This window comes from Acanthochromis polyacanthus, chromosome 18, assembly GCF_021347895.1.
Source record: "Acanthochromis polyacanthus isolate Apoly-LR-REF ecotype Palm Island chromosome 18, KAUST_Apoly_ChrSc, whole genome shotgun sequence".
Lineage (NCBI taxonomy): Eukaryota > Metazoa > Chordata > Actinopteri > Pomacentridae > Acanthochromis > Acanthochromis polyacanthus.
The window spans coordinates 30,685,993-30,737,361 of NC_067130.1; the positions used below are offsets into that span (position 1 = coordinate 30,685,993).

Sequence of the window (51,369 nt, forward strand, 5' to 3'; positions counted from 1 at the left end):
AGAGGAGCTTTCATAGCCTACAGAAGGTTCAGGAATGCGACATCTCGCATTCTGACGGGAACAATGAAATGTGACCACATTTCACCAGTGTTAGGCTCACTCCATTGGCTCCCACTTCATGTCAGAGCTGATTTTAAGATACTTCTTTCAACATATAAAGCTGTAAATGCCATTGGACCATCATATTTAAAGGAGCTGGTCGTCCCATATGAAGCAGCGAGGTCCTTGTGCTCCCAGGGGACAGGTCTGCTGACTGTCCCAAGAGTTAAAAAGAACACAGACGGTGTGTGGGCTTTTTATTTGCGTGCACCGTCTTCATGGAATGCTGTTCTGTCTGACATTAGACAAGCTTGCTCAGTAGAGGTGTTCAAAGCTAAGCTAAAGACCCACTTGTTCTCTGTTGTATATGAATCCTAACTGTAAGGTTCCTCGATATTGTTCTTATCAGTTTCCTTGCCATTGTTTTTATGTCTTAGCCATTGCTTTTATCTGTTATTAGGGCTGAACGATTAATTGCATTTGCAATAAAATCGCGATTTGATAAAACGCGATTTGCTAATTGCAACGTGCGCGATTAAAATGCGGTCACATGACACAAACGAAAGTGAGAGGAGCGCTGTGACGGATTCACCAATATCCACTGCCCTTTGCTTTAACCTACTGCGCAATGGCCTCTGGCTCCTCAGAAACTACTGAGACATTAGTCCCGAAGAGGCACAGCACATCAGTTGTGTGGGATTATTTCGGATTTAAAAAAGATGATGCAGCGCAAAGTCGAGTGTTGTGCAGAGCGTGTCGTGCCACCATTGCCACAACTAGAGGTAACGCAACACATTTGTTCCAACACTTAAAAAATATCACTGTGCCTCTTATGACGCCTGCAAAGTGAAAATGCTGAGCTCCAGTACCGTTACGCCAGGCACCAGACAGGAATCACTCCCCCAGATGTTTGAGAGCGTTACTCCGTATGAGCGCACTTCAAAGTGACACGGGGAAATCACACGAGCAGTCATTCACTTCATGGCTAAAGACATGGCGCCTCTCAGCGCGGTGACCAAGCCTGGGTTTACCGCATTGATAAACACCCTGGATAAACGGTACAGGATACCCTCCTGTCCACTTTAGTCAGACTGCCATACCAGAGCTTTACAAACAGTGCAAAGATAAAGTCGCTGTGGAGCTTAAAACTGTGGACTTTTTTGCTGCAACAACCGATTTGTGGTCAAGCCGCACAGCTGAGCCTTACCAGAGTCTTACAGTACATTTTATCGAAGATGATTTCACCCTCAAAGCTCGTTGCCTACAAGCCACCAACTTCCCAGACGACCACACCGGGGAAAATATTGCAGCCGGCCTGAGAGAGGGGCTTGCCAGCTGGGATCTCCCAGAGGAGAGACAAGTCTGCATCACTACGGACAACGCATCAGATATGGTGCTGGCTGCACGGCTGAATGAGTGGATGAGGCTCCAGTGTTTTGGGCACAGATTACATCTGGGCATCGGTAAGTTGTCATTCGTGTGTGTGTGTGTGTGTGTGTGTGTGTGTGTGTGTGTGTGTGTGTGTGTGTGTGTGTGTGTGTGTGTGTGTGTGTGTGTGTGTGTGTGTGTGTGTGTGTGTGTGTGTAAGTGAAAGGGAGAGGGATACACTAATTTACAGTAATTAATGTATGCCTAAATATAAAAAATCGAATGTGTTGATTAGTATTCGGACAGCCTAATAATAATAATACACATTTTTATTCATCATGCACTTTTCTGAAAAGTGATTAAATTCATACTTCCTCCCTCTCCTTACGTTAATTGAAATGTGTATTGATTTTATGTGCTCATATGTCTGTATGTGGTGCCCACCTGCATTTCTCCTTTTATTTGTTTTGAAAGACGACAGTAGTGTGGATGTATTTCAGAATGACAGAGAATTATATCAGAGTGCAATGATGACTCATAGCCTTGTATCACAAAACTCAAATTATACAGCTTTTTTTTAAAAATTTCTTTCAGAAAATATACTCAAAGATGACAGAGTGTCAAGGGCAACAGCACAGTGCAGGACGCTGGTGGGGCACTTTTCCCACAGTTGGAAAAAAAAGGCTGCCCTGACAGAGGCACAGAGGAGCCTCAAGCTTCCTGAGCACAACCTCATCACTGACTGTCCAACAAGACGGGGATCTAAAGAACTGATGATTGCCAGAGTACTTGAACAGGCCAAAGCCATCTCCCAGGTATTGTCTGGTGATCGATACGCACGCTCCCTCATCCCAACCTGGCAAGACATAGATGTGTTGGAGTCAATCCACAGGGCACTGCATCCTCTACTTGAATTCACCAATGCTCTTTCTGGAGAGGAGTATGTGAGTATCTCCTACCTGAAGCCAGTGCTCCACCTTTTTTCCACTTCAGTCCTGGCTGAAGATGTTGAGGACACTGATCTGACAAAGTCAATCAAAAACAAAGTCCTGGCATACCTCAACAGCAAATATGGAGAACCAGACATCCAGGAGCTCATGGATGTTGCCCGTTTCCTGGACCCAAGGTTCTAAACAAAATGCATCAGCTCTGACAACATCCCTGTCATCAAGACCAGACTGAAGAATGAGATGGTAGACGAGGCTAAACGTGCATATCATCAGGTAAATTATAATTATATATTTCACAAAAATGTTTCTGTAAAATCTAACTGGAAAACTAATAGCTGTTTTATCATCTATTAGGATAAGAGGTCTCGTACCGAACCAGCTCAGGTGCCTGAAAGTGCCCAGCCTGTCGGGGAGAAGGTGAAGAGGTCTCTCGGCAGTTTTTTCAAAAGCAGTGCACCCTCCCCTTTGCCTGCAAAACTTGAGGACATCGCAGAGGCAGAGATCAGCAGCTATTTGATGACTCCTACCATTGATGGAGAGGATGATCCCCTGGCTTGGTGGAGGGTACACAAGATCAGTTTCCCACAACTGTGCACGCAAGTATCTCTGCACACCTGCCTCAGAGCGTCTCTTTAGTACAGGAGGGAATATTGTCACTTGCACTCGCTCATCTTTTAAGCCAGCCAAAGTAAATATGCTGATCTTCTTAGCAAAAATGTGTGAGCCACGAGAAGAACACTGTTGAATCATTGTGGCTGGCAGTGCCAAGCTCAGTGTGAACTTTAGTCTGTGTTGTGTGGTATTGTAATGTTCTTTTGAAAAGTAAGGTTGATATTTATAATAATATTCAAATTGGTTTATTTTTTGCCTAATGTAAAAGTGCATTTGTTTTTTGTTTTTTATAACTTTATTCTGATTCTACAAAATATTTTCAAATAGAGTCAAATTCTATGCTTCAGTTGTGTGAAATGTTACTGATTTGGGAGCAGTAAGATGCCTATTATTTTATATGTTTTTTGTTAAGATGGTAAATTTTGCACAGTTTTTACAAAGCACTTGTTCTTATGTTTCTTTGAGCAGTTAAATAAAAATCCCATTTATTTAAAGTGGTACATCTTATAATTTTATTCAAACAAATGGAAAGAACATTTTACACTAAATGGATTTCATGTTGTGGAGGTCATATTTAAAACAAACATTTATGGCTTTTTTGGGGAAAAAAGAAGGTAAAATAATAAAATCGCAGTTTAAATCACAATCGCAATATTTGGGGGAAAAAATCGCAATTAGATTATTTTCCCAAATCGTTCAGCCCCAGTTATCATTTTATTGTATTTTATCTGTTGTTGCTCGGTAAAGCACTTTGATTTGAAAGTGCTATATAAATAAAGTTATTATTATTATTAAATTCTGTAAAGTTTCAAAACCGTGAATAGGATGAATGTTTAATTAGACTCATGACAAGTTCTCCATGTTTAAATTTTATGTTTTACTGAAATTTTTGAGTCAGTTCAAGTGTTTTCTGTGTTAGGTGGATGTATTGGTTTTAAGGTGGACATTTTGGTTTTAAGGTGGACATCTGGGTGTTCAGATTTTTTTATAATGCTGCAGATTGAAGAGCTGAATCTTTCTTTAATGATGTATCTCATGTAACCTGCTCTTTCCATGGACTTCTGGATAACTGTGTGTCAGATAATAAAAAGTAATGAAGAAAAGATTTCAGATGAGCTGTCGTCATGTTTTTACCTCAGTTTCACATCTTATTTTGTAGACTTTGATTTACAAAGAAATAAGAAAAAAGTGTCAATTCTGTAGCCCACAATAAACATTTGTATTTACAGGGAGGAAACAGAATTCTGTGAAGTACACTCATAGACTGTAGATAAAGATGGACGTAGCATCTGGCTCCAAAATTGAAGACCACCCGTAAGTGTCAAAAACTTGCAATATCACGCCGTCCACTAGGGTTGGCTCCAAAAAGTTTTTTCTCCACAGACCCCAATTCATTTTTGGAAAAAACAAAATCTGATAGACTGATTTTCTACAGCTCAGGATTATTTTCCTGTTAGTTTTCATGGTTAAAATGAGAGATCAGGTGGCCGATCTTAAAATAAATCAATACTGAATTTTAAATAAATCGTTAAAGTTGGCGGAGCCAGGGGGCGTGGCTATACTTGATTGACAGCAACAGAAGCCTCTGCGGTAAAATGTGGGCGGGATAAGAGAGTCCTCAGCCAATCCTGCCCCGAGTTGCTCTCCGGTCCAGTCTGTTTGATGATGCTTTTTACGTCACTGGCTCCAAAAAATCCAAAACGGCGACCAGGAAGTACCAAAATCCGGCCTTCATTTTCTCGACGTTGAAACCAACGGGTGACGTCACGGTTAGTTTACGCCTGGGAGTAACCAATAAATATAATAACTGGATAATATCTGATATCTCATTTTTATGTTTATTACATTTACATAATATATATATATATATATATATATATATATTATTATTATTATTTTTTTTTTTACTAGATTTACATTGTTAAAAGTGACACTTCAGTGCTGGTATCAAGACAGTCATTAACCAAGGGCAACAGTAAATAATAAGTCTTTATCCTTGATTTAAAGGAGCTGAGAGTTTCAGCAGACCTGCAGTTTTCTGGAAGTTTGTTCCAGACATGAACAAAAAAGTCTAAATGCAGATGTATCGTGAAATTTAAAGCAGACGACAGAGAATGAATCTGAATTCTGAGACTGGGATTCAAACCTTTGTCTTCTTGGTGACGGTCTGGTTTATGGTTTATGTCTCCTAACTTGAACTTTGTCATTTTGATGGATCTGAAATTTTGCTTATTTGGAACCTAAACCTCACTTCAAAGTTTTGGAACTTAAACTGAAACAAAAATTGAGTGAAAACAGGAAAATGGGCTGCCTTCCCATCACATCACAAGTCACACATTATGCTTTTATCTTAATAAAACTACACTCCATTCAAAATGTAATCCAGAATGCCATCCAGTTGTATAGAACTTAATTTTGTGGAGACTGATTTTGATTTGTACTTTGGCTAATGTGAAAGTAAACTTAAACAGACACAAAAGTAGACGAGGACCAGGAGAACTAGGCAGGAGAACTGGACTGACGAGACTGTCCTCCTTGAAAAAACGACCACATAGGTCGTCTGTACACGCCCGTATTACGACCGAGTGTTATGTTTTGAAGTTAAGCGACCTCTAGTGGTTGAGTAAATATCGACACTCTGGTGTCTCAGCTGAAACGTCACCATGAACAAAATTTGACCTAACCCTAACCCTAACCATAACCCTAAACCCGTATTGCGAAAGTGAGGGAAAAACCATTTCGCGAGGGAAAAGCTGTTTCGCCAATTAAATCCCATAATGCCTTCCTGTCCCCCGCAGGGGCGCGAACCTAAATACGCTCTCATGGGTCGTATTGAGGGGCATGTTACATACGACCTGTGTGGTCGTATGAGTTTGAGGGCTTGTTGGGACTGACCAAAGACAGTGGAAGACACAGGGCTATAAACACAGATAACTAATTAAGGAGACAAGACTAAAGCGATGGAAAATGGAAGGTAACAGACAAAAGGGGAAAGTAAAAACATTGGCAATGCACAAAGGTATTTTCAAAATAAAACAGGAAGAAACAGAAAGTGGCTGAAGGAAGTACAAATTAATAAACAGAGGGAGATAAAACAATAAAATTCAGAAGACATGGAGAAGAAAAACATACTAATTTCTAAGCTTAGCAACAAAATCTTTCTGCTTCGGCGGGAAAAATAGAAAAAACAACCAAAACCCAAAGACACCGTGTAGATCAGACCTTTACTTTCAGACTGTTGAACACAAAACCAGAACAAGTCTCCATCACCAACCGACACAGTGAGTTTAACAACGTAGTGACATCAGCTGAGATTTCTTGTTGAGATATGATTCATTTCGTTGAAGTGAAGACATTCCAGAGTTACAGTTGAAGCAAAGGCAAAGGTCAGATGAAGCTCCGCCCCTCAACTGGATCACCTGAGACAAACCAGCAAACACTTTGTGATTCTTCCTCAGACCATCAGAGCTGCAGCTGCCTCACACTGAATCCAGCTACAACACTGCTGCTTCCAGCTGATGAAACTCCACAAACTGAAGGTGAGTCTGATCAAAAACACCACTCAGAGTCAGAGCAGGTTTCACTGAACTTAGAGACTCACTGGACTCTGTGTCTGCTGTGTTTTCAGCTTCACTCACACAATAAATGGCTTCCACATCAGAGGAGGATCTCTGCTGTCCCATCTGTCACGACATCTTCACAGAGCCTGTTGTTCTGTCATGTAGCCACAGCTTCTGTAGAGACTGTCTGAAGACCTGGTGGAGACAGAAACCAACACACGACTGTCCAGTTTGTAGTACAAGATGTTCAAGAGAAGAACCACCTGTTAGTTTGGTTTTGAAGAATCTGTGTGAGTCCTTCCGACAGCAGAGAGCTCAGAGATCTTCAGAGTCTCTCTGCAGTTTGCACTCTGAGAAACTCAAACTCTTCTGTCTGGACCACCAGCAGCCAGTGTGTGTCGTCTGCAGAGATTCAGAAATACACTCCAACCACAGATTCAGGCCCATCAATGAAGCTGTAAAAAAACACAAGGAGGAACTTCAGGAAACTCTGAAGCCCTTAAAGGAGAAGCTGAAGGTTTCTGAACAAGTCAAAGTGAAGTTTGATCAAACAGCAGAACACATTAAGGTCCAGGCCCGACACACAGAGAGGCAGATTAAGGAGCAGTTTGAGAAGCTTCACCAGTTTCTGATAAAGGAGGAGGAGGCCAGGATGGCTGCACTGAGGGAGGAAGAGGAGCAGAAGACTGGGATGATGAAGGAGAAGATGGAGGCTCTGAGCAGAGAGATAGCAGATCTTTCAGACACAGTCAGAGCCACAGAGGAGCAGCTGAGAGCTGAAGACGTCTCATTCCTGCTGAACTACAAGACTGCAGCAGAAAGAGTCCAGAGCTGCCTCCTGATGGAGGATCCACAGCTTCACCCAGGAGCTCTGATAGACCAGGCCAAACATGTGGGCAACCTGAGCTTCAACATCTGGAACAACATGAAGGACATGGTCTCCTACACTCCTCTCATTCTGGACCCAAACACTGCACATCCAAAACTCATCCTGTCTGATGATCTGACCAGTGTGAGATTTGGAGATAAACAGCAGCTTCCTTATAATCCAGAGAGGTTTTATCCTAGTGTCTGTGTTCTGAGCTCTGAAGGCTTCAACTCAGGGACTCACAGCTGGGATGTCGACATTGGAGACAGTTCATGGTGGTCACTCGGTGTTTTACAAGAGTCTGTCCAGAGGAGAGCAAAGATAGAGTCTGGATCATGGAGAATAGCGTTCTATGAAGGTAAATACTCTTCATGGTCCCCATCAGCTCCCCCCACTGATCTCTCAGTAAAGAAGTTCCAGAGGATCAGAGTGAATCTGGACTGTAACAGAGGAAAACTGTCGTTCTCTGATCTTGATACTAAAACACACATACACACCTTCAATCACACTTTCACTGAGAGGATGTTTCCGTACATGTTCACCACGAACACACTGAAGATTTTACCAGTAAAAGTCTCTGTGGCAGTAGAACAGATCAGTTAGAGATCAACAGGATCAATAGATTCAACATGTTTCTCTGTTTTATTTTACTTTCTGTTCTTTGGCTTTTTACATTCCATTGTAGATAGTGGTGAGAATCCAAGCAAAGGAAAGAAAACCCAATATTTTACTTCATATTGTGAATATTTTCTGAATCAGGGGAATTTTCTCAGATTTTGTTGATTGTTCAAATGACTACAATACCAATAATTGATTAATTCAACAAACTGTTCTTTAAATTGATCAGTCTCTTACATTTGTCTCCCACATAAGAGAGGTGACAAAAATAGCTTTCTTCCACCTCAGGAGGATTGCGAAGATTCACTCCTTGTTGTCTTTTAGGGCTGATGAGGATCTTATCCATTCATTTGTGTTTTCTGGATTGGATTATTGTAATTCTCTCCTGTCTGGCTCGTCTAAGAGGAGCTTTCATAGCCTACAGAAGGTTCAGGAATGCGGCAGCCCGCATTCTGACGGGAACAATGAAATATGACCACATTTCACCAGTGTTAGGCTCACTCCATTGGCTCCCACTTCATGTCAGAGCTGATTTTAAGATACTTCTTTCAACATATAAAGCTGTAAATGCCATTGGACCATCATATTTAAAGGAGCTGGTCGTCCCATATGAAGCAGCGAGGTCCTTGTGCTCCCAGGGGACAGGTCTGCTGACTGTCCCAAGAGTTATAAAGAACACAGACGGTGTGTGGGCTTTTTATTTGCATGCACCGTCTTCATGGAATGCTGTTCTGTCTGACATTAGACAAACTTGTTCAGTAGAGGTGTTCAAAGCTAAGCTAAAGACCCACTTGTTCTCTGTTGCAAATGAATCCTAACTCTGAGGTTCTTAGAAATCGTTCTCATCAGTTTCTTCGCCATTGTTTTTATTTCTTAGCCATTGCTTTTATCTGTTATCATTTTATTGTATTTTATCTGTTGCTTGCTCGGTAAAGCACTTTGATTTGAAAGTGCTAAATAAAAAAAGTTATTATTAAATTCTGTAAAGTTTCAAAACAGTGAATAGGATGAATGTTTAATCAGACTTATGACAAGTTCTCCATGTTTAAAATTTATGCTTTACTGACATTTTTGAGTCAGTTCAAGTGTTTTTTGTTTTAGGTGGATGTATTGGTTTTAAGGTGGACATTTTGGTTTTAAGGTGGACATCTGGGTATTCAAGTTTTTTATAATGCTGCAGATTGAAGAGCTGAATCTCTCTTTAATGATGTGGCTCATGTAACCTGCTCTTTCCATGGACTTCTGGATACCTGTGTGTCAGATAATAAAAAGTGATGAAGAAAAGACTTCAGATGAGCTGTCGTCATGTTTTCACCTCAGTTTCACATCTTATTTTGTAGACTTTGATTTACAAAGAAATAAGAAAAAGTCTCAATTCTGTAGCCCACAATAAACATTTGTATTTACAGGGAGGAAACAGAATTCTGTGAAGTACACTACATTTTCAAAGTAAAAGCTCAAATATGTTAAAGACATGGGAAGTTTATTTATATCGCACAAATGACACACAAGGCAATTCAAAGTGCTTTACAATGGAAAAGGAATTGAATACAAAGATGATTTTAAAAGTAGACTTTAAAATCATAGAAATGAAACATAATTAAAGCAATAAAATCAACATGAAATGTATGATAATAAAACATATACATAAAAATTAATATAAAAAGAGATAAAATAAAATCACTTTAAAAATGAAAGTGCAGTGCTGGTATTAAGTCAGTCATTAATCAAAGGCAACAGTAAATAATAAGTTTTTATCCTTGATTTAAAGGAGCTGAGAGGCTCAACAGGCTTACAGTGTTCTGGAAGTTTGTTCCAGACATGAAAGGAGCTGATCAGGGTTTGAGACGAGAAAATGAACTGATGTAAATTACAACTTGTGTAGAGTTGTTGCAGAACATATCAGCTGGTAGAAGCTGCACTGGCAAACTGAATTTTTTTCTGACATTTTCCAGCTCTTATTTTAGTGCAGTGCTTAATTTCTACTGCCAAACATGTGAACATATTATAAACAACGCATATTGTGTGATGTCTGTGTTACATATATAAGTATTGCTAGGTATATGATATCTAGACAACTGAAATTTAAAAAGTAAGATAATAAAATAAAGTCTATATGCAGATCTAAAGAGTTTGTTTGGCCTACACGTAAGACTTCAAAGAAATAAAAATTTAAAAATTATCCAGGAATTCCTTTTTCATTATGAAAAGTTCCTCCAGCAACAAAACATTTCACATATTGTCCTGCTTCACTGTTGCTCCTTTTGAGCCATTCAATCATATTTTAGATAAGGCAGGACTTGTCACCATGGTAACCCACAAAACATAGTAGAAACTTTAACAATGTAGCAAAAAAAAATCTTATTTTAGCCCAAACCCTGACATTTTTCCCAGTGTTAACCAAACTTCTAACATCTTAAGTGTTAAACAAAATGTGTTATTTTTCTAAACTTAACCTTGTAGTTTTGAACCAAAAAGTGAGTGAAAATCAAAGTACACAACAAAATTGAAACTGAATGCTGAGTCTGGGACTCAAACCTTTTCTTCTCGGTCACGGTCTGGTTGCTGGTTTATACCTCCTTACTTGAACTTTGTAAGGTTTGATGGATCAACCTAATCTTCACCTCATAATTTTTGTACCAAAACTGAACCAAAAGACGACAGACAGTGGAAGACTCAGGGCTTTAAAAACACAGATAACTAATTGAGGAGACAAGACTGAGGTGACAGTAATGGGGTGAGTAAAAATGAAAGGGAACAGACAAAAGGGGGAAGTGAAAACATCGGCAACGCATAAAAGTAATTTCACAATAAAACAGGAAGGAACAGAAAGGGACAAAAGGAAGTACAAATAAATGAACAGAGGGAGAAAAAACAATAACATTTTTGAAGACATAGAGAAGGAAAACACATTTCTAAGCTTAGAAATAAAATCTTTCTGATTCTGATTTTGGAAGAAAAAAATAACAAAATTAAAACCCAAAGACACCGTGTTGATCAGACCTTTACTTTCAGATTTTTGAACACAAAACCAGAACAAGTCACCGTCACCAACCGACACAACTAGTTTGGCAACTTAAATGACATCAGCTGAGATTCCCTGTTTAGATATGATTCATTTCTTTGAAGTGAAGACATTCCAGAGTTACAGGCGAAGCAAAGCAAACGGTCTGTTGAAGCTCCGCCCCTCACCTGGCTCACCTGAGACAAACCAGCAAACACTTTGTGATTCTTCCTCAGACCATCAGAGCTGCAGCTGCCTCACACTGAATCCAGCTACAACTCTGCTGCTTCCAGCTGATGAAACTCCACAAACTGAAGGTGAGTCTGATCAAAAACACCACTCAGAGTCAGAGCAGGTTTCACTGAACTTAGAGACTCACTGGACTCTGTGTCTGCTGTGTTTTCAGCTTCACTCACACAATAAATGGCTTCCACATCAGACAAGGATCTCTGCTGTCCCATCTGTCACGACATCTTCACAGAGCCTGTTGTTCTGTCATGTAGCCACAGCTTCTGTAGAGACTGTCTGAAGACCAGGTGGAGACAGAAACCAACACACGACTGTCCAGTTTGTAGTACAAGATGTTCAAGAGAAGAACCACCTGTTAGTTTGGTTTTGAAGAATCTGTGTGAGTCCTTCCGGCAGCAGAGAGCTCAGAGATCTTCAGAGTCTCTCTGCAGTTTGCACTCTGAGAAACTCAAACTCTTCTGTCTGGACCACCAACAGCCAGTGTGTCTCATCTGCAGAGATTCAGAAATACACTCCAACCACAGATTCAGGCCCATCAATGCAGCTGTAAAAAACACAAGAAGGAACTTCAGGAAACTCTGAAGCCCTTAAAGAAGAAGCTGAAGTTTTCTGAAAAAGTCAAAATGAAGTTTGATCAAACAGCAGAACACATTAAGGTCCAGGCCCGACACACAGAGAGGCAGATTAAGGAGCAGTTTGAGAAGCTTCACCAGTTTCTGAAAAAGGAGGAGGAGGCCAGGATGGCTGCACTGAGGGAGGAAGAGGAGCAGAAGACTGGGATGATGAAGGAGAAGATGGAGGCTCTGAGCAGAGAGATAGCAGATCTTTCAGACACAGTCAGAGCCACAGAGGAGCAGCTGAGAGCTGAAGACGTCTCATTCCTGCTGAACTACAAGACTGCAGCAGAAAGAGTCCAGAGCTGCCTCCTGATGGAGGATCCACAGCTTCACCCAGGAGCTCTGATAGACCAGGCCAAACATGTGGGCAACCTGAGCTTCAACATCTGGAACAACATGAAGGACATGGTCTCCTACACTCCTCTCATTCTGGACCCAAACACTGCAAGTCCGTACCTCATCCTGTCTGATGATCTGACCAGTGTCACAAGAGGAGATGAACAGCAGCTTCCTTATAATCCAGAGAGGTTTTATCCTGGTGTCTGTGTTCTGAGCTCTGAAGGCTTCAACTCAGGGACTCACAGCTGGGATGTCGACACTGGAGACAGTTCATTGTGGTCACTCGGTGTTTTACAAGAGTCTGTCCAGAGGAAGGCAATGATAGAGTCTGGATTATGGAGAATAGCGTTCTATGAAGGTAAATACTCTTCATGGTCACCACCAGATTCCTCCACTGATCTCCCAATACAGAAGAAGTTCCAGAGGATCAGAGTGAATCTGGACTGTAACAGAGGAAAACTGTCGTTCTCTGATCTTGATACTAAAACACACATACACACCTTCAATCACACTTTCACTGAGAGGATGTTTCCGTACATGTTCACCACGAACACACTGAAGATTTTACCAGTAAAAGTCTCTGTGGCAGTAGAACAGATCAGTTAGAGATCAACAGGATCAATAGATTCAACATGTTTCTCTGTTTTATTTTACTTTCTGTTCTTTGGCTTTTTACATTCCATTGCAGATAGTAGTGAGAATCCAAGCAAAGGAAAAGAAAACCCAATATTTTACTTCATATTGTGAATATTTTCTGAATCAGGAGGAACTTTCTCAGATTTTGTTGATTGTTCAAATGACTACAATACCAATAATTGATTAATTCAACAAACTGTTCTTTAAATTGATCAGTCTCTTACATTTGTCTCCCACATACGAGAGGTGACAAAAATAGCTTTCTTCCACCTCAGGAGGATTGCTAAGATTCACTCCTTGTTGTCTTTTAGGTCTGATGAGGATCTTATCCATTCATTTGTGTTTTCTGGATTGGATTATTGTAATTCTCTCCTGTCTGGCTCGTCTAAGAGGAGCTTTCATAGCCTACAGAAGGTTCAGGAATGCGGCAGCCCGCATTCTGACGGGAACAATGAAATATGACCACATTTCACCAGTGTTAGGCTCACTCCATTGGCTCCCACTTCATGTCAGAGCTGATTTTAAGATACTTCTTTCAACATATAAAGCTGTAAATGCCATTGGACCATCATATTTAAAGGAGCTGGTCGTCCCATATGAAGCAGCGAGGTCCTTGTGCTCCCAGGGGACAGGTCTGCTGACTGTCCCAAGAGTTAAAAAGAACACAGACGGTGTGTGGGCTTTTTATTTGCATGCACCATCTTCATGGAATGCTGTTCTGTCTGACATTAGACAAGCTTGCTCAGTAGAGGTGTTCAAAGCTAAGCTAAAGACCCACTTGTTCTCTGTTGCAAATGAATCCTAACTCTGAGGTTCTTAGAAATCGTTCTCATCAGTTTCTTCGCCATTGTTTTTATTTCTTAGCCATTGCTTTTATCTGTTATCATTTTATTGTATTTTATCTGTTGCTTGCTCGGTAAAGCACTTTGATTTGAAAGTGCTAAATAAAAAAAGTTATTATTAAATTCTGTAAAGTTTCAAAACAGTGAATAGGATGAATGTTTAATCAGACTTATGACAAGTTCTCCATGTTTAAAATTTATGCTTTACTGACATTTTTGAGTCAGTTCAAGTGTTTTTGTTTTAGGTGGATGTATTGGTTTTAAGGTGGACATTTTGGTTTTAAGGTGGACATCTGGGTATTCAAGTTTTTTATAATGCTGCAGATTGAAGAGCTGAATCTCTCTTTAATGATGTGGCTCATGTAACCTGCTCTTTCCATGGACTTCTGGATACCTGTGTGTCAGATAATAAAAAGTGATGAAGAAAAGACTTCAGATGAGCTGTCGTCATGTTTTCACCTCAGTTTCACATCTTATTTTGTAGACTTTGATTTACAAAGAAATAAGAAAAAAGTCTCAATTCTGTAGCCCACAATAAACATTTGTATTTACAGGGAGGAAACAGAATTCTGTGAAGTACACTACATTTTCAAAGTAAAAGCTCAAATATGTTAAAGACATGGGAAGTTTATTTATATCGCACAAATGACACACAAGGCAATTCAAAGTGCTTTACAATGGAAAAGGAATTGAATACAAAGATGATTTTAAAAGTAGACTTTAAATTCATAGAAATGAAACATAATTAAAGCAATAAAATCAACATGAAAATGTATGATAATAAAACATATACATAAAAATTAATATAAAAAAGAGATAAAATAAAATCACTTTAAAAATGAAAGTGCAGTGCTGGTATTAAGTCAGTCATTAATCAAAGGCAACAGTAAATAATAAGTTTTTATCCTTGATTTAAAGGAGCTGAGAGGCTCAACAGACTTACAGTGTTCTGGAAGTTTGTTCCAGACATGAAAGGAGCTGATCAGGGTTTGAGACGAGAAAATGAACTGATGTAAATTACAACTTGTGTAGAGTTGTTGCAGAACATATCAGCTGGTAGAAGCTGCACTGGCAAACTGAATTTTTTTTCTGACATTTTCCAGCTCTTATTTTAGTGCAGTGCTTAATTTCTACTGCCAAACATGTGAACATATTATAAACAACGCATATTGTGTGATGTCTGTGTTACATATATAAGTATTGCTAGGTATATGATATCTAGACAACTGAAATTTAAAAAGTAAGATCAATAAAATAAAGTCTAAATGCAGATCTAAAGAGTTTGTTTGGCCTACATGTAAGACTTCAAAGAAATAAAAATTTAAAAATTATCCAGGAATTCCTTTTTCATTATGAAAAGTTCCTCCAGCAACAAAACATTTCACATATTGTCCTGCTTCACTGTTGCTCCTTTTGAGCCATTCAATCATATTTTAGATAAGGCAGGACTTGTCACCATGGTAACCCACAAAACATAGTAGAAACTTTAACAATGTAGCAAAAAAAAAATCTTATTTTAGCCCAAACCCTGACATTTTTCCCAGTGTTAACCAAACTTCTAACATCTTAAGTGTTAAACAAAATGTGTTATTTTTCTAAACTTAACCTTGTAGTTTTGAACCAAAAAGTGAGTGAAAATCAAAGTACACAACAAAAATTGAAACTGAATGCTGAGTCTGGGACTCAAACCTTTTCTTCTCGGTCACGGTCTGGTTGCTGGTTTATACCTCCTTACTTGAACTTTGTAAGGTTTGATGGATCAACCTAATCTTCACCTCATAATTTTTGTACCAAAACTGAACCAAAAGACGACAGACAGTGGAAGACTCAGGGCTTTAAAAACACAGATAACTAATTGAGGAGACAAGACTGAGGTGACAGTAATGGGGTGAGTAAAAATGAAAGGGAACAGACAAAAGGGGGAAGTGAAAACATCGGCAACGCATAAAAGTAATTTCACAATAAAACAGGAAGGAACAGAAAGGGACAAAAGGAAGTACAAATAAATGAACAGAGGGAGAAAAAACAATAACATTTTTGAAGACATAGAGAAGGAAAACACATTTCTAAGCTTAGAAATAAAATCTTTCTGATTCTGATTTTGGAAGAAAAAAATAACAAAATTAAAACCCAAAGACACCGTGTTGATCAGACCTTTACTTTCAGATTTTTGAACACAAAACCAGAACAAGTCACCGTCACCAACCGACACAACTAGTTTGGCAACTTAAATGACATCAGCTGAGATTCCCTGTTTAGATATGATTCATTTCTTTGAAGTGAAGACATTCCAGAGTTACAGGCGAAGCAAAGCAAATGGTCTGTTGAAGCTCCGCCCCTCACCTGGCTCACCTGAGACAAACCAGCAAACACTTTGTGATTCTTCCTCAGACCATCAGAGCTGCAGCTGCCTCACACTGAATCCAGCTACAACACTGCTGCTTCCAGCTGATGAAACTCCACAAACTGAAGGTGAGTCTGATCAAAACACCACTCAGAGTCAGAGCAGGTTTCACTGAACTTAGAGACTCACTGGACTCTGTGTCTGCTGTGTTTTCAGCTTCACTCACACAATAAATGGCTTCCACATCAGACAAGGATCTCTGCTGTCCCATCTGTCACGACATCTTCACAGAGCCTGTTGTTCTGTCATGTAGCCACAGCTTCTGTAGAGACTGTCTGAAGACCTGGTGGAGACAGAAACCAACACACGACTGTCCAGTTTGTAGTACAAGATGTTCAAGAGAAGAACCACCTGTTAGTTTGGTTTTGAAGAATCTGTGTGAGTCCTTCCGGCAGCAGAGAGCTCAGAGATCTTCAGAGTATCTCTGCAGTTTGCACTCTGAGAAACTCAAACTCTTCTGTCTGGACCACCAGCAGCCAGTGTGTCTCATCTGCAGAGATTCAGAAATACACTCCAACCACAGATTCAGGCCCATCAATGCAGCTGTAAAAAAACACAAGAAGGAACTTCAGGAAACTCTGAAGCCCTTAAAGAAGAAGCTGAAGTTTTCTGAAAAAGTCAAAATGAAGTTTGATCAAACAGCAGAACACATTAAGGTCCAGGCCCGACACACAGAGAGGCAGATTAAGGAGCAGTTTGAGAAGCTTCACCAGTTTCTGAAAAAGGAGGAGGAGGCCAGGATGGCTGCACTGAGGGAGGAAGAGGAGCAGAAGACTGGGATGATGAAGGAGAAGATGGAGGCTCTGAGCAGAGAGATAGCAGATCTTTCAGACACAGTCAGAGCCACAGAGGAGCAGCTGAGAGCTGAAGACGTCTCATTCCTGCTGAACTACAAGACTGCAGCAGAAGGAGTCCAGAGCTGCCTCCTGCTGGAGGATCCACAGCTTCACCCAGGAGCTCTGATAGACCAGGCCAAACATGTGGGCAACCTGAGCTTCAACATCTGGAACAACATAAAGGACATGGTCTCCTACACTCCTCTCATTCTGGACCCAAACACTGCAAGTCCGTACCTCATCCTGTCTGATGATCTGACCAGTGTCACAAGAGGAGATAAACAGCAGCTTCCTTATAATCCAGAGAGGTTTCATCCTAGTGTCTGTGTTCTGAGCTCTGAAGGCTTCAACTCAGGGACTCACAGCTGGGATGTCGACACTGGAGACAGTTCATTGTGGTCACTAGGTGTTTTACAAGAGTCTGTCCAGAGGAAGGCAATGATAGAGTCTGGATTATGGAGAATAGCGTTCTATGAAGGTAAATACTCTTCATGGTCACCACCAGATTCCTCCACTGATCTCCCAATACAGAAGAAGTTCCAGAGGATCAGAGTGAATCTGGACTGTAACAGAGGAAAACTGTCGTTCTCTGATCTTGATACTAAAACACACATACACACCTTCAATCACACTTTCACTGAGAGGATGTTTCCAATCATGAGCACCATGAAAACAGTGAAGATTTTACCAGTAAAAGTCTCTGTGGCAGTAGAACAGATCAGTTAGAGATCAACAGGATCAATAGATTCAACATGTTTCTCTGTTTTATTTTACTTTCTGTTCTTTGGCTTTTTACATTCCATTGCAGATAGTGGTGAGAATCCAAGCAAAGGAAAAGAAAACCCAATATTTTACTTCATATTGTGAATATTTTCTGAATCAGGAGGAACTTTTTCAGATTTTGTTGATTGTTCAAATGACTACAATACCAATAATTGATTAATTAATTAAACTGTTCTTTAAATTGATCAGTCTCTTACATTTGTCTCCCACATAAGAGAGGTGACAAAAATAGCTTTCTTCCACCTCAGGAGGATTGCTAAGATTCACTCCTTGTTGTCTTTTAGGGCTGATGAGGATCTTATCCATTCATTTGTGTTTTCTGGATTGGATTATTGTAATTCTCTCCTGTCTGGCTCGTCTAAGAGGAGCTTTCATAGCCTACAGAAGGTTCAGGAATGCGGCAGCCCGCATTCTGACGGGAACAATGAAATGTGACCACATTTCACCAGTGTTAGGCTCACTCCATTGGCTCCCACTTCATGTCAGAGCTGATTTTAAGATACTTCTTTCAACATATAAAGCTGTAAATGCCATTGGACCATCATATTTAAAGGAGCTGGTCGTCCCATATGAAGCAGCGAGGTCCTTGTGCTCCCAGGCTACAGGTCTGCTGACTGTCCCAAGAGTTAAAAAGAACACAGACGGTGTGTGGGCTTTTTATTTGCATGCACCGTCTTCATGGAATGCTGTTCTGTCTGACATTAGACAAGCTTGCTCAGTAGAGGTGTTCAAAGCTAAGCTAAAGACCCACTTGTTCTCTGTTGTATATGAATCCTAACTGTGAGGTTCTTAGAAATTGTTCTCATCAGTTTCTTAGCCATTGTTTTTATCTGTTATCATTTTATTGTATTTTATCTGTTGCTTGCTCGGTAAAACACTTTGATTTGAAAGTGCTAAATAAATAAAGTTGTTATTATTATTATTATTATTATTATTAAATTCTGTAAAGTTTCAGAACAGTGAAAAGGATTAATGTTTAATCAGACTTATGACAAGTTCTCCATGTTTAAATTTTATGTTTTACTGACATTTTTGAGTCAGTTCAAGTGTTTTTTGTTTTAGGTGGATGTATTGGTTTTAAGGTGGACATCTTGATTTAAGGTGGACATCTGGGTGTTCAAGTTTTTTATAATGCTGAAGATTGAAGAGCTGAACCTGTCTTTAATGATGTATCTCATGTAACCTGCTCTTTCCATGGACTTCTGGATAACTGTGTGTCAGATAATAAAAAGTGATGAAGAAAAGACTTCAGATGAGCTGTCGTCATGTTTTCACCTCAGTTTCACATCTTATTTTGTCGACTTTGATTTACAAAGAAAGAAGAAAAAAGTCTCAATTCAGTAGCCCACAAGAAACATTTGTATTTACAGGGAGGAAACAGAATTCTGTGAAGTATGCTGCACTTTCAAAGTAAAAGCTCGGAGATATTAGAGACAAGGTAAGTTTATTTATAAAGCACAATTTATACACAAGGCAATTCAAAGTGCTTTACAATGGAAAAGGAATCTAATACGAAGATGATTTTAGACATTAAAATGAGAGAAATGAAACATAATTAAAGCAATAAAATCAACATGACATTTTATGATAATAAACTCAAAGAAATTAAAACGGATTCTAAAAGAGAGATTGAATTAAATTCATTTAAAAGTGACACTTCAGTGCTGGTATTAAGACAGTCATTAACCAAAGGCAGCAGTAAATAATAAGTCTTTATCCTTGATTTAAAGGAGCTGAGAGTTTCAGCAGACCTGCAGTTTTCAGGAAGTTTGTTACAGAGAGGAAAGGAACTGATCAGGGTTTGAGATTGAAAATGAACTCATGTAAATTATACTTTGTGTATAGTTGTAGCAGAACATATCAAATGACAGAAGATGCATTGGAAAATAAAGTTTTCTTCTGAATTTTTCTAGTTTTTATATTTGTGCAGTGATTTTTTTTACTGGTAAACATGTTAAGATATTATAAACAACAAATATTCTAATATATATGGTGGCACAGAAAAGCACTGCTATGTGCATTATACCAAGAAAACTGAGATTTTAAAAATAAAATTCATAAAATAAATAAAGATGTATAGTGTCTGTTCGGTCGACACTTAAATCTACTAAAAAATTTAAAATTATCCTGGAACCCCTTTTTGTCATGATTAAAAGTTCCTTCAGCACCAAAACATTTCACATGTTTTACTGCTTCACTGTCGCTCCTTTTCAGCCAACCAATCATATTTTAGATGGTGCAGGACTGGTCACCATGGTAATCCAGAAAGTGTAGTAGAAGCTTTAAAGATGTAGTAAAAAAAAAAAAAAAGTTGTATTTTAATCCAAACCATGACATTTTTCTGAGTATTAACCAAACTTCTAGCATCTGAAGTTTTGAACAAAAATTGTTATTTCCTAATCTTAACCTTGTAATTTTGGTGGCTAAACTGAACCAAAAAGTTAATGAAAACCAAAGTAGACGACAGCAAACAAAACTAGACGAGCCCCCAGTAGAGGGCAGAACCACGCCCATGCATGATACTCTGCATCAATTTTGATCATCCTACGTATATCCCTTCCTACTTGATCGTCTGACCTGTAACTCCACAACTGAGCAGGGGACCTTAGACTGATCTTCAGTGCCAAGTTTGATTATCCTGACTTGAGCACTTGCAGAGATATCTGACCGGACATATCCACCCACACACATACATACATACATACTTACCCAGCCAGATTCCGAAGCGAATGCAGTAACCCCGCTGATGTACGTCAGGCATGGTTAACTAAATTCTGAAACTGCAAATCAAACCTTTGTCTTCTAGGTGATGGTCTGGTTGCTGTTTTATGTCTCCTTACTTGAACTTTGTCAGATTATACAGATCAACCGAAACCTCACATCAAAGTTTTTGTCCGTGAACTGAACCACAAATTGATTGAAAACGGGAAAGCAGCTGCCTTCTCACCACATCACAGGTTACACATGATGCTTATTTCAAAACAGAGCTACGCTCCCTTCAAAATGTATTTGAGAATGCCATTCACTTGTGGAGAAACTTTATTTTGTGGAGACTGGTTTTGTTTTCTCCTTTTGGGGGATGTGAAAGTAAACTTTCAGGGATGCAAAAGTATGTGATGAACAGGAGAACCAGGCAGGAGAACTGGACTGACAAAAGACAGTGGGAGACGCAGGGCTATAAACACAGATAACTAGTTAAGGAGACAAGAACTGAGGTGACATTAATGAGGCCAATAAAAATGGAAGGTAACAGACAAAAGGGTGAAGGCAATGCACAAACATAATTTCAAAATAAAACACGAAGGAAAATAAAAAGGCCGTAGGAAGTACAAATAAATGAACAGAGGGAGATACAACATTTAAAATTCAGAAGACATGGAGATGAAAAACCCATTTCCAAGCTGAGCTATAAAATCTTCCTGATTCTGATTCTGGAAAAAAAAGAAGAAAAAAAAAGAAGAAAAACACACAACCAAAACCTAAAGACACCGTGTAGATCAGACCTTTACACTCAGACTGTTCAACACAAAAGCAGAACAAGTCAGTATGACCAACCAACGCCATTGATGTGACAACTGAATGACATCAGCTGACATTTCCTGTTTGAACATGATTCATTTGTTTGAAATAAAACACACCCCAGAGATACAGTTGAAGCAAAGGCAAAGGTCAGATGAAGCTCCACCCCTCACCTGGATCACCTGAGACAAACCAGCAAATACTTTGTGATTCTTCCTCAGACCATCAGAGCTGCAGCTGCCTCACACTGAATCCAGCTACAACACTGCTGCTTCCAGCTGATGAAACTCCACAAACTGAAGGTGAGTCTGATCAAAAACACCACTCAGAGTCAGAGCAGGTTTCACTGAACTTAGAGACTCACTGGACTCTGTGTCTGCTGTGTTTTCAGCTTCACTCACACAATAAATGGCTTCCACATCGGAGGAGGATCTCTGCTGCCCCATCTGTCACGACATCTTCACAGAGCCTGTTGTTCTGTCATGTAGCCACAGCTTCTGTAGAGACTGTCTGAAGACCTGGTGGAGACAGAAACCAACACACGACTGTCCAGTTTGTAATACAAGATGTTCAAGAGAAAAACCACCTGTTAGTTTGGTTTTAAAGAATTTGTGTGAGTCCTTCCGGCAGCAGAGAGCTCAGAGATCTTCAGAGTCTCTCTGCAGTTTGCACTCTGAGAAACTCAAACTCTTCTGTCTGGACCACCAGCAGCCAGTGTGTCTCGTCTGCAGAGATTCAGAAATACACTCCAACCACAGATTCAGGCTCATCAATGAAGCTGTAAAAAACAAAAGGAGGAACTTCAGGAAACTCTGAAGTCCTTAAAGGAGAAGCTGAAGTTTTCTGAAAAAGTCAAAGTGAAGTTTGATCAAACAGCAGAACACATTAAGGTCCAGGCCCGACACACAGAGAGGCAGATTAAGGAGCAGTTTGAGAAGCTTCACCAGTTTCTGATAAAGGAGGAGGAGGCCAGGATGGCTGCACTGAGGGAGGAAGAGGAGCAGAAGACTGGGATGATGAAGGAGAAGATGGAGGCTCTGAGCAGAGAGACAGCAGATCTTTCAGACACAGTCAGAGCCACAGAGGAGCAGCTGAGAGCTGAAGACGTCTCATTCCTGCTGAACTACAAGACTGCAGCAGAAAGAGTCCAGAGCTGCCTCCTGATGGAGGATCCACAGCTTCACCCAGGAGCTCTGATAGACCAGGCCAAACATGTGGGCAACCTGAGCTTCAACATCTGGAACAACATGAAGGACATGGTCTCCTACACTCCTCTCATTCTGGACCCAAACACTGCACATCCACACCTCATCCTGTCTGAAGGTCTGACCAGTGTGGGATATGGCGATGAACAGCAGCTTCCTGATAGTCCAGAGAGGTTTGATTTTTTCATCAGTGTTCTGAGCTCTGAAGGCTTCAACTCAGGGACTCACAGCTGGGATGTCGACACTGGAGACAGTCCAAAGTGGTCACTAGGTGTTTTACAAGAGTCTGTCCAGAGGAGAGCAAAGATACAGTCTGGAATATGGGCAATCGTGTTCCTTGAAGATAAATACATAACATATTCACCACCAGCTCCCCCCACTGATCTCCCAGTACAGAAGAAGTTCCAGAGGATCAGAGTGAATCTGGACTGTAACAGAGGAAAACTGTCGTTCTCTGATCTTGATACTAAAACACACATACACACCTTCAATCACACTTTCACTGAGAGAATGTTTCTGTACGTAAACACCAAGAGAACCGTGAAGATTTTACCAGTAAAAGTCTCTGTGGCAGTGAGAACAGATCAGTTAGAGATCAACACGATCAATAGATTCAACATGTTTCTCTGTTTTACTTCTTTCTGTGTCATTGTTGTATCTGACCTCTGCATTTGACTTTTTATGTTCCATTGCAGATAGTGGTGAGAATCCAAGCAACAAAAACCCACAGTATTTTACCTTCATATAATAAGTGAATAATCCAATAAACTTTTCTTGAAATTGAATGAAGTTTCCAAACAGCAAAAGTTCTAAATGGTTAACTACATTTACAGCAAGTTCTTAGTCTTTAAATTCTATGTTTTATTGTAATTTTTGAGTCAGTTGAAGTGTTCCCTGTTTAAGGTGGACATTTTGGTTTTAAGGTGGACATTTTAGTTGAAGGAAGATGTCTTAGTGTTAAGGAGGACGTCTTGGTTTAAAGTGGACGTCTTTGCTTTTAGGACGATGTCATAGTTGAAGGTAGACATCTTGGGTTGAGGTGGATGTTTTGGTTTAAAGTCGACGTCTTGGTTTTTAGGAGGATGTCTGGGTTTTAAGGTGAACATCTTGTTTTGAGGTGGACTTCTTGGCTTTCAGTCGAACATCTTGGTTTGAATTGGATGTTTTGGTTTTAAGGTGGACGTCTTGGTTTAAGGTAGATGTGTGGGTTTTAAGGGGTACCTCTTGGTTTAAGTTGGACACCTTGGTTTTAAAGTGAACATCTTGGTTGAAGGCAGACATCTTAGTTTTAAGATGGTTGAAGGTTAACGTGTTGTTTTTATACTGGATGTCTTGGTTTAAGGAGGACATTTTGGGTTTAAGGTGGACGTCTTGGTTTAAAGTTGACATCTAAGTTTAAGGAGGACATCTGGGTGTTCAAGTTTTTTTGTAATGCTGCAGATTGAAGAGCTGAATCTGTCTTTAATGATGTATCTCATGTAACCTGCTCTTTCCATGGACTTCTGGATAACTGTGTGTGTCGAATAATAAAAAATGACAAAGAATAGACTTCAGATGAGCTGTCGTCATGTTTTCACCTCAGTTTCACCTTATTTCTTTTTTCGATTTTGATGTATGAAGGAAAAATTTAAAGTTAAAATTAAGTAATATAAATCATACTTTGTGTATAGTTGTAGCAGAACATATCAACTGTCAGAAGCTACATCGGAAAATTGAAGTTTTCTTCTGATATTTTCCAGTTCTTATTTTAATGCAGTGCTTTGTTTCTACTGCCAGACATGTAAATATATTATAAACAACAAATATTTTATTGTATATGTGCTGCTGTCATGACTCCCGTCCTGCCTTGCTGGCTACAGACTCCTTTTTAACCTTTATGGGGGTTTCCTTGCTGATGTCATGCCATGTTTTTTGGGCTCTGCCGTTGCCATGTGTTTCTGTGTTGTTTTGTACCGGTTCTCTCTCACCCTCATTAATCAGGTCAGAGTGGCTTCAGCAGCAGCTGGAGCCACTCAGGTGATTGGCCACGTAGCCTGGACTGAGCAGCTGACTCCACTCCGTCATCATCTCACCCTGACAGTTAAAAGCCGGTCGCCACATCCACTCTTCGCCGGATTGTTGTTCAAACTACTCACAGTTAGTGACACGCCAGCCAAACCAAGTTGTCTCAGAAATTGGATTCTGAAGGTTAGTTGTTGTTCTGCATAAAACCGTGTGTAACTCTGCCTTTCCTTGCTTCTCTAGTCCTAACTGCTCGGAACCCACGCACTACCGGTCTGAACCACCGCCAAGAGGATACCCCCGCCAGGACCAAGCCCAGAACCCCCGCTAGACCCACAGCCAAGAGATTACCACAGCCGAGACCAAATCCAGAGCCCAGCGCAACCCACTGCCACAAGGTTACAACGGTCCGCAGTCAGAACCGCCGCCAAGACCGTACCACAGCCAAGACCAGGTCCCGAACCCCAACCCGATCCACCGCCAACAAGAATCCCGACACAGAACCCCAGTCCAAGACCTAGACCGGGAGGTCCAGCATCCGCCAAGACAGTACCACAGCCAAGACCAGGTCCCGAACCCCAACCCGATCCATCGCCAACAAGAATCCCAACACATCACCCCAGTCCAAGACCTAGACCGGGAGGTCCAGCAATCCCTCTCCAGAATCATCCTTCTCCCTCACAATAAAACCTTTAAATCACCACCACTCCATCCCAGTTCTTTCACCGTTTCCACCCTCCTCACTACAGACCTGACAGCTGCATAGATAAATACTGCTATGTACATAGTATCAAGAAAACTGAGATTAACAAAGTAAAATTAATCAACTAAAATCTAAATGCAGATGTGCCATGTCTGTTAGGCCAACGCTTAGGTCTACAAAAAATGTAAAAATTATCCAGGAACCCCTTTTCATGCTGAAAAGTTCCTCCAGCAACAAAACATTTCACATATTTTCCTACTTCACTGTCACTCCTTTTCTGCCAACCAATCATATTTTAGATGGGACAGAACTGGTCACCATGGTAACCCAGAAAATGTAGTAGAAGCTTTAAAGATGTAGTAAAAAAAAAAAAAAAAAAAAAAAAAAGTCGGATTTTAGCCCAAACCATGACTTTTTTCTGAATATTAACCAAACTTGTAACATCTTAACTGCTGAACAAAATATGTTATTTTCCTACTTAACCTTGTAGTTTTGGTGCCTAAACTGAACCAAAAAGTGAGTGAAAACTAAAGTAGATGACAGAAAACCAAACTGAATTCTGAGACTGGGATTCAAACCTTTGTCTTCTCGGTGATGGTCTGGTTGCTGGTTTATACCTCCTTACTTGAACTTTGTCATTTTGGTGGGTCTGAAATTATACTTATTTCAAACTTAAACCTCACCTCAAAGTTTTGGTGCCTAAACGGAACCAAAAATTGAGTCAAAACAGGAAAACGGTCTGCCACATCACAGGTAACATATGATGCTTATTTCAAAACAGAACTGCACTCCTTTCGAAATCTAATAGAGTACGCCGTCCAGTTGTATTGAAACTTAATTTTGTGGAGACTGGTTTTGTTTTTGGGCTGCACAGTGGTATACTGGTTAGCACTTTTGCCTTGCAGCAACAAGATCCCCAGTTCAAATCCCTGGGTGGGCCTGCGATCTTTCTGCATGGAGTTTGCATGTTCTCCCTGTGCATGTGTGGGTTTTCTCCCGGTACTCCGGCTTCCTCCCACAGTCCAAAAATATGCTGAGGTTAATTGGTCACTCTAAATTGTCCGTAGGTGTGAATGTGAATGTGATTGTTTGTCTGTATATGTAGCCCTGTGACAGGCTGGTGACCTGTCCAGGGTGTCTCCTGCCTTTACCCAAGTCAGCTGAGATAGACTCCACCACCCCCCACGACCCTAGTGAGGATAAAGCGGTGTATAGAGAATGGATGGATGGTTTTGTTTTCTCCTTTGGAGGACATGAAAGTAAAATTAAAGACATAAAAAAGTACACGAAGAACAGGAGAACTGGACTGACCAGAGACAGTGGAAAATGTAGAGCTATAAACACAGATAACTAGTTAAGGAGACACGACTGAGGTGACAGTAATGAGGCCAATAAAAACAGAAGGGAACAGACAAAAGGGAGAGTCAAAACACCTGCAACGCCCAAAGGTAATTTCAAAATAAAACAGGAAGGAACAGAAAAGGGATGTAGGAAGTACAAAATAAATAAACAGAGGGAGATAAAACAATAACATTTAGAAGACATAAAGAAGAAAAACACACTCATTTGAAAGTTTAGCAATGAAATCTTCCTGATTCTGATTCTGGAAAAAAATAAGAAAAAAAAATTAACCAAAACGCAAAGACACCGTGTAGATCAAACCTTTACTTTCAGACTGTTGAACACAAAACCACCAGAAGTCTCCATCACCAACCAACACAACTAGTTTGGCAACTTAGTGGCATCAGCTGACATTGCCTGTTTGAACATGATTTTTTTCTTTGGAACAAAACACAACCCAGAGATACAGGCGAAGCAAAGGCAACGGTTAGTTCAAGCTCCGCCCCTCAACTGGCTCACCTGAGACAAACCAGCAAACACTTTGTGATTCTTCCTCAGACCATCAGAGCTGCAGCTGCCTCACAGTGAATCCAGCTACAACACTGCTGCTTCCAGCTGATGAAACTCCACAAACTGAAGGTGAGTCTGATCAAAAACACCACTCAGAGTCAGAGCAGGTTTCACTGAACTTAGAGACTCACTGGACTCTGTGTCTGCTGTGTTTTCAGCTTCACTCACACAATAAATGGCTTCCACATCAGACAAGGATCTCTGCTGTCCCATCTGTCACGACATCTTCACAGAGCCTGTTGTTCTGTCATGTAGCCACAGCTTCTGTAGAGACTGTCTGAAGACCTGGTGGAGACAGAAACCAACACACGACTGTCCAGTTTGTAATACAAGATGTTCAAGAGAAAAACCACCTGTTAGTTTGGTTTTAAAGAATTTGTGTGAGTCCTTCCGGCAGCAGAGAGCTCAGAGATCTTCAGAGTTTCTCTGCAGTTTGCACTCTGAGAAACTCAAACTCTTCTGTCTGGACCACCAGCAGCCAGTGTGTCTCGTCTGCAGAGATTCAGAAATACACTCCAACCACAGATTCAGGCCCATCAGTGAAGCTGTAAAAAAACACAAGAAGGAACTTCAGGAAACTCTGAAGCCCTTAAAGAAGAAGCTGAAGTTTTCTGAAAAAGTGAAAGTGAAGTTTGATCAAACAGCAGATCACATTAAGGTCCAGGCCCGACACACAGAGAGGCAGATTAAGGAGCAGTTTGAGAAGCTTCACCAGTTTCTGATAAAGGAGGAGGAGGCCAGGATGGCTGCACTGAGGGAGGAAGAGGAGCAGAAGACTGGGATGATGAAGGAGAAGATGGAGGCTCTGAGCAGAGAGATAGCAGATCTTTCAGACACAGTCAGAGCCACAGAGGAGCAGCTGAGAGCTGAAGACGTCTCATTCCTGCTGAACTACAAGACTGCAGCAGAAAGAGTCCAGAGCTGCCTCCTGATGGAGGATCCACAGCTTCACCCAGGAGCTCTGATAGACCAGGCCAAACATGTGGGCAACCTGAGCTTTAACATCTGGAACAACATGAAGGACATGGTCTCCTACACTCCTCTCATTCTGGACCCAAACACTGCACATCCACACCTCATCCTGTCTGATGATCTGACCAGTGTGAGATTTGGAGATGAACAGCAGCTTCCTGATAATCCAGAGAGGTTTGATCCTTCTGTCGGTGTTCTGAGCTCTGAAGGCTTCGACTCAGGGACTCACAGCTGGGATGTTGACACTGGAGGCAGTTCATTGTGGGCACTAGGTGTTTTACAAGAGTCTGTCCAGAGGAAGACAAAGATAGAGTCTGGATTATGGACAATCGTGTTCCTTGAAGGTAAATACCATTCATGGTCACCACCAGCTCCCCCCACTTATCTCCCAGTACAGAAGAAGTTCCAGAGGATCAGAGTGAATCTGGACTGTAACAGAGGAAAACTGTCATTCTATGATCTTGATACTGAAACACACATACACATCTTCAATCACACTTTCACCGAGAGGATGTTTCCATACATGTACACTATGGAAACAGTGAAGATTTTACCAGTAAAAGTCTCTGTGGCAGTAGAACAGATCAGTTAGAGATCAACACGATCAATAGATTCATACTTGATGCATAGATGCATACTTTGTCTCGTCTCGTCCGTCTGTCTTGAAGTGATCTATTGGCACTGGACCTTCGAAACACCGATCATGGAATTGATTAGCTGGTCTCTCAACGCGATTGACAAGATTGTCGGGACAAAGAGCATGGGTTTAGGGGAACCCACCTGCCCAGATGGGAGTTTTGCCTCGGGCTATGTGATCGATTCGTGGGGGAAGTGGCGAGGGATCATGTGCCTGGCACCCCTATCTGTGGAGGACGTTGAAGATGTCTACATTTTCGGATTTTTGATGACAGGCCTGCTGACAATTGGCTTGATTGTGGGCCTGAGCTTCTGGAAGATTAGGAGGACCGCAGAGAAAAATGATGTCCAAACTCTGCTGACCCCTGCAAACGAACGGATCAAGGATGTTGGTGATCGGATTGACGAACTCAAACGTAAGATAGACAATTTTGCTTGGTGTGACTGTTGATTTGAGTCGCAGAGTGGATGCCATCAGGATGCGTTTAGCCACAGCCGACGTCTGACAGTTGAGAGCGGCCAGAGGAAGAGGGAAAATGCTCCTCTACTTCGACTAAACAAAAGGATACTGATAACAATTCGGCGCCCCTGGAATAATAACAAACTCCTCTGGAAGCTTCCACGGCCAAGAGATTGCTTTCCTAAACCCCCCCCCCCACTGTCCCAACGACACCTGTTGACTTCTGTCTGGCCTATCCGAGGACATCTCCATGGCAACCTGCCGTGTTATCGCTTCCACCCGAACTGAGACATCAGGGGGGTCTGGGACGGAAGGAGACTGGCTAACGCTCACACACACACTTGAACTCACATTCGCACACACAAGCCCATTCCCCCCATCCAAGGCCGCCACCAGCAGCTTCCCAACAGCAACGCACAGGGGTTGGAATCCCATGCATCCAGCGCGCCACCCATGGCAGCAGCAGCTGGATGAGTGACTGACTACTGAGCTGAGCTCCCCGTCCCATTACCCTTCACCCTTACCCCAGTTAACCTTGTCTAGTGTTATGCTTTGTCTGTTGCGGGTTTTTTTTTTTTCAGGTTCCTTCTCAAATTGAATTTTCCCAACCTTGGAGGCTTCATTTTGTTTAATGAACCTTTTTTTTCATTTTACCCTCGGCCACCCTCACCAAATGTCTCTTCTTTTCTTTTTTTTTTCTCATTTCCTACATACAGGTGGCGCGCTTACAGCGCAGCAGCCGGAGCTGCCATTGGCAGGGCAGCTCAAATGTAATTTCGTTGTATACTAAAGTGTGCAATGACAATAAATTCTCTGATTCTGATTCAACATGTTTCTCTGTTTTACTTCTTTCGGTTGTATCTGACCTGTGTCTTTGGCTTTTTACATTCCATTGCAAATAGTGGTGAGAATTCGAAACATATATATATGTATATATATATATATATATATATATATATATATATATATATATACATATATATATATATATATATATATATATATATATATATATATATACATATATACATATATAGTGAATATTTTCAGAATCAACGGGGAACTTTCTCAGATTTTGTTGATTTTATGTAGAATTAACACAATACCAATAACTGATTAATCCATTATGCTAGAAAGTTTCCAAACCGTAGAAGTTCTTAATTATTAATTGCATTTATGACAATGTTTTATTGAAATTTTTGAGTCAGTGAAAGAGTTTTCTGTTTAAAATGGACCTCTTGGTTGAGGACAAACATCTTTGTTTTAAGATGGACATTTTGATTTAAGTTGGACACTTTGTTTCTAAACTGGATGTCTTGGTTGAAGAAGGATGTCTGGGTTTTAACTTTGACATCTGGGTTTTAAGATATTTTTTTTGTTTTAATGTTGACGTCTGGTTTATGGTCGACGTCTGGATTTAAGGTGAACGTCTGTGTTTTAAGCTGGATGTCTGGTTTTAAGGTGGACATCTGGGTTTTAATGTGGAAGTCTTGGTTTCAAGGTGAATGTCTGGGTTTAAGGTTGACATCTTGGTTTTAAAGTGGATGTCTGGGTGTCCAGGTTCTTTGTAATGCTGCAGATTGAAGAGCTGAATCTCTCTTTAATGATGTATCTCATGTAACCTGCTCTTTCCATGGACTTCTGGATAACCGTGTGCGTCAGACAATAAAGAGTGATGAAGAAAAGACTTCAGATGAGCTGTCATCATGTTTTCACCTCAGGTTATTATTTTATCGATTTTGCTTTACAAAGAAAACAGAAAAAAGTTATAAGTGAAAATGAACTTAAGTAAATTATACCTTGTGTATAGTTGTAGCAGAACATATCAACTGGCAGAAGCTGCATTGGAAAATTAAAGTTTTCTTCTGAAATTTTCTAGTTCTCATTTTAATTCAGTGTTTTTTTCTAATGCCAAACATATCAGCACATTATAAATAACAAATATTCTACAGCCATGGCCATAAGTTTGGACACAGCATGACTTACTATGTCTGTTTTGATGTCTATTACAGAACATAACTAATATTTTTTGACAGCACCAGTTTAATTAGTCAACAAATCAACAAGGGATATAATACTATCAATAAATTCCAACAATTGGAACAACTTTGTTCCCAAAACATAATATTAGAAGAAAATAACAAAAAAATGCAGTACTTTCACAACCGAATTTGGTAAGAATAACAAAATGACACCAAACTCTTTTGATGTTTTTTTTAAATATGAAACTTAATATAGTTCTCAGGAGTTGTGCACTGTATTGTAAGTGACAATTTTGTGGTATTTTCTAAGACTCACAAGCGTCATGGTACTTGTGTCCAAACTTATGGCCATGACTGTATTATATACATGACCAGTCAAAGTTTGGACACACCTTCTCATTCAATGCTGTGTATTTATTTGTATTATTTTCTATATTGAAAATTAAGACTGAAGTTTAACACTTTACTGTTTGCAGAAAAATCCCATTTGTATTCTTTTGACATATTCAGTATTAATCTACAATGAACAGAATAATTAAATCAAAACCATTAAATGAGAAGGTCTGTCCAAGCTTCTGACTGGTCGTGTATGTGTTGCATATTTAAGTCCTGCCATGTACATAATATCAACAAAACTGAGATTTAAAAGGTAAAGTTAATAAAATTAAGTCTAAATGCAGATATATAGTGTCTGTTAGGCCTACAAAAATGTATCCAGGAACCCCTTTTTCATTATTAAAAGTTCCTCCAGCAATTCCCCAAGACTGCAGTAGAACAACAGAAAACAAAGGATTGAAGGAACATTTAGTTCTTTAGCAAGTTCCTGGATGTTAGTCTCAAAAACTAGAAGCTCCGAACCTCTGACTGATTTTTGGGTCTGCATGCAAAACCAGACAAACATATCTGGATGCTAAAAATGCATCCTGCTTGAGCTGGAATCTGAATGCATGACATCATCTTTTAATGATCATGTCTTGCATACAGATGATTTTCACAGATTTAGGAACATTCCAAAAACGACTATTCAGCCACAACTAAAGAGACTTTTTGTCTGGGGGAAAGTGGAAACAAGCATCAACTACTATGCTGCTATGATAAACACCTGCCCATTTATACATCCAGCAGAGACTAAACAACATTACTATTGATTTACAGTTATGTTTCTGTTCATGTGGCCAATGTATGTCCAGTATTTACTCACCGGAGGACATCATGGTTTAAGCTGGACGTCTTGGTTTAAGGTTGAGGTCTGGGTTTTAAGTCCAGTATTTACTCTCCTTTGAGCTCTGTTTTGGTCTCAACCAACATGAAGAGAAGTCCCTGCTTCTTTATCTGCTAAAATGCTTAGATTTGCTCTTTCAGATAGCTCACCCTCTGCAACTTCAGGAAACACCAGTTGCCCAGTTTGACACTGTAGAACCGGCATTTACAAAGAAGCCAAAAACACAGAAAACACAACACAAGTACTGCTTCCGTTGTAGTCTGTGCTATTTGTGGTGTTTCTGAATTCGGTAGTGTTTTTGGTATTTTCAGTGTAGTGAACCGCTGCCTGCAGGAGCCAAAAATGACAAGGAGAGCTTTGAGGATGAACCAAAAGCTGTGGTACTGGAAAACAGTGATTTACGGACGCTATAGAGCTGTTTGTATGTCACTACAAGAGGCACGTTTCAGAAGAAATACTCGTGTCCTGTTACTTTTGCTTTTTTATATCTTGAAGGTTTCACTCATTCCTCGCAGTTTGCTGTTAAACTTCAAGGCTCCTGGGCCTTTACAGCTGCAATTTCCCTGATAAATCAAAGCAGCTATTAAATGTGTTACGGCAGTTAGCGCGTGACCGCAGCAGCACACAGACAGAAAAGGTAGAGGATTTAGAAGAAAAACACAAAAGCAGCTGCGACCCAGCCCTCAGAAACCAACGTGAGTGGGCTGAGGTTCCCGTGTGTTTACATGTTTCGCTCAGTTCCTAGAAGAAGAGGAGGGAAAAAAAGAACAGGGCTGCTTTTATTTCACTACCGAGTCATTTGTTTTGAGGTGAGGGAGAAGCTTCAGCTCAGTTTTGACAAATAAGTTTCAGCTTGTTGCAGGTATTGTGCAGATATAAGAAGCATGTTAGTGAATCCAGCAGTGAAAATTATAGGGTTCATTCAGCTGTACTGGAAACAAACTGGGATTACTTTAAAGAAATTAAGTGCAAATTGTAAATTATGAATCTCTCTGTTTTTATTACAACAGAAGCGAATACAGTTTTGTTCATCATCACTTGAACATCAGATTGTGTCACCTTGCACTGTCTGCATTTCTTCTGAGTTGAACAGCAGGATGTTTGCTTGTATTTGAAATTAAAACCAGCTGGAGACTTGGATGATAGATTGCAGATCTTGGGCATAACCATACATTCTTTCGGGAGATGGGGAGGTGGATCTCCTTGAACTTCCTGTTTATTTTCCATTGATTTCTGTTGTAAGTGTGTAAGTATTGGTGTCTAGCTAAATAGATTAGTAGCTACAGGAAACTGCATGTTATGCAGGATTGATTGGTTGAGGAAAAGATGCACGTATTTAAACACTACAAGGCTCATTCCGGAATTGAAGGGCATTCGGGCTTCAAAATTTGTGAAAAATAATCCTTGTCTTATACTATTTTTTGCTCCATATTCATCAGTAATCTATCAAAGGCTTGATTGGCTCAGCGTACACATCAGAGATACCATTTTTATTCCAGGTTTTATTTGTTCGTTTCTGACCCTACTCTAATCCCAGTAACAGAGAGACCATCAGTGTCATAATTGGTTTCGCTATCTGTTGTGTACTTTCAGTTTTCTTTGACTTTTTGATGTGATTTAGGCACAAAAACTTTGTGGTTAGGTTTAGAAAAATCAGGTTTTGCTATGCACTGATCCATGTCCGAAGGTTGGTTAAGTTTCGGCACCAAACCTACTTGTCTTGGTTTGGGTTAAGTACAGCCCTTTTACTACATGTTTGAAGCTTCTTTTTTTTTTTTTTTTTTTCCCACCCCCATCTAGTATATGATTGGCTGGCTGAAAAGGAGCAACAGTATAACACATGGCAAAGACACGTTGATTAGAAAAACATAGAGACGTAGCTGAGAATGTACTTTAGTTGTATAGAAGTGTAATTTTGTGGAGACTGGGTTAGAGACTAACTAGCTTAGCTGCATACTTGTGTAAATCTCCCATTATCATAACTACAGGGTCAAACTTACAACGGAGCAGCCAGTTTGTCTGGCAGGATGAAAGATGTTCATGCTGATGTCACGAACTAGCTGCTTTTTGTAGTGTCTGCTCGTGGTTGACCATATGGATGAACAGTTGGTCGCTAATGTAGATAAAGCTACGGGCAGAAACACCAGCCACTGGAGATGTATGTCCTCCAAGTGTCTGCACAACATCTGTCTCAACAATGGAGATGTGTTGGAGCCCGAAGATGTTTAAGTGGAGGAGGTGCATCGGACCACCCAGAACCAGAAACCTCCAGACGCCATCTGTGAAGCAGAGAGCAGACGATGGATGGCAATGCAGTGTTATACACCAGACCAAGACTGCACTCATTAACTGGTAAAATCCCACTAGTGACAAAAGAAACAGCTGGAAAGCTCAGTTTTAGGTCCATCATTTTACTGTCTAGACATTAAGTTGTGATGCTGTCTTTTTTTGTCGGTTCTTACATCCAGTTCATGCCTTTCTGTGTTCTTCTTGGAGTTTTAATTGAACCATCCGTGTATTTCGGCTCCCATACTTCTGTATCACTGTCAATGTATCAGATTTATTTAATAATCTTACTTAATCCAACTTTTTGAGGTGGATGTCATTGAAGCTGTAGCTGCAACCTGCCTTAGGGTCACCAGTCACCACAGACGACCACATCTGGGTAAGAAGGTGCAGTGAGGACAAGCTATAGAAGGACGCCTCCAGTTTATTCATCCAGGAAACTGTACCACTTCCAAGATGTAGCAGTAGTCTTCCACCCCCTCTGTGCTGACCCCGGTTAAAGGTTCTGTGGAGGAAGGACAATAAAAGAAATCATTAAAACAACACTGGTTTTAGATCAAACATCTGAAATGTCATTCCTTACAGTATTCAGGGTTTCCCCTAGACTGCACTGTCTCAGTTCACTTATTTGCACTTGGAACCCAAAAGCAAGTTCAGGAAAGTACAGTAAAATAGTTTTCAGAGCTCGGATTTTTTGTATTTTTACCCCCAACAAAACATCCTACCTGGGAAGTACTTTAGGGGTTCAACATCTCCAGAACTATAGCTGCCATGACAAAGACAAAATAGCTTTACCAGCAGATCCAAATGGCTCCAGCAGAGGCCAAATTTTTAATTACTAGCTTTGAAAATGAAAAAAAGGTGCAACATTTGCTGATCAGCTAAGTATTGGAGGGTCCTGGAAAGTGAACAAAAGTCTTATTCATGCAATTTTAAAGACCACGTACAGTATATCTGGGTAGTCCAGGGTTTCTAAGAACTCCAACAACTCTTTATTTTCTACAGTGGAATTATTGAATCACCTGCATTTTTCACAAAAGCAGTCATGTATTCTTATTTTTTTTCTTTTTTATTCTTATTTTTTATTTTTTTGTAATTTTTTTTTACAGATCTTCTGTAAATACAACAAAATCTGTTGGGTCAAAAACATACATGCAGCACTTTCACGATTTTCACCTGAGTTAAGTGTTTTTGGTTTCCATTCACAACCTTCTGGTTTATCTTTGAATCATCTAAACAGAATTCAAGCAAATTTGTTGTCTTTCTGACTTAGACTTGTTTCTTCAGGTTCTTGATGGGTTTTTGTCAGGACTTTAGGGAGACCAGTCTAAAATCTTCATCTAGCCTGATTGAACCATTTCATTACCACTTTTTGACTCACTGTCTTATTGAAACACCCAACTGTGTCCAAGATCAAGCTTCTGATGAGGATTTTAGGTTTTCTTGAAGAATGTGAAGGTAATTCTCCTTCTTTTTATTCCATTTACTTTGTGTGAAGCTCCAGTTCCACAGAGCATGATACTGCCACCACCATGCTTGATGGTAAGTTTGGTATTCTTGGAATTAACCCTTAAAAAGCCGGGGTCGAGTATTCTTGGCTCAACACGTGTGACTTGTTTATGATTGCTAATCAACATAAAATATGCTCACATCCATATGTTTAAGTCGACCAATGGTAAGATATAAACATTGGCCCCAAATTTGCTTATTTCAAACAATAAAGTCGTGTGAGCCGTTATAACAAAGCCGCAATTACGAAGCTTTTATCGGGGCCGCGTACCGTAATAGCACACCCGTGCCGGCCGAAATTCACAATGGCGAACGTCTATGACAATGCGACCTGGCAAGACTTGATCGATATTTTTATGGATTAGGTGGTTTTAGTATATGTTTTAGTATATGTACTTCTCCAGAAACATGGCCTTGTAAGGGTTAAAGGACTCATCTTCTCTCCTCTAAACATATTTCTGCTCAGTTTTTGTTCCATCTGACCACAGAACTTTCCTCCAGAAGGCCTTTTCTTTGTCCATGTGATCAGCAGCAAGTTGTACACAATATGTTTAAGGAGTGACATAAAGTTGAAAATCTGTGGAATCTTGCTAGTTTGGCCGTTTCTGGTTGACACATGATGGAAATTTTAGTTGTGTAATGTCTCATTTTGTTGCTTTTGTGAATCATTTTGATTGTTTTCTGCCTCTTTTTGGTAATTTTGTGCCTCAATTTGGTCGTTTTGCGTCTTCCTTGGTTTAAGGTGGATGCGTGGGTTTTAAGGAGGACATCTTGGTTTTAAGAAGAACATCATGTTTTAAGGTGGACATCTTAGTTTTAAACTGGACTGACGTCTTGTTTTTAAGGTGGATGTCTTGGTTTAAGGTGGATGTCTTGGTAAAGTTGGCGTCTTGGTTTAAAGAAAGACATCATGGTTAAAGGTGGACATCTTTGTTTCAAGCTCTATGTCTTGGTTTTAAGGAGAACATTGTGGTCTTAAGGTGGACATCTTGTTTTTACGGTGGATGTCATGGTTTAAGGTGGATGTCTTGGATGAAGTTAGATGTCTTGGTTTAAGGTTGACGTCTGGGTTTTAAGGGAGACATCTTGCTTTTAAGGTTGATGTAAAACCCTGTGGACACTGACAGCTGCGTTCCAGCAGCTTCTCATTCATTCAGACCTGCTTTTAGATGATTCTTGGTTGACTCCTGACCATCCTGACCAACTGTGTCTCAGCAGCAGTTGATAGCTTGTGTTTTCTTCCTGATGGAGTAACATAACTGGACTTTATACTGACAACAGATGATTTTGAATCTGAAGCTGCTTTGACATGGCTCCAAATGACTTTCCTGTTTTATTCAATCAGTCAGTGATTTGCGTTTTCAGATCATCACATATTTGGACAAAGACTCAGCAATTACCAGAACTTTTAGATTCCAGAAACATGTTTGTCTTCCTTCCATTGCTGATGGTGCCAACGCTGTTTTTTCCACAGACATGAGTGCATTGAGGATGACACGGCTAACGGCTAACACTCAGACAGTCTTACCACACAGGGCATGGAGTTGAACTCTGAGCCAGTGATTCTATTTGTGTTTTACAGGCTCACAAACCCTTTGTAACCTTACTGCTGTCAGCCGCATCTTCATTTACAGTATCTGCTGTTAAACCCACGCAGACATACACACATACACGTGTTTTCATTAAGCCTTGTGACCGAGAGAACCTATTTTAAGCCACGAAAACATGGCCTGAAATAAACCTTTTGGCTTAATTGCAAACAAATGGATGACCTCATGTTCTGATATTCATGATGGTGACCAAATTAAATGGTTATACAAGCGATTAGATTGGATGTTATCAGTTCACATCATGTCACTGTGGTGTAATTAATGGTGGCATCGGGTTCATCGGTGCTTTAGAGCCAGTGTGGGTGTTTGCTATGTTTAGTTCGACACAAAACAAAAGCAGCTGACTTATCTTCCTCTGTGACCACGCTGACCTCAGTGCAGACTTGTGGTTAAAAAGGGCGTTCAGGAAATGGAAGGTCACTGTTTTCTAGTCTCTTGTCTAATTCACATTCATCAGGGCACTGCTGAAGTGGAGGTGCAGGCTATTTTTCTCTTGAGATTAATTTAATTGACTTATTATTGATGCAAGTTTCATTTTCACACTCACTGTTTGCTTAAGTTTAGGCAGAAAACTACTAATGCTGTTTATGTCATTAAGAAGGTCTGCACTCTAAAAAATGACATTCTTTTGAAAAGCTTTTAAATAGAATTTTGCTTTTAAATGGCAGATTGTCTTGTTTTTTGTGAAATTACAGATCAATATCAGTGAAATTAAAGGAAAAAAGTTTAAATTTACATTTTTTAATTAACTGTCATAAAAATGGACCAAACTATAGGCAATTCAGTGTTTTACAGAGTTTAAATGTAAAAACACACCATTTTCTTTAAACTGTATTTTAAAAAATCTTTAATATTTTTCATATATTTGCAAAATTAGACCAAATATATACCATCCACACCAAAAATCCGTATTTCATAAAAGGAAATTTGGCCCTTTTTTTTTTTAGCATTTCACCATAAAAATACACAATTTCTAGTGCAATTAAATCAGCGACAATGATTTATTTTTATTATTAATATTATTATTATTATTATCATTATTATTATTGTTATTATAAATACATTGGCTGTTATTTAAATGAATATATATATATGTTAAATTTTTTAAATGATAAATATTTAATTAACAGTTACTGATCTTTTTTCTGTTTTGTTGAATTACAGATAATACCAGGGAAAACCACAGGAAAAAAAAAAATTCATTTACATATAAAAAAAACAACTGTAAATAATGTCCACGTTAAATCAGCAATATTTTTACAAAACTTATTTGTTGTTTTACAATGTTTGACCTGTAAATTCGCACAACTTATACTGTATATATACTGTATCATTATTTTAGAGTCATTTAATGATATTTGAAAGAAAAAAATCTGTATATTTAGAAATGAGAAACACTTGAATTTTTTAACTTCCTCAACTTTAAGCCCTGTATTTTTACAAATGGTAATTTTACTCTGAATGTGCACTATTTTTATTGTATTTAAATCAACTACAAATATCAATATTATTCTGATATTTTCTGTTATTTTCTCTCTTTGTTTTTTTTACATCTTTTGAACATTTCATTATTAAATCACTTTTTTACATTTTTTTTGACACTTTTGCTGCCAGATTTTCACAAGTTCTGTTTTACAGTGAGCACAAAATTATGTGTTTAAAGACATTTTTATTAAACTAGACTCTTGCACTCTATTCCTGAGTGCTAACTCATGTTTCTGACTGTATTTTGCATCTTTCAGCTCGAGTCAGAGCGTTTTTTAAAACGGCACATTCGTCTAATATGGTCGTATTTCCTGCTGCTGTCACAGATGCAGAAAAAAACAGGATTTGATTATTTATACGAGTGCATCAGTCATGAGTTCAGACTCATATCTTGTGTGCAGGAAAAAAATCACATGAAAGAAAATTTGCTGTCCTGGTTGTGACTCAGTTGTTGTTTGGTGTTTGAGGACGGTTCAGATGATGCTCGTCTTAACATTGAACAGATGAGGAATCACACGTTTCTTTAACTCTTTGAGGACCGACTTTAACCTCAGACAGCATTTATAACGTTAGATTCTGCTGTAGCTTGTGCCAGATGTTCACTGAAGCTGCGTGAAGTTTCCGTGCAATATTTAAAGTCCATTTTATTTCTTTTTAAGGCTGTGTCGTTGTATCAAGTGGATGTTTTCTGCATCAGTTTCCCTTAATTTCTGCCTCATCCTTGTACGGTGTGTGTGTGTGTGTGTGTGTGTGTGTGTGTGTGTGTGTGTGTGTGTGTGTGTGTGTGGAGATATTTTAAGATTTTTTTAATGTTTAGTAATAAGAAGCGGGCAGTGACACATGACAGCAGAATCTTCCTCTTTATTGCCCTCATGACCACAGAAGATGCATAAAAAGTATTTTTACAAACCTTTAGATGTTTGTCTTCATTGTGTGTGCAGGTATTTGCATTTTTCTGCTTATTTCTGTCTTTATTCTCCGACCACAAGTCGTGACACACCCTCTGGAGCATCGTTTTACGAGGTTTTGTTTCATATTTTCATTTTGTGAGATCGAGCCAGAGGAAGGAATGTATTTAAAGTTGTCACTTAGACATTTATTAATATATAAAAGCAGGATGTGAACACTTGAAGGATGTGTTTTCTTTCTTTTTATGTAAAGATTGCAGCATGTGCTTGAGGTTTAGTGACGCTGTTGTGTTTTGACATCAATCTGCAAAAACTTGGACCCAAGCAGACTAAACAGTAAATTTTTCTGCAGCTACTTTTGGATTGGGCTGAAGCCACGTCGCACCACATTCAGCAGTAAAACGCTGATCTGTGTGCGGGTTTCAACCCAAACTCCTGCTGCAGCTCTGGAGAAGCTGCATCTATTCTTAATCTGTGAATTCCTGGTTGTAGTTTTTACTTACTGTCATTTCAGACCAGCGACTTGTTCCAGGAACAGTACGAGCCTTAAAAAGGGAGAATCCTGCACTGTAAAGTATAAAAAAAATAATAATCTGTTTAAAAAAGAAAATAATAATAGTAATTAAAAACATTTTTAAAAAATGAAAATTAAGATGGCAGAAAAATACATTAGAAAATGTGGGATATTGTAAAGTTTGAAAACTGTAAAAACTGTGATAATGGCAAAAAATATCTGCAAAATATTTATATTTTAGCTCATTTAAATATCATAAAAATTGTGCCATTTTATACAGTAAAACATTTCTGATGATGTGAACATTATTTACAGTTTTGGCCTGGTTTTCTATTTTTTGTTTGCTTTGTTTGGTTTTTATTCTTTTTTCTGTAATTTACTACTTTATACTAGAAATTATCTGAACATTTTTTTTAAACTACTTAATTTTGAAAAAAAATCTTTAATATACATAATTTCCTTCCAAATAATGATAAATTATATAAATTGATAAAATGATAAAGAATGAGCTATCATTTATTTTAAAAAAATACGTTTTTTGATACGAACATTTATGGTTTTGTTCCTTAGGATTTCTTTTTGTTTGATTTTTAATTTGTTTTTTCTTTTATCTGTCAACCTTTAAATAAAAAAATCAGTAATTTTGCTAGAAATTAATTTAACAGTTTTTTTAAATTAAAAATTAATTTTTAAAAAATCTTTATTGTACAGATTTTTATTCTAAATAATGACAGATATCTGTAAAATAGCTAAATATGTATCAGTTTTAAATACAGTGAAAAAATTATAATTTTATGGTCGAACATTGTAAAAGAGTTACCATTTATAAAAACAAATACAGATTTTTGATGTGGACGTTATTTATGGCTTTGGCCTGTTCTGGTGTTGGTTTTTCTTTTACCAGTCAACCTGTAAATTAACATTTTTTTTCTGTAATTTTACTAGAAATTATCTGAACAGGTCTTTTTTGAATGCTTAATTTTTTCAAATCTTTAACATACAAATTTTTTCTTCCACATAATGACAATTATTTGTCAAATACTTACCGTATATTTAGCAGATTTAAATATAGTAAAAAAGCAAACAAAAAAAGTGGAATTTTATGGTCAAACATGGTAAAAGAATGAATTACTGTTCTTAAAAAAATACAGATTTTGATGTGGACAGTTTACTTGTTCTTTATTTGTTCCAGTAGTTTCACTCCACTTTAATTAAATCCCCAAACTAAAAACTTATCTGCATGTCTAAAGCTCTGTAAATATCTGAAGCACGATGTGACAAATGTCGACAAAACCTGTAAAATGTTCTCATCCGGTCGGCTTTTGATGCGAATTGAGCAGATCTTTGTGTTCCAGTTTCCTTCAACCTCCTGCTGAGTTTCCTGACAAACAGCATCTCTGCATCTCACGGTTTAACGGCCTCTTTAAAGGTGTGAAATTCAAAGTAGGTCTGGGTCAAAGCGAAGCTCCAGGCAGCTTTTCTGGTCTTGATTTGTGTCTTTGAAGAGCTTCTTTGAAACAGGAAATCAACCTGCAGTATTTTGTAGCTGAGGATCTTTGCTTTTTCTGTTCAAATGATGACTTTTCTATGTGGATTTTCGAGAATCTGTCTGAAAATATCCACTTTTAACTCACTGAATCCTGCTGTTAGTGCGTGTTTTACAGCCTGAACTTCCTCCTGAAGCCGTCCAGCAGTGACGCCACCGCTGAGCTGGTCTGAACCAGGCGTAAACTAACCGTGACGTCACCCGTTGAAACGAGAAAATGAAGCCCGGATTTTGCTACTTCCTGGTCGCCGTTTTGGATTTTTTGGAGGCAGTGACGTAAAAAGCGTCATCAAACAGACTGGACCGGAGAGCAACTAGGGGCAGGATTGGCTGAGGACTCTCTTATCCCGCCCACATTTTGCAGCAGAGGCTTCTGTTGCTGTCTATCAAGTATAGCCACGCCCCCTGGCTCCGCCAACTTTAACGATTTATTTAAAATTCGGTATTGATTTATTTTAAGATCGGCCACCTGATCTCTCATTTTGACCATGAAAACTAACAGGAAAAAATCCTGAGCTGTAGAAAATCAGTCTATCAAATTTTATTTTTTCCAAAAATGAATTGGGGTCTATGGAGAAAAAGCTTTTTGGAGCCAGCCCTAGCAGACGGCGTGATATTGCAAGTTTTTGACACTTCCGAGTGGGCTTCAATTCTGGAGCCAGATGCTACGTCCATCTTTACATACAGTCTATGGTCTGAACCAACCGTCAGATTCTCCTCTATCCTGGAAAGGAAGGAAGATTTGACAGCGATTAGAAATTCTACCTCTATCTTTAGATGGGTGGTTTAAATCCCAGTCAGGGGGCAGTCATCCAGTGAGGATCCTTCCTAGCTCATGTTGTATCTACTTTCAGAAAAATAATGCTGAATTAAACTGTAGAACTGCATCATTTGTGGGGTGATTGTGTGCATAGTTGTGATGCAGCTAGATTGTGTTGTGAGACGTGATTTGAAAAAAATTATCTAATTAAGTGGAGACTTTGCAAATAATTAATCACAATTAAAGTTGTTTTAGTCAAATAGTATTATTTGACACATTAAGCAAAGTTTTTCAATTCAAAAACATTTCGGTTGACGACTGAATCGATGAACAGATATATGTGTGAACTCACACAACAAAAACGTTTGTTTCATTTATTACTCTGCCAGGAAACACGGTGGAGGTCTGTGAAGTTGGCGTACGTTCCTCCATCTGTTATTCTGACTGTTCGCAACAATACTCAGAAATGGACTAATGGATTTGGATGGAATTTTCGGAGAAGATCAGAAATGACACAAGGACCAGCTGATTAGATTTTGGCAGTGATGCAGCTTATAGTCTGGATCCACAGACTTGTTGGAATTTCTGTATCATTGTGAGATAGCGGCACAGCGTCACTGTAACCATGACAACAAGTGAACACTACGTCAGCTGCCTGCTGAACTTGCTGCTTAATATACAGTTGAGTAAACTGAGAACAGAGTTTTGCATCTAAGTTGGATTTATTACTCCTCACAGATAGCTGAGACATTCAATTTCATCTGCACACCACAACTGCATTTTCTCTCTCTGCCATTTGGCCACTGGAAAGTGATCCACTGTTGGCGAGATGACTGCTTCTCTCAGCAGCTCCATTACCAGCAGCTACCAGGGCTGATTGTGAGCAAGTCTTAGTGGAGTCCTCTAACTTCCCTCAGCTGCTGTTAGAGCTAAAACGCTTTGTGAGAGAACAAGAACTTAGGAGTACAAAAGTTAGGAGATAGAAGATAAACCCCTCTTTTTAGGGCTTTCTCCTCACTCAGCCAGTTACAAAGTATATATTGGCCTGTGCTGCTGCGATTTGGGCTTTTTATGGTGTTTCTCTCAAGTTCCACAATTTTAAAGCACGCACTAAAACCCTGGACTAGTCCCTTATTCCAATCACGATTATGCCAAAACTACATACCAACATCCATCAATATATCATTTATATAGTGGAATAATGACGCAACACCGAAGAAAGACCTGTAATAGAGTGTGGTCAGTGCATTAAGGCAGTTCATGCATTTTTTTCAAGTAGCAAATGGGATTCCTGAGGTTGGAATAAGAAACGGTGGCTCCACATCTGTTCCATAAAACATGAACTATCTGGCGTATAAATTAAAATCCAGGGTGAGCCCCTGTATAAACAGAAAATCAATCTCGTGTGTGGTGTTTATGTACACTGACAGTCAATAGAAACTTTGAGACCATATTTTTCAACATCATTTTTATTTTGAAGCCCGAAACTGGATTTTCTTCATATGAATCATTTGTTTAGCATATTGACAGACAGAAACAAAAATCTAAAGTTTCAAGAATGATTTCAAAATAAAGAATTTCACAAAAGAAAACGGCACCTGCCAAACACAAAGTCACAACAGTCAGTACCGAGTATGGCCTCCATTTGCTTGGATGCAGGCAGCAATCCGTCGGCGCATGCTTTGGACCAGGCTTCTGATTGTGGGTTGGGAACAGCCCATACGCCTGGATACATCACTGTAGCTCAAACCGGCCTCCACCATACCCAGTGCCCGGAGACGTTGTTCATGTGATAGACGCGGCATGATGCTGTTCACTGGACTAACAATGGTGGCCTTTTTTGGGCCTTTATATAGGCCTTCAAAACCCATTCTCAAATTGTGCAGATACTCACTGAGTATTGCTTGGTGTGTATTTGGTTCACTTTTGCAAAGTGACCAACCCATGTGCAATGAACGATGACAAAATGACAACTCATCATTATCTCAACTACCAGGGCACGAGATCATCAGTAAATCCACAGTGAATAATTACAACCCCCCTACAAGTAGAATTCTGCGTACATTTATACCTCAAAGTTTCTGTTGACTGTCAGTATATATATGCCAAAGCTCAACAAATCCGCTGGAAAAATGACGATTTCATGAAGCGGCTAGTGATTCGACTAGGTGAGTTTCATACATGCATGTCTTTCCTAGGTATTTTAGGAAAAAGATTTGTTGATGCAGGATTGCAAGATATACTCATTGAGTCAGAAGTTGTTGCCCCAGGATCCATCACTGGGGTGATCAGTGGTCATCAGTACAACCGCACCATGAGGGCACACAAACTTATGTATGAGAGTCTGCAACGTATTTGTATGTGTATTAATCTATATTTTCATATTCAGAGACACCGTCGTATTTGAATAAATGTTTTATACCATACTTGTGAAAGACTCTGACCTTTTGTGCATTTCTTTTTTTGTCTTATTCCATTTTTGCCATTATTCCGATTTAGGAGGGCGTGGTAGCAATTCGGTAGATTTTCAGCCATTTATGGCCATGGTGTGCATTTTTTATTTTATATCTTTCATTACACAGTAGGTTGTGATATTTTTAATATATGACACATAAGCTTTTAGCTAAATTTACTATATATTTCATTGTGCTAGGTGAAAATCACTTAAGTTGAAGCGTTTCCTTCAAGAAATTAGCTACATTTCTCACTCTGAAGTGAGAAATGTAGCTAATATGGTGCCTTAGTGTACACCTATGTGTACACTAAGGCACCAATACTTGTTTCAAATGTTTGGTAGATGTGTTTATGACATTTGATAAAGATTTTATGTAGCCACAAATAACATAGCACTTAAAACAAGCAAAAACAGCAGCACCAGATTTTTGTTTTTTGGGTATTCTCATAAAGATACATTTCTGGCTGGTGACAAAGTTCGGACAAATATTCTGAGTAGAACTTTTAACCCAGAGTCTAGAAGGGTATTGTCCATGAAAAAATGCATTGACCACGTAGATCCAGCGCAGTGGAGCGAAATTCACTTTCTAGGCACTTTTTCCATGGTCCCAATACAGCCTAAACGCAGGTTCTGTAAGTTTCCCACCGTGTCCGTGTAAAGTCCTGCACGTCTTCGCCCTGGACATCTGTGAGATGCATATAGCATCGTTTCAATCCTTTTTTAGTAACTTTTGAAGGCGGTTTCCTTGTCTTTCTTTTCATCATCTTCGCTGGTATCTGTGCTAGATACAGTGGAGGCCATGTTGTGTGTTTATCTGATACCACGGCAACAGGACTCGGCTCCTTTTGGTCCACGTGACCAAAAACCGCTGCACGCACTGCAAATCCTAGTCCGCCCGTGTAAATAGTGTAGCAGGTCAAAGAGTCAGAGGAGTGTCGTCTTGGAAAATAGGGCAGCGATTTACCGGAGAAAAGTTATTAGTTTAAGATAAATAGATTTTACAAGTTAAACAGACATTCACAAAATATTGATTTCCAGCTAACATTATGTAACATATGAGGTCCAGTAGCAAAAATGACATTAACCAAGTAAGATAAATATTAGTGTTACATCCAACCGCTAGGGGATGGCTGGATGCAACAAAAATAGCAGGTGTTATTGGTTTAGGTTAAGGGATTTATTGCTTAGTAGCAAAGGAACATAAAAGTGACAATGAAACAAGACTGGTGAGTGTTGCTAAAACAAAGAACGGAATAAAACATAACGAGGGCTAACAGAGTATGTAACTAAGCTAACACAAAGAAAACAACTAAACTCCCTAGCCAAACCAAACTACAGGAGCAACACCCACCACCAGGAACAAAAACTAATACAAAGGGTGTACAAACGAACTAAACAAAACTGGTGCCTCTGAATAAGGATACATACTGAACGCACAGTTCACGAATACTCAGAATGCTAAGTGGCTCCTACACACAGTTGGCAGACTACGAATTGGAGCCTCAGTCTCCACTGAGACGTAGGGCTCCACACTAAACTAAAGCCGCCAACAGAAGGTCGAATTTGTCTGTAGCACCCATCACATTACAAACCGAAGCAATACACAGAGCCACAATATGAAGAGGCACCAGGGTGGACTGGTCATACCCAGCAGCCACCTCGACTAATGGCATGGTGGCAGCTATATAGTTTGCAGGTGTGGTGCCTGGCTGCCTCTGATTGGTCCGAGGAGGAGGAGCTGGAGGGTGGCCCAATCAGGAAGGTCGAAGGGCGAGGAGAACCAGATCACAGTGCAGGTCGTCATCAACTCTGTCATCTGCTGAAATGGCTGGCAGCTGGGGTTCCAAAGACTCTGTAAAAACCACAGCTGAACCCACACATAAATTAACAATTAGTGGTAGGACACAATTTAAAAAATGAATCTATCTAATTAGAGGCTTTGTAATTAATTAATCACGACTGATTAACAAGGGCATAGAGGTAAAAAAGCGATATATGCAGTGTTGTCTTCATTTTAAATGCCAAAAGGATTTTGCGGCTCCCGCTGTTTTCTTTTCTGTGGGAAACGGGTCGAAATGGCTCTTTGAGTGTTAAAGGTTGCCGACCCCTGGTCTACATGATGTGAGACAGAGGGGGCGGTGCCCTAGCGCCCTCTATTGACCAGCCACCCCTGGTAAGGGGTAATCCATCTGAAGCTGCAGGGGAATGAGTCCATGGCCGCTTTGAAGTGGCATAATCGCTCACTTCTTCTCCTCGCACATCTAACCTCCCAACTGCCCCCGGAGCACTTTAAACTGTTTAACCACCTTCACTACCATGGAAAAGCCAAGGGGAATCCTCCTTGGATGACGTTCATGAAACCCGCCTGCTATCTTTCCATATGTCCGTCCTTCACGTCCACTGAGAAATATCAGTTCAACTTTTTCTGCTTTCGACAAACCCATATTATATCTATGGAGGCAAAAAAAAAAAATGTAGTTAATGAGGTTTTCTATGTGTCTAAGCTTTAGGGACGTCCTGTAGAAACCATCAGCAGACAGCTTGTTTGTTTGATACGTTTTTTAGAAAAAACAATAGAACTTCATGACCCATTTCTGTGTAAAAGAGTCAAACACATCTAGCATTAAATCTATAAATAGAAGACTGGTCTATTTTTACGTTTGCAGCATGGATCTCTAAGGAGGATATGTTCCACTTACGTAGCCAGGACATAAACTGTGATTAGAGCAGAACTATCGTGTTGCAGAAACATAAAGGTCACTCGTGCTACGTGTTCAGTGTAATCACAGAACTTAAATATAACCTGATTTCTGCTTGTCAGAAAGGTTTTTATTGGTAGCTGTTATGAAGACAGCAACTCCCATGATCCCTTGCTGTTCTATCAAACTTCAGATTAAAATCCTGAACTGAACTTTCTGATCCACACAAGATCAATTTTGTTGGACAAATTGTCTGGATCAACCTCATATTCCAACAAAAATCTGTATTATATACGTGTACAGCAAAAATAACTTAAGAAATCTCTTTTGTTGCTCTGTATTTATTACTGTATTTATATATCACAAAACTTGAAATGCTGATAATAAGTCCAACTTTCTGGGTGAGAACTACAATTAACTGTTTAAATTCCCACTAAGCAAAACATTATGGTCATTAAAATCTTAATTTCTGCACAGATAATAAGGCTGAACAACTAAAACTGTGCTCTATTTTTCCCATAAATGTAATCTTCCCATCCTGTGTCGAAACTAACCAAATGAATTCCACCTTCCTGTCTCTTAATTTGTCTCTAAATTAAAAATATTGGTAGTTTGTCTCTGCTTCTACTTTATTTAGTACTTTGATTGTTCTAGAAAAGATGTTTTTTCCATTAAAGAATGGATCAATTCTGGCTTTTTTGTGTTGCCTTTCACAAATTTCTTTCTTTAGTTTCGCCAATGTCTAATTTTTTGTGCTTTGAGCTTTCTTTTTATCCATTATATGTGGATTTTTAGTGAGAAATTTAGTGAAAATCTGAATTTTGAGTTGTTACATAACATCTTCACCTACACCATAAACAATAAATCATCATAGAGGACTAAAAATATGCTCTGCGGTCTCGATGGGATTCATTCTACAGCGTGTTTGGGTTGAGGCTTGGCATTTTTTGTGTGCCATAATCACGCCATTCGATGCAGGAGCAGCAGCCCGTGGATGGTCCGGTGCAGCTCGTTGTGGCCGCAGGAATTCATTCCACAGAAAAGCCTCCAAACGCCCCGATGTGTGTCTGCATCGGCCTGAAATAACGCAGGAAGTGAAGGAGCCGCTGGACCTGAAGGCGACCTCGAGCAGACCTCATGTTTTGAGTCACTCGTCCAGCAAACATCCTGTAAAAATGTACACGTCTGACCGCGACACGCTGAAGCAAACCAGTGGAAACGCAAGACAAGCAGAGGAGTTCTGAGAAAATTCACACAGAATCTGAACCGTTCTCATCGGAAACGGAGAAAAATCTCACGTCTGACTGGCACTGAGTTAAAAGAAACATTTTAAAGGAATTACACTGCATTACAAAGATTATTCTGTCTGGAAACACATACTTTAAACTCACCAAAGTGGAGTAATTCTTGAAAATATAGTTAATAAAATAGATTCCAGATGGCTCAAGAATAATTATCTCAGCCCAAAGAAGGTTATTTTTACCAAATCATGGTTTTATTGGAATAATTTTGAAAGCAATTGTGGTTTTAGTTGTTGCTTATATGCATGTGCAAGTCTTAAAAGCATCCATTACATTAAAACTTGTCTGTTGTTCTTCCACCTCCACTGATAGTAAAATGACTGATTTTGTTTTTTTATCTTGGTTTTCGCTTTTACGTCATGCTATTTACAGGCAAACAGCAGATAAATACATGTAAATGTATTTATTTTAGAGAGAATATATGTACTATACAGTCAAAGTACAGGAATTATTCACTTTTTTTCACTTTTTCTGATTGAAACATGCGTACAGATAAAGGCGAAATCCTCAACACATGACATAAGCAACATTTTTACAACGATGTCTTCAAATTGCAAATAAAACTGACATTTTCAACATTAAAGTTAATAAAAAGACAGTAAATGTCTGCATTTATTGCACATTTAAACCCATAAAACTCATGTCAAACATTACAGCCTCTGTAGGGAGTGACAGGAGGATTTATTTACATTCTAGCATGCTCTGATAGGGTTCTCCCACTTCCCTTCCCTTCTGTTTTCTACACGTGAGCTCAGCATAGAGGCTGGTTTCAGGTGTGGACAATCAGAGCGGGAACAGGTGGAGCTGGTCCAATCAGAATCCATCCTCTCTGCAGTAAATTCAGACTCCACCCATCATTCTACGCAGGACCATGAAGAACCAACAGCCAGTCTTGCACTGTTTGCTCCAGCCTCTGAAAGCCTCAGTGCTCCTGGTAACACTTTGTCTGTGTTTTCCCCCTCCATCTTCTCCTGTTGCTCCTGTATCTGGATCATAAGAACCTTGGCTGCTGCTCCTACCTCTGACACCACACCTGGAGCTCACCTGGTCAGTCTCCTCCGTCCTCTGGATTCCCTCACCACCTCCAAGCCTGTCTGCAGCCTCACCTCTCCTGCCTGCCATCCAGATCTTCCTGACATCCAAATTCACCTCAAGCTTGACACCCGGCTTCCACACCTCTGAATCACCCCCGTCCATTCACGCTATATCTTGGCACGAGCATTCTGGACTAGTGCGTTTGTTCCGGTTTTCTTTAGATTAGTCTTCTAGCACTCGTTCGTACTTTGTGTACTCTTTAAGAGCCCTGAGTAGTCTGATTTACGTTGTTTGAATGTCTGCATAGCTGTAGAAGTCGCTGTGAGCCTTACCAGTGTAAGTTTATGTCTGGTTCTTGATTCACTAAATTGATCCATCTCTGAATTTGTCGTTTTGTTAATTCTGATTATTCCTACCTTGGTGTTACCAACAGTGGATCAGCTGTTGTGTTTAGTTCACCACCTGCCCACTAGGGGAACTCTTCTAGCGGTAATACTTCTGAGTCGCGATTTATTTCCGTCAGTTCCGGTTGTAGTCTTCCGGTTTTGTTTTGTAGTTTTTGTATACCGCAAGAAATTTGTAAAATAAATCTTGTGCTAAATCTTTGAACTCATGTTGTCTTGATCTCCTTCCTGCGTTTGAGCCTCACTGAATCCGTAACATATTTAAACCTCAGATATCTAAAATCTGCTCCAATCTGTTTGGTGTCATCATGCCAACATTTAAAGAGCTCTTCAGGCTTTTGGAATAAAGGTTGTCTCTAAATTATTGGAAATAAGACTGGAAGACGACCAGTTTTCGATGCAAATTCTATGTTTTGTTTTGTTGTTGAATAAATTACAGAAAATTTATTTTAGTGTTTTTTTTTCACACGATTGTTTCTCAACACTATATTTATCAAACCATGCCGGTCTGTAATTCTGAG

The 51,369-nt window shown here is 39.5% G+C and overlaps 4 protein-coding genes and 1 pseudogene across 4 annotated transcripts; all 5 read left to right on the forward strand.

Annotated features, from left to right (window-relative positions):
• The first annotated feature begins 6,614 nt into the window (after positions 1-6,614).
• Positions 6,615-8,000, forward strand: LOC127530870 (nuclear factor 7, brain-like). The gene has a single exon (XM_051938640.1). It carries the CDS (start codon positions 6,615-6,617, stop codon positions 7,998-8,000), a length of 1,386 nt encoding a protein of 461 aa, XP_051794600.1.
• A 3,442-nt stretch (positions 8,001-11,442) lies between these two features.
• LOC127530956 (E3 ubiquitin-protein ligase TRIM35-like) lies at positions 11,443-12,830 on the forward strand (annotated as a pseudogene).
• A 3,449-nt stretch (positions 12,831-16,279) lies between these two features.
• Positions 16,280-17,668, forward strand: LOC127530868 (E3 ubiquitin-protein ligase TRIM35-like). Its single transcript, XM_051938637.1, has one exon. It carries the CDS (start codon positions 16,280-16,282, stop codon positions 17,666-17,668), a length of 1,389 nt encoding a protein of 462 aa, XP_051794597.1.
• Positions 17,669-21,652: 3,984 nt separating this feature from the next.
• On the forward strand, positions 21,653-23,148 carry LOC127530957 (zinc-binding protein A33-like). Its single transcript, XM_051938963.1, is given in 3 exon segments — positions 21,653-22,031; positions 22,034-23,036; positions 23,145-23,148. Coding segments are annotated over 3 exon segments (1,386 nt in total).
• A 4,091-nt stretch (positions 23,149-27,239) lies between these two features.
• Positions 27,240-29,325, forward strand: LOC127530864 (zinc-binding protein A33-like). Its single transcript, XM_051938633.1, has one exon. It carries the CDS (start codon positions 27,240-27,242, stop codon positions 28,626-28,628), a length of 1,389 nt encoding a protein of 462 aa, XP_051794593.1. The 3' UTR covers positions 28,629-29,325.
• The last annotated feature ends 22,044 nt before the right edge of the window (positions 29,326-51,369 follow it).

Excerpts from the sequence above, each read along its gene's own strand:
- LOC127530870 (XM_051938640.1), top strand. The coding sequence starts at position 6,615 with ATGGCTTCCACATCAGAGGAGGATCTCTGCTGTCCCATCTGTCACGAC.
- LOC127530868 (XM_051938637.1), top strand. The coding sequence starts at position 16,280 with ATGGCTTCCACATCAGACAAGGATCTCTGCTGTCCCATCTGTCACGAC.
- LOC127530864 (XM_051938633.1), top strand. The coding sequence starts at position 27,240 with ATGGCTTCCACATCAGACAAGGATCTCTGCTGTCCCATCTGTCACGAC.